The following is a 52,833-nucleotide window of genomic DNA, read 5'->3' on the forward strand; positions in this document are numbered from 1 at the left end:
TCTGCTGGAGCAAGAGAAAACAGATCGGGATAGTTGTCTATCCTGCTGACCTCTTCAGGCCTGTCATATCCCCATAGTGCATCCTGGACAAGAGACCCAGTCACACTCCCAAGACTCCCCAAATGTCCTCAACTTGAGTGACTCCTCTAAGCACATCCTTTATTTCCAAGGAAGGTTCAATTTGAGAATGTGGGGATTGGGGTGATTGTTTTTACACAGAGCGGAGATAGCAGCGGCCCATGCCTGCCAATGTCCCCCCTTCTGGTGACAGCAACTTGTGATGACCAGAGGCTCACAGACTGAAAACACACAGAAAAAGAGGAGTGTGCACGTGCGTAAAAACCCCACACGTTTCTAGCTAGCTGAAGCATCATTTCCTGTGGAATTTATCTCCAGGTCTTAGTAAGGTTTTTTGAGAGTAGGTAATAGTTCTCACGTGTGAAAATCACCCCTGTACTCTGATGGAAGAGGCCAGAGTTAGGGGAAGAGCAGGTCTGTTTGAGTAGCCCTGGCTGGCCTGGAACCCGGGATCCTGCTGCCTTAGCTTCCAGCCTTCTGAGATTTCAAGTTTCCACCCCCACCCTTACCTGAATCTCTCCTCTTCCTGTCTCCAACATGAGTCATGTTCAGAGATGAAGTTTCTTTCCCAGACAGGTATTTAGAGAACAGATTCCTTCCCTGTGGGTCTGAGAGGCTCCCTCTGTAAGCATTCCCTGGATACTTATGGGCAAGTTGGAAAAGTGATCCTCAGAGGAGGAGTCACAACTCTGAGCCTCAGGTCTGGTCAAGGAGGGACAGGTAGCAGGTTGCTAAGGAAGCAGTGATGGGGGAAGAACATCTCAGTCACTAAGAACGCAACAGGTGGGCTCTGGAGTAAGGCACTCTGGGTTCATATTCTTGTTGCTTAGTGAATATGTGTCCTAAGGCGTTTAACATAACTTCTTTTTGCCTTATTCTCTGTACCCCCACCCCCAAATGGACTCTCCCGCTATACCTCATCTTGTGGGTATTGCAGGGGTTAAAAAGGTTAATTCAAATAAAGCATCTACAGCGGTGGGGGTGGGCGACACTGTGTTACTAAACACATCCTATGGAGCCAAGGTGACTTATTGTCAACGATGCTGAGAAATCACTTCCAAAACCAACGGCATCAAGCAGTCACCATTACTGCCAAAGGCTGTGGATAGGCTGTTGTCTCTCTCAGGTGTCTGTGGCTGGGGAGGCTTGGCTGTTCCAGGGTGGGCTTGGCTAGGGAAGTCTCTCCCCCAAGGAACTTTTTCCTTCTTTCTGAGGCCAGCTGGCATAGTGACAGCCAAGGCACAAGATCATATATAGAAACATGTAGTGTCCTAAGGCCCAGGCTTGGAACCAGCACACCACAACATCTACCTTCTCTCCTGGCCGAAGTGAGTTCTTTGATGAAACCTGGAGACTGTGTGGGCAAGCAGTGTGGTAAAGGGAAGGGTGGCAGAGAGGAAGGAAGGATATGCTGACTACCATGGTAACCCCTTTATGAAGGGGGATCCAGGATGAGATTCTATATTCAGACCCTGAGTCTTCGAGCTAACCTTGGTGTCCCACTTCTGTTCCCAGATTGGAAGGGTTAAATCTATGGAAAATAAAAAATCCAGGCTCTGGACAAACTCCTATCCAGTCAGACAAGTTTCTACTTAGTTCTGGAGATGAAGCAAGTGGACAGATGTGGTGCATGCCTGAGAACCTAGCTAGCATCCAGGAGGCCAATGCACAAATATTAGTTTGATACCAGCCTGAGCTACATTTCAGGAAAAAAAAAGGGGTGGGGGTGGGGTGGGGGGTGGGGAGCAAAAGCAACTGAAGTGACTGTTGCTGTGTTAGTCGTCTCCACTGGAGTCATCAGGCAACCTTCCCGTTGAGGGGTGTTTTCTTTTCTTCTGCCTTTCTTTTTACCATGCTGGGGATCTGAACCCAGGATCCCAGTGCAAGCAAGGCAAGTGCTCTACAGCAGCGTCAGCAGCCCAGTCCCCTGCTTCCCAGGAGCGGTTCCTAAGGACTCTTCCCAGGATGCCTTCTGAGGACTTGCTGGGTAAACCCCACACTAAGTACAGTGACTAAGGATGCTTAGAAATGGCAGGACTTGGACGGGATGTTATCTTAGTTACCCAAGAGCTGGGCCCAATTACCAATGGGGGAAGGGCCTTAAAGGGACAGTGTGCCTTGCTGTGTAATTAAGCTCTCTCACTCACAGTTTTTGTTTCCTCTTTTGCTTTCGACTGTGTTTAAGGAGCAATCCTCTTGACAACAGGATGCTTTTAAAACCCTCCAAGTAGAAGCGTCCTGGGCAAGGAGAAACACACACAGGGCAGTGTTGGGAGCCTGGCTGATGTTCTCCTTCCCCTGAGCAGGAGCAGAGGATAGAAAATTCTGCTTAGTGGATGAATGACCACAAGAGAATGGGGAATCTGAACCATCTACCTGTGCCTTGGTCACTGCTCTCTCCAATCACATTTCTGACTCCCAGACCCTTTTTTCTAATGTGACAGCTAAAAATCAGACAGAAAACCTTTTTTTTTTTGAGGGGGTGGGGCTTGTTGATGACATTCCTGCCTTTGTTTTGTTTTGTTTTGTTTTGTTTTGTTTTTTCTGTCCCAACAGGGTCTCCCTGTATAACACAGGGGTGGCTTGTAATTACTAATCCTCCTGTCTTGCCCTCTCAAGTTCTGGGACTGTAGGTGTGCATTATTACTGCCTGATGTTTTAAAACTGTTCTTGAAAGCAGGGTCTCACTCTGTAGCTGGTCAGGAACTTACAATGATGCTTCTGTCTCTGTCTTCTGAGTGTATGAATCACATGAGGCACACACCACCATGCTTGGTCCTTGAATCTTCTTGTACTAGCGACCACACTTACAGATGTGACCTAGGACACACATGCGCGCGTAGTGTCACAGATGGGACCAAAGCATTGGGAAATAGTGTCACATCTGAGCAGAATGCTGGTGAGGGTCTGATCCCTTCAAATGTGTGTGGTGCCTGGTAAGGAAGGAGGGATGCAGTCCCAGTAAAGCCTTCCCAGACCCACAGACTTCACCCATGTCCGCAGCAAGCTGCAGCTGTGTTGGAGAAAATGGAGAGGACGCAGCTGAGTGACACAGGTTATTTGATTTAGGGCATGCCACTGGCTTGTCAACCTCAGAGGTGTACCAATTTCTCTGGCGCAGGATTCCAAGACCACTGGGGAGAACTGAATAAGTACGGGTTCCCATTCCATTGGAAACGAATCCACCGAAGCTTTCAAAGAGAACTCACCTAGATTGCTGAGTAAGTAAGTAACTGGAGAGGCTCCAATAGCAGGAGTTTGTGACAGTGGCTGAAATCTGAATGAACGCAATGAGCTGATGACTATCTAACTTTGTACAGTGCAAGATGGGGAAACCAAGGCACCGATCAGATTAACACCCAAGGATGCCCAGGTAGAGTCTTAGGGGTGAGGACATCTCCAGTTCTCTTGGTGTTCCAGTTGATGCCAACCTCCACCTGTTTTTCTTTTATTTAACTTTTTTTTTTTTGGCCTGCATATATGTCAGATTCCCTAGAACTGGAATGGGCAGGAGTGAGCTGCCATGTGAGGGCCAGGAATTGAACCTAGGACCTCTGGAAGAGCAGCTCTTTACCGCTGACTCTTCGCTCCAGCTCCAAGTTGCTGCTGTTTTGGGTCTCAGTTTTGTCATCTGTCAAATGGATTTTTGTGACTCATATACAAGATGAGGCTCTTAGAAATGACCAAAGTTTGGGATACGGAAGCAGACCTACAGGCCCACCAGATCAGCCTCCCATCTCCTGTTGTGAGCATCAGAAATTAGGATGGGGAATTAGGTGGCTGCAGTTAAATTCACTCATGCTCTCAGGGAGCATCTAAGTCTTCTATCAAAGGGAGCTATGATGACACTCGATCATTCCTGTCCCCAACCCATATCCTGGCAGACTGTGCTGTGTCAGGATTTAGCTGTGCTTCATGAGGTTAGGTGAGGTCTACTCTGGGTCCAACAGAGGAGAGACTGGTGTGGAGCTTCCAGCTTTGTGATTTGTGTGTCTTCAAAGCCCTCCACAAAAACAAAACAAAACAAAAACAACAACAACAACAAAAAACCCCAAACAAACAAACAAACCTAGGTAAATGTCTGATTCTACGGAAAGTGGAGGCCCCCATACAGAAGAGTGCCTGTTCTTGGAGGTGTTTATAAGGCCCTCACATTCAGTACCTTGGTGTCTTGATTCACACAGGGCCCAGCCAAGACTACACACCATCCATGATGAGTCTTCATTCAACTTGAGTGCAGATGGATGCAGAAAGCCGGGAAATGCCAAATCGTATGTTTGAACAGTTGAGAGGAAACCAGACTCAGTAAGGATCTAGGGCCCTGGATTTAGCTGGTGAATTTTTCTTCTCTGGGATTTCCTGGCCCTGTTCTGGATGTTTCTATCTACCCCACGTTCCTTGGCAGTTGGTTTAAAGGCCGTGAAAGAGAGCCATACACAGACTTGGGCTTAGCTATTAAAATATCACCCACTGCTGATTTGTATGGAGCCAACACTGGGTTTATAGACATAGGCTCCCAGCCTCTGTCAGTGGAAAAGGACCAAACTGTAAGACTAAGTTTAAAGGCACATCCACACGCCACAGGGACAGCAGAGCTTCTCAGGGAGATGCACCCTTAAGGGGTGTAAAATGAATGAATCCAAAGGGCTCCTGCAATGTTTTTAAGACTGCAGTTAAAACTTAACAAATTTTAAAATGTAAATTATCTGGTATTCCCGATTGCACAGGGTGGGGGGCCAGCAAGGAAGAGACAATGGGCTGGGATTAGATAATTTACTTAGGGCTAAAATTCCAGGAAGTTTGTGTTGATCTGGGCCTCTCTGTCGTTACTCTTTAGCTCAAATCTAAATCTTTATCTTCCTATTACAGTCGAGAGGACGTTTTTTTTTTTCTACTTAGTCATTTTTACAGTTGTAATTTTTACCGCTTTCATCAAATAGAGCTGGTTAGATTGGCAGCTCTTAGCACTGAGATGGAACTAACGGGAGGGCCCAGTGGGTCCTGTTTTGTTTATTCTAACAGTGCAGTCTTTGATCTAAACATATTTCCTGGGGTCTGGACCAGATGACCTAATTCCTGTCTTATCCTTTTCCATGTCTCTGTGCATCTCAGATTGCTGCCTTACCGAGGGACCCTTTGAATTCATTTTACTGTTCCTTCCCCTACTTTGTTACCATCTCTGAGGTTTGTTTCATTTGGGGTGGAGTGTGTAACTCCCAGCAAAAGACCCACGGCTGTGTTTTTCTAACAGAGCTACTAAGTTTTAAAGGAGTGGGAGCGCTTTTTCTTTTTTTTTTCTTCTTTTATACATCTCTTTCTTGACATTCGCTACACGCCAAAAACAATAAGCAAATAACCTACTGCTAGAAGTCCACGTTAACTGCAAATCACTTCGGACTTTCTGTTTGACCACTTTTAAAAAACAAATATATAACTTTAAAATGCTGTTGCCTCCCCTTGCCCTAACAGCCGTTTGTTAGGCTTAATCTGAATTGAGAAGCGTGGATTGGGGGGGGGGGGGTGCAAAGCCCAAAGCTAGCTTCCGTTTATCTCTAGTTGATCTTCGAGGCCCTTCATTACAGCTCTCTACCCCCTCCTCGCAGACTCCCCGCTTGAGGAACTTTAGGTAGCTTCAGCCAGCAAAGGTGGTAGCTTCTTCTCCTATCCAGGTCATTGTCAAACCCTTGTTTTTCCAAGGGTGTTTTCCAGGAAGGGAGGCCCTTATTGGGGGAGGGGAGGAGAAAGTGTGGAGAGACGCAAAGGAGTAAGAGGGAAAGACACATGGGGTTAAAAAGCAGATATTAAGGCCTTAAAGTTGGTTCATTTTGGGCCATTGACACCGCTAAACTTTTAGGTATATTTACAATTCACATTTAAGAACAATGGCACCTAAGTGAGTATCTTTGGTTCAAAACTTTTGTGAATTTAACTGTCTTTGCAGTTTGCAGCGACCCTTCTTAGTTCAGACAACCTGGTTCCAACTAGGTTGTCCCTCAGAGTTCCAAAAATGAAAAAGGAGGCTCGGGTGGCAGAGTGGGAGAGGAAAGATGGGCCAGGTTCGGTCGCATAATCTGCTGAGAACCCACCCAGTTACTTTGTGAACATCAATCCATTTCTCTTGGACTGGGCTGAGTTTTGACCATGTCTGTTTAACTCCGGGCTGCGGGCGCTTTCTGGGTTTGGAATAGACGTAGAGGGGGAATGGGAAGGTAGTGATCGCTGCATTACAATGATCATCAATCGATATAGATAGATGGGGACAAAAGGCGGGAGGAGGGGCGTAGAGAAACCGGGACCGCGATCTTATCATCGAGGCGGCCTCCGAAAATCTGGCTGAACCCAGAGCAACTTTAGTTCGCCTTAACTTAATCGCAGAAGGCCCTAGAAGGGAGCTTCAAGGGCTAGAGGGGAAAGCGCCCGCCCCTGCCCCCTCGCGGAGACGGCCTCGCAACTCTGTGGGCATCGCGGGGACGCTGGACCTGGAGACACGGCGGGACTATGGCAACCAGGGAGCGCGGGCCCAGCTGCAGCGCGGTGAACGGGGAGGGTGGCAGAGGCGCTGTCACTGCCTGGCCCCTCGTGGTGGCCGCAGACGGGGGACAGCCCCGACGTCCCCAGGCTTCGTGCCGGGACCAGGAACGTCGCCGCCCCCATGGACAAGGCGAGACCTGTGAGGAGACCGTGGCCTCTCGGACAGCCGAGCGTCTGGCCTCTTAACCCAGTGCTCACTCTGGTGGGGAGGGGTGCGAGAAGGGGGAGGGGGATTAAAAAGAGGCTGCAGGCAGGGTGACGGGAAAGGACCTGGAGGTGAACGAGAACCAAGGCCTCTGATCGGTTCCCCCCCCCCCCCCCCGCTGTGTCCACCATCTCTGACTTGGGGTATGGGGGTGGGGGTGGGCTCGCCCCGAGCGATCAGGCCAGAGAAAGCAAGGGCTTTTCCCCGACTGGACCTGACGCTGGAGTCAGCGCTGTAAGGACCCTTGCGGTTCTCTGGGCTTCGGAGTGTAGGAAAAATCTTGGGGAAGAACGGCTTGGGATAGCCCAGGCCTGCTGGGAGCTTCTGCCGGAGTCGCCCAGGTTGGCCCAGGTTTGTCAGCCTCCCCTGAGCACAGCCAGGTTCGGTGAGATTCATCACCTCCCAGAGACAAAGAGAGTTCATAGACCCCTGGGCAGACAACTTTCACCCTGCCTATTGCCACTCCAAAACTGTGCTCAGGAGTAAAACATGCCCTTGAACAAAAGACAGAAAGGAAGGCAACTCAGGTTAACTTGGATGATCAACTATTTCAAGTTGCTCCTACAGATCTGTATAATAGATTTTTTTGTTGTTGTCGTTTTAAATATGTATGTGCTTTTAAATGCGTAAAAGACCAATTAAATAAAGAAAAATTTCACCTCCTGGGTTGAGGCCCAGTTTCTAGTCAGATTATATAACCCTGCTGCATGGGGAATTCTCCAGCAATGCAGCTCTCAGCTGCCTGAAAAAACATGCCACGGAATCAAGTGAAACGGAACTAGAATAGTTAAATCTTAAATCCACCGATCCAGTTTAAAGGATGGACCTTACCTGTCAAGATGAGGTCTCAAACCTCAACTAATGCCCCCCTCACCCACTTGGAAGTGGAGTGGGAGAAGACTAGAGATGAGTATACACTCTAAAACAAGAAATGGATATAGTGGAAATAGTTAGGTCGCCAGATCTCAAAAACAAGCAAACAAAAAAACAAACAACAAAATAAAAACAAAAAACCAAATGAAAAAAAAAACCCAAACCAAAACAAAAGGCAGGCCCATGCATGCCCAATTCTGTTATGCCTTTTACAATTTTTTCTTATTTAGAGATACTAGCTCACAGTCAGAATTTACAGCTACCTAGGGAAATGTTAAACTACCTTTAGGGCCCTGGCTAAATAGAAATGCACTCTACAAACACAGACACAATATGTTGTTTTATCTGTTGCAAAAAAAATGTATTTGATTACTTGAGTAAAATTACAGTATCTCTGTTGTTAGTAAGTATTAAATGTTAAAGAAATTGGAACCCCCCCCTTCAACTTTCCAAGAAAGTGCATGTAACAGTCCATTTTTTTCCTTCCATACCTAATACAAAATAAACCAACACTATACCTGCTCTTGATCAAGAGGCATTTGCTCTTGTAAGGAACATATGTACATTTTAATGAAAGTGATATTTCTTATTGTATATAGAAGAGCATCTACATTTCTCCACTGAAGGTCGTTCAAGATGCTATCGTTAGCAGCATTGTGAAATTCCAGCACACGTTTTCTACTGTGAATATACCCTACAAGGCCAAAATGCTACGTCTCAGTTTCAACTACCAAAACAACACTTGTGGTTTTTTTTTCCTCTAAAGAATTCTGCGTGCTTATTACTGTACAGAAACGTATTAACATTGAAGACGACTCAAGTAAAAAGCACAATACAAATAGTTCAAAACGGAAATGGTTAACTCTCTAAAACAAAACCAAAAAAAAAGCAGGTTGAAGTTTAGAATCAAAATGAAACCAAAACCAAAACAAACAAACAAACAAACAACAACAACAACAAACCCTAAGCCTTCCAAATGTTCAGCCTGTACTTAAAGTCCTTCCCTTAAATCTGTTTGGAAAGATTAGACAATGTGTTCGCTGATAAAATTTTCCAGCAGGATCAAAGTGTACATTTATATACAGACTTTATTAGAGATCTAACGTATCACGGAGGCATTGCATCAACACCAGATTCATATTAAACTGGATATAGAAAATAAGTTAATGCCGGATTAAGACCGCCTAGCAGGGCAACTTGCGATTGCCATAAATGTTACAGCAAGCTAGGAGCACTCTAGTCCATTAGTATTTAGTCCAAAATACAGAAGACCAAAGTTAATGCCTGCACTCTGTTTGCAAAGCAAGGTTATAGCACTAATAAATAAGCTTTCTTAGAACTCTAGAGGTTGAACAACATACAAAAGAATGTCTTCATAGTGTAGTTCATAGTCCCAGGGGCCAGAAGGTAAAGGGCGGGGGGAGGGGCAGGAGGCAACCTCGGGCGACATTCTGAGAGGAAGCACTCTGGCAGCTTTAGCTTGTGACGATCTCTTTGCTGTCCTCCACGAAGCGGGTGAAACGGAAGTTGGTTCCGTTCTCGCTGCTCGCCATTTTCTCCAGGCCAGCCAGAGGAGCACTGGGTTCCGAATTGCCCAGTTTTTCCACGTTCCCAGTCAGCCCACTGATAGGTGAGCTGCTCCCACTGCCCAGGCTTCCAGGAATTGGAGGGATGCCGCCGTTCTGAATGACAGAGATCTCGTTGGCCTTCATGGCCAGCCCGTTGGACAGTGCTGCTGTATACTGGTTCCAAAAGCTGGACGGATCCCCACTTCCTGACCTCGCCGCTAGATCCTTCTGGAACATTTCTGGGAACTTGACAGGATTGCCTCCTAGAAATGTCATGGGGCCATCCACTGAGAGCCGCCGGCCCCGGCGTGCAGGGGTGCTGTTCCACATATGGGTGCCCATGTGGACCTGTAATGTGGGTTGGGGAAGAGAGAGAAGAAACAAGAGAGAGAGCCAGGAGCTTAATAGCCGATTCTGTCTCAACTCATATCCCAACACTCGACAAAGCAAGTGACCCGAATGTCTATTCTTATTACAGGACAGACAGGGGAAAAGACACCAGGAACCATCCACTCCCATGGTCTAGTAATAACGTGTTTGCTCTCTGCAGTGCTGGGTTGGCTCTCCTCTTCCTGGCTAACTCGCCTTACTTACTCTGTTTTTATTACCTGTATTTAGCTTATAATGGCCTCAAGCAAGCCAGGCAGTCATAGATAGCTCCTCGCAGGGTTAGAATTGTTATGTCCACTCTCATTGCAGTGGTAAGTATTGTATCTGACACTCTTTACCCTGTAGATGTCCTTTTCAGATGGGAAGAAAGTAACCCTCACTGATTGCCCATTGGAGGGCCTTGCGCAGAGAGAAAAACCCAGAAAGTAATTATTCATCCCACATTACTGGCAGCAACCTCCCGAGGAATACTCTGTCAACAGAAAAATGTACACAGCGAGAGTGCTCAACTGTTGCTCTAGAACGAGCATATTTGCTTTATTTCCAACACATATCAGTAGGAAATGTCGTGTAATCAATTATCATAATACCCATTAGGTGAGGAGTGACGTTACTGTTGCTAGAAAAATAAACCATGCTAGACTGGGGTTATGAAAAATAGCTGCATACGCCGAAGAGAGCCGTAGAGAGCTGTAATTATTAAGTGATATGGGCAGTGTGCAGGCCACACGGAGGTCTTTAATCAATACCCCATGGCAACGCCAGGCTGTCTGATTTGGTAGGTAAAGCAATTCATTTGATGCACTTAAGCTAGACAGCAGAAAGAGGCCTGCTGCTTCGCTTAGGTACCAAATTATTCAAGGCGTTGGGACAGGCAGCAAGCTACAGGCTGCCCTTGTCCCTGCCATGATCCTGACCTCACAAGGCTCCTCCATGTCTCCCCACCTCAGCTACGTGGAGCAGGTCCCCTTTCCAGAACCTTCTCCCTGGCTACGCAGCTGAGGGCTCCAGGACCATGTGCAATCATCAACCAAGGGCATGGGGAAGGGCTGAGGGGCGGTAGGGTGCGGGCAGAGCGGGTACCTTCAGATTGCCTTTTGTTGTGAATGCTCTTCCACAGATAGTGCAAGCAAAGGGCTTCTCTCCAGTGTGAGTTCTCTCGTGGATCTGCAGGGCACTCGAAGAAGAGAAGGTTTTACCACACGTGTTACAATAGTGCTGTTTGGGAGTTCTCCGGGGCAGAGCTGGGAGCAGAACTGGGGATGTCGCAGAGGACGACAGAGGCCCCTGAGGGACATGACTAGTGGGGGCGTCCTTACTGTCCTGAGGAGAAACGTGTACAAAGCCGTTGACCTCTGTTTTGATGAGAGATGACAGCGAGTTGGCGGGAATCACTGCAGAGTTCTGATTGGGGCCGAGGTTGGAACTGGGCTCAAAGAGCTGCGATGGCAGATCTCGCATCTGATGTGTCAACATGTGCTGCTTCAAATTACCCTTTGTGGAAAAGCCACGATTGCAAACTGTGCAAATGAACGGTCTCTCTTTGGTATGACTTCTGTAGTGAATGTCCAAGGCACTCTGACAAGCAAAGGTCTTGCCACAAATGTCGCAAGCAGTGTTTTTAAATTTACCCCGGTCTCTGAAAGGAAAGAGGATTCCCAGAGAATCTTCTTTGATGATTTTCTCTGCATGACTAGAAGTCAAGTCCAAAGCACCTCCGTTCACTGGGGTGGGAGATAGACCATTGGCGAACTCGCCTGGCCCCACTCGCTGTGGCTTTTCCTCCATGCCGGGTGACTTGTGGAATTCTTGGGTGCTGTTGGACGGGGACAGAGCCTGCATGGAAGAGGTAGACTCTGAGATGGCTGGGCTGCCTGCACTCTGGCTCTCCATGTCGCCACCCACTGAGGAAGAGTCGTTGGTCAGCACATCCCCTTCCATGGATCCGTTCTCCACAGACTTCAGGCTGGCCTGCAGCTGCTCCGCCAGGCCAGCATTGATCATCTTCATCTGATTTTCCAGAGCAGCGATGCTCGACATCTCGAGGGGCAGAGGCGAAGATGACAGGCTATCTTGGGAAGCGTCCGCTGACTTGGGTGTGTCTGGGATGCTGCCCTCAGGACACTCTTCCATATTCTCATCTGAGAAGTTGTCTAAGTCGTCGAAATTTTTCTCATCAAAGGAGCCTGTGTCAGACTCCATGGACTCAGGGTAGTTGTCAGGGACTGGGGTGTTGGGGATCTGGCCTCCCATGTGCATACGAATATGCTGCTGGAGGACCACTGCGTTTGTGAACTTCTTCTGACAGATGGGGCAGGAATGCTGGACTCTGAGTGGAGGCATAGCCCGATGGACGCTGTAGTGGGTCTTGAGGTTCCCTTTCGTGGTGAAAGCCCGGCCGCAGATCTTACACTTGAAGGGCCTCTCCCCAGTGTGTGTCCGGTAGTGCATTTTCAAGGCGCTCTGACAGCTGAGAACCCGGTGGCAGATGATACACTCATTGGGATCCGTGGCCTTCTTGTCAATGTTTTCTACCAGTTGCTGCAGCTTGGATGTCTCTGAGGCCTGGGCCGAATCTAAGAGTCCCCCAAAAGGAAACTTGGCCTTGAACTGCTCAGACATGAGGGGCAACAGAGGGTTGGTGAAGGTGGTCCCTCCTGGACCACCGTCAGCCACTGGGGAGTTCAGAGTACTGTTGCCCGCTGTCGGGACGGCGGAGCTTGCCATGTTACTCTCTTCACCCTTGCCACCAAAGGGTGGCACAGCAGACCCTTCCACTTCCTCAGGGACGCCACTTGGGTTTCTTGTGGCCAAATCAGGGGCCCCGGAGTCACTTTTGACTGAGCCTTGGGGACTGGCAGCAGAATGGCTAATAGGGATGGGGGCTGGCTCTTCCGTCTTGATGAAGGGCGTGAGGCTTGGGAGAGTTGGAGGCAATGGTAGGCCGACGGAAGTGGTCAGAGTGGGCAGGACTGGCTTGGTGTCTAGCCAGCTGGTAACTGGCTTCTCTGGAGGGATGGACATGCCGTAGGGGATGCCGGTGCTCGTGGGGACATTGTCCAAGTGCTCCGGTACAGGGTAGGGGTTCATCTGGATGTGGGGGTACTTCTCTTTGTGGCGCTGGAAGTGGACTTTCAGATTGCCCTTAGTAGAGAACCTGTTCCCACAGATGTTGCACTTGAATGGCCTCTCTCCAGTATGGGAGCGCAAGTGGATCTGCAAGGCACTGTCGCTCCCGAAGACCTTCGCACAGAACCTGCACTTGTGTTTAAAGAACGCCTCGTCTGAAGTACTTTTCGCTTCAAAGGCAGTGACATTTGGTGGCTTGCTTTTTCTTTGCTGGGCCAAGGCAGACAGGGAGTTCAAATCTTCTGCGGTTGTTGCAATGTTAGGCAAAGGGGTAGGGAAAACAGCGTTAGCTGGGGTCGGCTGAGGTAGAAGTGGGTTAGATGCAGGACTCAACAGACTGCTTATTGCGAATGCTGGTGAGGACGATGCTGAGACGGCCGGGGAGCTGACATGGGAGGCACCAGCATTGGAAGCCACTTTTTCTGAGGACGGGGTGGGCACTGCAGCCGTCACTATGCTCATGTTGGGAGAAGTGCCACCACTGGGCGGGACGATGGAGGTGCCGGAGCTGCTCTGAGGTAGCTGGACGTGGGGGAGCTGCTTCACACCGCTGATGTTGGCAGATTGGCTAGCAAGGCTCTGTGCTAATCCAGCTGCCACCGCCAGCTGTTGAGACAGATGGGAGCTCAGTGTGGTCAAGGGGTTGGCAGATGTTCGTAAAGTACCTTGAGACGGGATAGAGGGTGCTGCCGGCAGGTCTGCGCTCTGAGAGGCCAGCAGCAGTATTTGGTGACGTATTTGCTCTATGAGCTGCAGCTGGTGAATCTGCTGCTGCTGCAGAGCCAGGAGTTGTTCCATGAGGGTTGAGATGAGCAGCTTGCCTCCGGAGGCCCCCCCACACCTCGCCTCCTGGGAGAACTGGGCCACCGCTACCTTGGTGCTCTGGAGATTCTCAATGATGACGTTGCTGTTGATCACCGAGAAGTTGCCCAGTGTCGTCAGGTCCCCCAGTTGAGGTAGAGAGGTTGTGATCGCTGAGGTACCCGTGGAAGAGCCGCTGTGGCAGCTCGGGGTGGTGATGTTGGTGACACCGCTCAGAGTGCTGCCACCACTCCCGCCGCTGCCGCCAGTGGTGGTGGTGGTGGTGGTGGCAACTGGGACCTCCACCTCCATGGACTCTTCCCTGTCAAGCCCCTTGGGTTCTGAAAGGTCGCTGCAGTCTTCTTGGTCTGCTTTATTCGCCGCGTCTTTCATTTGGTCGTCGGGATCATTGAGAGACGGGCCAGGAGGGAAGGCTTTTGCTGGGGAGGCTGGACTTTCATTGACAATCAAAACTAATTGATTCTTAGTGCAGCTCTTTTTATGGAGCAGAAGGTCTGATAATTCAAAGAATTCAGCGCAGCACCGGCCACAGACATGGGCATCCTTGCTCTTAGTGGGGCGACTTGGTTGACCCTTCTCTGTGTCCCCTACAAACATCAAAAGGTGCAGGGTTAAAAGTGAAGCGAGGACAGACTGTCAGTAATGACTTGAAATTGATAGAAAGGGCCATAAATGTTTTCTATCTGCTAAACTCCAAATGTGACCCCCCCCCCCAAAGCCAGGCTGTATTTCCTGGGATGCCGAGGAACTCCTGTCTAGCTGGTATTTTGGATAGTTAAGGCCTTTAGATAATTCATCAAAATATAAAATACCATGAAGGGTGGACATTGGTACATAATGAAATTCCATAGCAAAATATTGATTTCCAATATTTTATACACCGATTGTCTACTTGCTGGGAGAGGGTCCCTCCAGCACACTGAGGACTTATTAGGCTCTTGAGTTTCTGTCAACCTTATTCATTTTCAACTGATGCAAAGATATCTGTGACAGTCTGTTCTGTCACTAAACTAATTTGTAGTCGTTCAGGTTCCAATCAGTTGTTGACAAGGGGGGAAAATGCATATCACCCAGCTGAGGACTGATGACTTCAGAATCACCTCAAGTCCCTGCCTGGATCCTGAGCTCGGGGGCCCAGTGGTGACAAACACAGTTCAGTCCAATCAGTAACAGACCTGTTTCGACTTCAAACCAGAAAGCAACACCCTCACAGGCAAAATGAAAAGAATGCAGGATGGTTATCCCTCACAGGCCTGTCTGGTACCTATGTATCACCCCCGCCCCAGACGTGAATTTTTCAAATTCAGGATTGAGCTCTGCTGCTCATTCTCCTAGGTAAAGAATATATGCCACCATGCTCCACGTGGCTAGGTTCTAAATAATTCCTCAAAAGTGGTCTTTCTGTCTCTAAAAATTGGTGTGGCATCTACAGTTCTGCTAAATGCTAGCTGAAGAAGAAGGTGCTGAGAGGTCCTCCCTTCCTTAAGAAATCATGCCCACCCAGGGGAGAGTTTGGCAATTCTTGTCTGAATGCCTTTAAAAATACTTTGCCTTTTGGTGTTATCGATTGTCTAACAGATTGTCCTGAATACATTGCATATACATATACATCACACACACACCCACACCCACCCACACACACACACACATCCATCCATCCATCCATCCATCCATCCATCCATCCATCCATCCATCTCCCTATTCATATCCCTTGATTGTTTGGCTTTACTGGTTTGCTCAGATGTCTTCTCACTAAGATCCATTTGTAAATTAAACATCAAAATCTCCAACTCCAAGCTAACATCCTATTCAAAGACAGGATGGCGTCCCCTTGTTTGCTCAGCATGGGGAACACCAGCTCCTGTTGTACGAATGGTGTGTGTGGTCATCTCCAAAGGCTGTAAAAAAAAAACTGTTTAATTCAAGGATTGCCTCCCCGCATGCTTTTCTACAGAGCTGAATCAGATAATAGGTAGTTTCCATGACTTCCAAATTGAATCTTCTAGAAAACTTGCAGGAGGAAAAAAAAAAGTAATTGCAGATATGAATACATGGAAAATCAAAATGCTGCCTACCCCAGAAATCCCAGTCAACCCAGAGCACATTCAGAAGAGCCAGAGGTTATCTTTTTGGATTAAGCATCTAAAAAGCTCGGAAGAGTTTTGCATTTCAGAAAATACAATTAACACCTAAACAGTCACTTGTGAAATTCCTTAACTCTATCTGCCTGGAGTGATGAGGAAGTTGATTAGGGCCCCTGGTAAAGTCTGCTGGCCAGAGGAGAGAGGGGACGCGTGCACTCTCCTCACTGGCATAGTTTTAGTGGCTGAGTTATATTTAATAAGCCGGCTTTCCTAATCCCCATCTTTAAATCTACACGGGGTTATAGTGCAACATGCATTAACAACACCAAACAAATCGCAGTTGTAGCAGAAAATACCAATAATGATCCAGTTTTAATTTAATGTTTAATCATCCTAATTGGCACCAGATTCCCATGCTCGCTGAAGGTGCTGTTTTAAGCACTTTCTGTCTCTTCTCCTGACTTGAAATACTACAAACAAAATATTAAATGAAATTTGCTAAAGTTATCCTGCCTCACGCGGGACAAAAAAAAAATGATGTGACAAAAATTCAGTGTAAAGCTTCGTATTTTGACAACTGATTTTAAATGATGCCCCCATTTCAGATGCTTATTTTAAACTAGGAAATGCAATTCCTAATATATTCAACAGAAATGTTATTTCTTTCTCTTTGCACATTTCCATATGTAATGGCTATGTTTCCATCTACTTTTACAGCCAATTATGAAGGAACAAAAGCTATTCTGTTTGTTCACACATTTTCAACAAAATGCATTAAAACTATTATGTCAGCATGTTCTATTAAGCTCTGCATTCAGTGGAAAATACTTTTCAACCAGCTCACATTTATCAAAACATAAAGCCACTTTAAAACACAGTTTTGCTTGGTCAGCTGGGCTTAGACAAATAATGACAGATTCAGAACTAAATAACCAGCAAGGGAAATCAGAAAACTGACTTCATCAATTGTACACATTACAATGTGGTTGCTTCAAATATTTAGCACATCTGTGCTCACGGTTAAAGGGCATTTTAATTCTTTATAACTTGCAAACATCTGATATTCTCATAATATATAGAAAAAAAAATAAAAGCTAGGTTACTTTCGAAGGTTACACTGATTTCTACTTCCCTGCACTGGGGTTTTGCATTCGTGCCGCTTCAAGACTCACTTGAGAGAATTTTTAAGTTTTTCTACCTGAACATTTTTATATTTAGGATTATGCTAATTAGATGGAAAATAAAGACGCTTAGAAATAAATGCCTGCTTGCTTCTGAGAGAGAGAGAGAGAGAGACCCTTTATAAAAGTTGGCCATATTTGAGCTTCGATTTTCACAATTTAGCAAGCTGACATTTGATCGCACTGTACCATCAGCTAATTTAATTTCCTGATGTTTATGAACAATCTGCTCCCTCCCAAATCCTGGCATCTATTTTGATTCGGCTCAGAAGCAGGTGTTGCTACACTCTACAGTGCCTAACTTTAAACCATTCTGCATGGTGAACAGAATTCCAGGGAAACCAGCATGGATCTTTAGCCCCAGTTACTAAAAGGAATGACTAAAAGTTACAATTAGATAACGAGCAGGCAGAAACACACACACACACACACACACACACACACACACACACACACACACACACACACACACACAGAGCCCTGTGTTCTTGTATCTCTTTAAATAATCTGTTACACAGGATGGCAACTGGTGACCTCCTTTTAGTAACTACAGTTCCCTTGTTCCTCCTATTGTAGTGAAAATCACATTCCAGATTCTTTTCTATGGATTTTGCATTCACAAATCTCGTAATTCCAGCCAGATAGGAACATTTACAAAGCAAGAGCCCTTTTTTCCCCTCAGCAACCCCCCCAAAAGATGCTTAGAATTTCTGTTCTTTTTTTGAAGGAGATGTTGAATCATTACCAAATTGTCACTTAAATTCCAGATGTTTAAGCTCTGGCTGAACTATCTAGGTACCCAATTCAAATTTGTCACTTTTTATCCTCTTAACCAAACACAGCAGAATTTGGAAGCAGGAAAACGAAGCGTTGCAGCCTCTCTACTCAGAAAGCAAAAATATAAAAACTATGCCTCGCACAGAAAGGTTCAGCCAGCCAGGAGAGAAGAGGAGGAAAACAAAAACAAAACAGAAAACAAAGCAAAGCAAAACAAAACAAAAAAGTAGAAACCAACCACCAGGCTCTACCAGATTTAGTTTTCTCTTTGGGAGCGCCTCAGAAAGACACTTAACACTACTTGCCAGTACCTTAAGACTACATTAGCATTTCTTAATAGAACTCAAACAATAGTGGACTTGGGGCCCCTAATTTTAACAGGCTGTTCCTTCCCACAGGCCTGCTTGCAGAGGCGATCATGAACATATTTGATTGAGTGATGCTTTATCTTTTTGTTTTATTTTTTTAAAGCAGGATCCGAATGTCCAACTTAAGGTTCCAGAAAAAAAAAAGCTGTAAATACAACATATGCTGCGCATATTTTCTGTAATGTCTGAAGTTCCTTTTATGCAGCATACAACCAAATGACAAATGAACTGGTCCCCTTCAAGTTTACAGTGCCAGCCCTGATTGTGTGGAAGGAGACAAGAGAACCCTCTGGAAAAAAAAATAACATGGACAAGATACTCCATTTAAAGTTCTGGTCCAGACCCACCTCCGGCTCACAATGAAAGGGGAAAATGTCTTCCCTATGGATGAATTAAAGTGAACACTAGATGGGGATCCAACAGCAAGGGTTTGTTCACAAACTACTCTGTGGCTTTCCTATTCCAGTGACGCGTAAAAGAGAGACTCCTTAAGGCGAGATCTAAACACTGACTACACAAACATTGGCAAAGTCACAAGAAACTAAATCCCTGTTGTTGGAGGGTGAAGCTGAGCCGTGGGAACTACCTGTCAATCTTCCCCTTTGGGGGTCTGGCATCTGGGGGTGGCGGGGGAATAAGGTTAGGAAAAGAAGCCAAGCTGATAAGGAGAAACTAAAATAAACTACCAAGTTCCTGCTAAGTGACTAGCAAGACTCAAATTGGGGGTCACCGGGAAGACACTGAAGGACACATTATGATCTGGACCTTGTCACCTCTGCATGGGAGGAGGCTGGCAAAGGTTAAAACAGCTCTACACGTCCAGGTTTTCTAAAGCCTGGCACACCAACTTTTTTTCCTTCTTGGGGGAGGAGTGTCAAGCCTCAGGTTAATATTATCTTTCTCTCCTCAAAGAATATTTTAGAACACAGGTTTTCTGCACTAGGGACTGTGTTGGAAAAAAACACATTTAAGCTGCAGAAGAATTTCGATTTTTTTCTGGTTACTTCACACTGAGTGAGCTTGGCTAAGTTTTGAAACCCGGAACCTGCCTGAATTCCCTCCTCCCATCGCCCTCCAGATTCGCTACCAGAAAAATGTGGGCTTTTGCCTTCTGAAGGATATTGTTGGTAAAAAGACAACTAGAAGTCTCCAACCTTAGAGAAAAGAAACGGTTTCCCAAACAGCACCCTATAATTTGGTACTTGTGCCCTGAGCCATAGCAGAAATTGGATGTAAAATACACCAACAATTGCTCAATGCCGAAAAGCTACCTTCCCAGTTTATCTCCTGCCTCAGCAGGCTTTCCCGGGTGCTTGTTTTTTAACATTTAGAAAGTATTTGCAGCCTGAAGCAAATCGCAACAAAACAAAACAAGACCAAAAAACAGTTCACATTTTCTCATCTAGAATCTTCTATTATGCCAAACTTAAAAATAGGCTTGATGAAACATGAATTCTTTCCAACTGCCTTATCTTGCAGGTGTCAGGGTTCTTTTCTTGTTTTTTTTTTTTGTTTATTTGTTTGTTTTTGTTTTATAAGAGAATTCATTATAGTTTTCTCTAACCTTTTGGGCCCAGAAATCAATGTGTGGCCATTAAGCTGCTTACAATGAGTAAATTACTTTGGTAAATAATAGAATTTCTTTATTAATATGAGTAAGAAGGGGTTTTCAGGTATTCCTTAGGAGAGTCAATGCTTTCTCTGTAATTCCCGATGTTCTAAGTTTCTTCCAACATTATCCTTTCCTTTAAAAAGCTGAGCAGCAAAATTGTTAAACGAATGGAGTCGGAATGGGGCCTGTTAGAAGCTGCAGGAATCTTGAAACCATCACCACCAAATGGAGTGAACCAACCCAACCAAAAAACTCAACACACACACAGACACACACACAGACACACACACACAGACACACACACACAGATACACACACACACACACACACAGGCACGCACCTGGAAATCCAAACTCAAAGAAAAGTAACCACAAATTAAATCATTAGATTTGCACATTCCCTTTTCCAGGATTTATCCATCATGGTAAATAATTCTTCCAAGGCTACTTATCTCTCTACAAGTAACTGGAGACTTGTTGAATATCTTTTAAGAGATGAACCCTACTCACCACAATCCCAGTTTTCATAAGGAACAGAAAAATACCTTATAGGAATACTCAAGTAGAATAAACTATCAAGGTTCTAAGATTAACTTCTAAGATCAACTAAATAATCATTTTTTTTTAAATTGAATGGTGGTGTTGGGACTGGTGCTTAGCAAGGCGTAGCTTTCTTTGTAAAACTCAAACACGACACATACTACAGGATGGGGCCACAGAACATAGAATTAGAGTGGCTGCTTCAGGGCCACTGTGGCTCTGAAAACTTTTCTAAGGTTTTCCTCTGTGTAGAAGTCAGACAGTCTGGGGGACAACACGGGAGGGAGAAGGGTCTAAACAAGATCTACTTTGGTAATGCCTGATATTTCATATGCTGTGTGTAGTAAGACCCTCTTGAGACAAGAGAAAGTGTAAAGCTGGCATCTGAGTAAGGGGTTGCCTTCCAAAGTAAAAAAAAACAAAAACAAAAACAAAAACAAAAACAAAAAAACCCACCAAACGCCCAACAGCAGCGGCTCCTCAGGCACATGTTCTGTTCTGGGTAGGGAAATGGATGGAGATGGCTGGACTCGTTGCAGAAGAGTCGACTTTTAAAAGCAAACGTGAGCTGTGTCATGCACTTTCCTCTGTATGTCTCTCACAACTATTCCCAAATGAAAAGATTCGGGGTATGGCGGGCCCTCCTGACTGTCAGCTGCTGGGGAGGGCTGCTTGTGTAGAGTACTATTACAGCACACTAAATCCTGTAACCCTATTACAAAACCTGCCCTCTAGTCAACTTCTCCCAAACTTATTGTTCAGCCATGTAAAAACAGTCATAACCTAAAACTATTACTACTGAAGAAAAGGAGGGAGTAAGGAGCTGGCCTGGGAGGGGTGTTTCCTAGGGTGTTCGGGATAATCACTGCTTTAATCACAATGAACCAGCTTTTAGGAAGAAAAAAGGAGAAATTAAGTGAAAAAAAAGAAGGAAAAGAAAGAAAGGAAACTTGATTCAGTTCCTTAATTAACTTACCTCACAGCTCAAATAAACTAAAAAAAAAATTGTACTAATAAATAATAATAGTAAGAGGCAGTGAACTCCTTTAATGCTATCGCTTTATGAGAAGCCTTAACTATTAAAAATTCCAGCTCTAGACTCAAAGCGAAGAACTAGCAAGGGTCTTTTCTTCCCAAGCTCGAGGTGGTGGTTGTTAGTTTTGAAATTCTTTGCGTGGAAAATACAAACAACCAGTATAAATTTAAAAAACAAAAACCAAAAAACACCTCTCTTTCCCCAGGTTGTTTTTCTCCCACCCCCACCCCCGTATGCAAATTGTTAAGTTTTAACAGCATCCCGGTGCAAAGGCCTCACTTTAGGAAAGATTGTTGTGGGGGCGGCAGAAAGCCTAAGAAACTAGCTGAGAAACCCCACAAAAATAGTCCGAGTGGTTGCTGCGGCCTTGGCTAATTTCATCTGGTTTTACCCTCAAACCGGTTCTTTTGGGGTGGGAAACTGGGTGTGTTTCAAGGGATCCTTCCAGAGGACTCAGAGAATCACACTGGTGAGGCTTCGAGCTTCCAAAGGTGCTGGGCAAAACAGTTGCCTTAATGGCTCTCAGATCGCCTGAAAAAATGTCCAGGTGTCTCACGCCAGGATTGCCCTCTCCCAACAGCGAGGAGGAAGTAAGCTGTCGATCCCTTGTCGCTCTGGCTCTGCCTGCGCGTACCCGCACCCAGAGCCGCTCAGAGCCAGGCCTCTGGGGACGGAGCCTGCGATGTGGGGCTCCAGCGCCCGCAGAGCGTAGTGGCCAGAGGTGCGGATCTCAGGTCACGCTTCCGAGCTCTGCTGGGGTGCAGCTCCTTCCTCCACGCCCGGGATCGAGGATTCCCGAAGGGCAGCCGGGGCCGCCGAGCCTCGGGTCTGGTCACTCTCCAACCGACGCAGCGGAGAGTCAGGCACAAAGTCCGGTGACCCCGGAACCGAGCGTAGCCTCTGGCCTGGGAGCTCGGAAACTCTGCCCTAGAACAGTTCAGGTCAAGCTGGGGTCGGAGGGGGTCTTCCCTCAGTGACCCCAGTTCCCTGCGCGGGTCTCTCCCATTCTAGGCCACAGTTCCCGCACACAAACTTTTCCCTACTCATTCAGTCCTTTCGGAACCCTGCCTTCATTGCTCGGCTGGCTCCAGGGGTCTGGCGGGCTAATACCCGGGACCCAAGAAAGTGTCTAATGACCCTTACCAGAACGGGTCCCGAAGGATGGGACTCCATAATACGTGGGGTGCACACATCCAAGCCCGACTTTGACGGGTTATGGGTGCAAGTGTGGAAAGAAACGACAGGAGAACAAACTTGGGAAGCCGGACCAAGCGACACTTCCCTGTCCCTAAGTCAGTCTCCAGAGCGACCGGCAGCACTCGGCCGCGACCCCAGGATGTCGCTCCTCCACCCCAACCCCCAGTTCTCACGGCTCGGAACCCCCAAAGGTACCATGTTTCGCCCGCTAGCCAAGTGGGAACGAGAGTTTGGGGGGGGGGTGGGTACGGAGAGCTCCCCACGCGCTCGGCGTTCAGCCACCCGGACGAAGTAAACTTCTTTAACGTTGGCCGCAGGGCTGGGCGGTGAGGCCCAGGCGACAGAGGCCCAGCCCGGGGACCCGGGTGGCGCGCGGGGAGCGGGAGAGAGCTCGCGTGGGCAGCTCCAGATGGCCTCTGCCCGAGAGATCGCCCCTCGGGGCGGCAGGGTCGTGGCCGCGGCTTCTCCGACCCTCTGGGCGGAGGAGCGAGCCGGCCAGTCGACCCTACTCCGCCCAGTCGAGGACACGGAACTCCGGAAAGCTCCAGCCGGGATAGGCTGGCTCTCCCGGGACAGGGGAAGCCTGGCCCGGCAAATTGAAATCGAGGAAGCATGAAATAAAATCAGACGCGCCGAGTGCAGAAGGCGAAAGCGGCGGTGGGCGCGGGGCCCGCCGCGTGTGCGTGGGTCCGAGTGTGCGTGTGAGTGCGTGTCTGTGTGTCCGCGGCGCCGGCCGGAGCACTCACCATCTCGCCGGGGGAGCGAGGCCACTTCGGGGTCGGATTGGAAATGTTGAGGCTTCGCTTGCTTCCTCCGCGACATGCTGGCTCAAACATCAGCTGGGGCAGAATAAAAAATTACTAAAAAAAAATCTTCTCAAAATTACGGAAATCGAGCGGCGGCGGCGGCGGCTCCCCCCGCCCGCCGGCCCGCCCGCCCCCTCCCCGGCTCCCCGGCCCCGGGCACAGCGCGCATGTGTCCTGCTATAATTATGATTATCAATAATGCATTGCGATTAATCATAGAGGGGCTCTTTGAAAGGCGATTGGCACCGGGCCAGCGCTATTCAAACCCGCTCGCCTTAATCAATTAGTTCGTGATTTGCTGCAGACCCCTGTCTCTCCGCGCGCTGGCCCAATAAGCCGGCCGCGGGGCTGGCTCTGCGCGCCGCGCCGCCCGACTCTTGGTTAACCCTCTTGGCGACCGCCGGGGACTCCGCGGCCCGGCCGCCGGGGGCCTGCCTCCTCGCCACTGCGCGCCCAGCGCCCCGGCCGGCGCCCCCCGCTCGTTCCCCTCCCCCCTCCCCCGCCCTCCATCCCGGGCTGGGCCGACCCGAATTAGCATGCTCGCCCGGGAGCCTAGCGGAGCAGGGCCGCGTGGGGGTGGGGCTGGCGGCGGGGGCTGGGGACCCAGGCTGCGGGCGAGCGGCGAACTTCCTAACTCCCGCGCTGCGTACTGGCCCGCGAGGGGGAGGGAGTCCCGTGGCGGGACGGGGTAGGAGAGGGCGCCCCATTTCGTGAGTGTTCCTTCATTTTCTTTAAGAGCTACCAGAAAGCAGCCCACCCCCACTCTCATAAAAAAAAAAAAGCGAGTGGGGAAGAGCCAGCCCCACGCCAGTCCGCCTCCCGCTCGCTGCCGGGCCTCCCTCCCGCCTGCCCGCCGCCTGGCTCGGAGATCCTTCGCCCAGAGTTCTCCACTCTCAGGATCCCGGGCTCGCGGGGGTGCGGAGAAGAGGACCCAGGAAAGGTTTGGGGACGTGATGGGTTTGGGGCTTGGGGGGAGGGGCAGTTTTCTCGCCACCCCATCCTCTCCCTGCCTGGGAGCGGCGACCCTCCAGCCTCTTGCTGGCTCCTTAGCTCCCTTTCTCTACCTTGGACATTCCCGGGACAATTAGGGCTGAAGTTTTCGGGAGAAGCGCCCCGAGCCCGTGGGATAAGGGGGCGGCTCGGCTCCGCCCAGGACCCCCTCCCGAACCTCCCCCCGGCCGCCCCGGTTGGCTGCAGGGCGCGTCACTCCGCGGGGAGGCGGCGGCCACCGTGGCGCCGCCAAGCTCCGGGCGGGTGGAGAGCAAGGACCTGCCTGAGCTCCGAGTTCAGCTTCTGCGGGAGGGAGGGGAGGGGCGCAGCTAATTCTGTGCTAAGCAGCGCTCCCCTGGCCTGGGTGGTGCTGCTGGAGCCAGACCCTAGGCACCGCCTCTACCCTGGACCCTAGTGCTCCGTGTCCTAGGGGTGGAGGCCGCCACCTCGTCGCAGACGAGGTGGCTACCCGGAGTGAGTGAGCATGGAGGGGGGGTCCTGTTCGTTGCCCTGCTAGCTACGCCGTGACTCGCCTTCACTTTTCCGACACTTGCTACGTGCGGCGCCCAAACTTTTCTCTCCATCTCTCTCTGTTTCTCTCCCAGAGCTGGGAGCCAGCCTCTCTTACCCGCTCACGGGACCCAGGGATCCGGGCCCTGTACTCCCTCTTCCGGGTTTGGGCGCCTGCGAACCTGAGGCTTGGTCCTCGGCTTAGTTTAGACCTCCTCCTGCCTCGGGGTTTCCGCTCGCCGAGGTTCCCGAAGTCCTGCACCCGAAGGACTAAACTAACTAAACTTCGGCTGAGTAATGGGGGTGGAGGCGGGGGAGGGGTGCAGATACACAATCCTTGCCCTATCTCGCGATCAGGAGAGGAGAGGGCTCATAAGGACGCCCCAATTCTGGAGCGCCTTTGAGTCTGGATCGTGACACAGTCGGCTCGCGCGAAGTGGGCACTAGCCTTCACAGCAGAGCCTTGGAACTCAGGACCCATGTCGCACTCTCTTAAATGGCTTTTAGCCCCTTTCCACGGTTCTTTTTCCCCTAATCTTTTGTGTGCTAGTTGAAAGTATCTTTTTATGTCTGCTGACTTTATACTTCTTGGTTTAACTTCTGCCTTCTTTCCTTCTCCCCGTCCATCCTTCCTCTCTCTCTTTTTTTTTTTATTTTGTCCTTGCTCTCCCACCCCTCGCGCGTCTCCCTGGTCTCCGGCTCTCTCCCGCATCTCGCTCTTCCCTTCTCTCCAGGTTCTGTTGGGTACTGTAGATTTTGATAAAAAGACAAACGAAGCTATCAGTGGCTCTGATGTTGAAGAATGAAGATAATAATGTTTCCATAGGTGGTGTTTCAAATGCCATTATTTCTCACTGAATATTTAAAGAGATCTCTCGGCAAAGATGGATTTGCGCGCTCCTGGGGTGCTAGCCGCTTACTTTCCCCAAACCCCCGGGAACGTGATCAGACCGGAACACTTTTAAATCTAGCACTCTCCCCTACCCCGCAAATCGGAGCGCTTGAAAACACACCAACGTGCACCCCTCAGGGTGCACCGAAGCTTCCAGGCGCACCTTTCTTCCTTGAATCTGCCGGTATTTAGAGCCGCCCTCAACAGTCTTTAACATTCTTGGCTTCTTGAAAGTCCTGGCCTCCGGGCAATCCAGTGGCCAGAAACCCAGTGGAGCTGGCGGTCCTACAAGCCCTTCTCGGGGTGTGCTCCGCGGGAAGCTCCAGGGAGATGCTTCACACGTGCTCACTGTTGGCTCTATGTGTGATTAAGGGTGGGGGGAATCTCCCCCCAAACACCACAAACGAACGAAAACGCAAAATCTGCTGCTTCGCGCTGTTTAATTAAAAATGGGCGAGCAGAGACGAATTAATTGCGGGTATCTAAACTTTGATAACTTTTTTCGTTCTTTTGAGTCCTCGACGACGTAGAGGCGGGCGCCTGGCTCTGTGAGCGGCATCCCCCGCTAATTTCTTGTTTGTTTTCTTTCCCTTTGGCCGGGAGAGAGAAGAGGGGAGGTGGAGGAGGGGGATGGGAGGAAGGGGACGGTTGGAATGGCCGGGAGAGAATTGGTCTTTATTGTTGGTGGCGATACATCAATTACAGGCCATTGTCTCGCGCCCAAGTTCCGCGGTTCGCTGGTGCGGTCGCCGAAGTGTCAGCAAGCTGGCGAGGCACCGCGTGCCGCAGAGCAAAGACATAATTAAATCAATAAAAAATGGACACAGATTGGGGTTTATTTTTTTATTTTTGAACGGGTCGGGAAAGAGAAGGATAGTGAGGTGCCACAGCTGGGGTTCCTTCTAACCTGCACACCTCCAGGCCAGGGCGCTCCATAGGGTCGAGTCCTCCAAACCATGGATGGGGGCTGCTCCTGGGAAATACGGCGAAGAGGTTGTGGCTTGTAGGATCCTGGGGTGGGGGGTGGGGGGCTGGTATTTAGGGACAGATACCCAATAGGGAATGGGGATAGCCCCAAATGAGGTGACAGCTGCGTGGGGGTCGCGACCTCTCAGACCAAGACGAAACGGACCCTGTGGAGGCACTTAGCAATTGTACAAACTGCCTTTGGGGTGCGGGGATGTCTATGTTCCCTCCACAGTATAGCCTCAGTTTCCCGAGGTCTAGTTTGTCCGCGGTGAGTTGGCTGGCCCGAGGGCGGTGGTCTAGGGCTGCGGCCATAGAGAAATTTTCAAGGAAGGTGTTTCCGGACTTCTTTGTTTGAGCTCCAATTTTAGGAAGGGGTGGTCGCATGAAGGCCTTCTGTTCTGAGGCCTGGTTCTTCTACCCGCAAAGTTTTCTAATTATGGCCCAGTCTGACCCTGGTGTGGGATGTGATTGAGGCCTTATGTGGGCCCCTGACTCTTTTTCAGGTTCCATCTGTGCAGTTTGAGCACCCACTCTACAAGTGGAGGTGGGCCCTAAGCGCTCTGGCTGTGTCCCAGCTTCCGAAATTTCCAGCCCAGGCTCCAGGCAGGGGCTACAAGGGCAGTAGAGGAGGTTTCGTTTTCCTATGCCGGGCAAAAAGCGGCAAAAAGGCGGCAGCGGCGCCCCGGGGGCGGGGAGCAGGCACTTCGATGGTATCAACATTATTGATGGGGAAACGTACTGGGCAGGAGCCGGGAGATCAGGTTCCCAGTCCCTCCCCTCCCCGGTGGTGGGTGGGATCAAGTGGATGGTGTGCTCCGTGTGTGTGTGTGTGTGTGTGTGTGTGTGTGTGTGTGTGTGTGTGTGTGTGTGTGTGTGTGTGTGTGTTTGGGGATGGAGCGCCTGGATGCACCACCATTAACCACCTGGGGTTTATTTGTGTTTTCTTGTCTGGATGCCTGCAGTGTGGGGGTGGGAAGAACAGGGAAGAAAGATTGAAGTGGCTTCTAAGTATTCTTTTCTAGACTTAGGGCTTGGGGTGGCGGTGCTGACTTAAAACAAAAGTCAAAATTGGAAAAGCATTCCGTAGCTTCGCCTTTCCCCAGGTTTGGGACTCTGCTTTCCTGAGAATGTCAGACTCTTCTTAAGCGAACTGCAGTTCAAATCCTAACCTCTTCTCAGACCTTGGCGCAGCAGCTTCGAACCCGAGGCCTTGGAGAGTGAACTGTGAGCGCTGCCCAGCAGCTGATTGCTGGAGAAGTGAAGGTCAAAGATAAAGAGCGGAGAGGTACCGTTGCCCACCAGCAACGACGTTCTCAAGACCTGTGTCCCCGCGGGAAGACAGGGTTTCCAGGTGCTGGGTCTAGAAGGAAATTCAGTCTAGCGCAGCTGAGGCAGGGTTCCACCCGAGCAGTGAATCCCTTACTCCCTGTGCGCCGCAAACTTCATCTTCCTCTTCTTGCAGAGCTATTCCCACACCGGCATTTAAGAATGGAATGGACCGGGAACCGCAAATGCTCCTCCAGGTTGCGCTTAAGTTCTCTGCGCTCCGCATGCAACAGTGCCTCGCAAAGGGGTGTCTGGGTATAAAATTCCTCCCAGAGGAAATGTCCGGAGGCAGAGAAAGTGGAAAAGACTAATCGAATTTATAAAAAGAAAACCTTTGCTTCCTTTTGGTTAAATCCTTTTGCGGTTTTCTGAGCGAGAGCGAGAAAAAAATTACCACCGAGCAATAGCGTGTGGCTAATTCTTGGAATGAGTAGCTAGGATATTTAGAAAGCCCAGCAGGGTGCACAGATTTTCCTGAAGCGCTGAGAAGTAGGTCCCAAGGATCCAGCAAAGAGTGATTGGTTCTCATTAAGTGCCTTCAGTTGAGATTGAGGGAAAGGTTGCTAGCCCACCCCACCCCCACCCCTGCTCTGGTGTTGGGGTGTGAGTATTTGGGGGGTTACCTGGAATCTACCAAGGAATATTAAAGACGATCCTCTCCGACCTCGGGAGACCCAGATGTGGCAGAAGCAAACCTGCCACAACAAGAACAACATGACAAAAAATTTTTTTTTCAATTACAGTCACTTTTTTATTCAGCAACAAAATTTTCCATTTCTAAACAACAGGTTAACCCTTTTCATAGACATTGGCTTTATTAAAAGGCTGTGAGCTTTGAAACCTTGTCCAGGGAGTGACTTTTTCCCACTTATTTTCTTCTCTCGCTCTTTCTCTCTCTTTTTTTTGGTTTTGGTTTTTCGAGACAGGGTTTCTCCCGCTTATTTTCATGGGGTTGAAGAACTTTTTGGTTTCATTTTGATAGAGAACCAGAAATGGCCAGGTCTGGTTTCAGGGCTTGTCCTGTCAGCAAGGCCTGCTTGCCACTCACATGGGTGGTGACCTGCAAGTCCCACACAAGTCAACCGAGGCCTGGCTTTCACAGGGAAGGTTTCGAAGGGTTCCTCTCTACTTTAAGGGAAGGCTTTTCTCCTATGTTGGGTGGGAAAGTGTCTTGTCTCTGGACAGGAGGAGTTTTACCTCTCTTCAGGTTCCATTAGCCTGGCAGCCTTTCTCCTTCAAACCTGCACCATTAATTATTGCACTCCGACATCTTTCTCCAGCCTCAGCAGCAATACGATTTCCTTCAACTTGACATTAGTTTAATGTGCAGCTGGGGACTGGAGACACTTACGTTTCTTAACTCCAAACCCTGCATCTCCTTGCTTTCTCGTAGGGTGGGATTCTGAAATCATCCACGCTTTCAAGGCAGTGTGAGGGGGGGAGCGCTTGTGGTTTTCTTCCCCCTCACACAAATTACCATTCCGATCTCTGACTTAAATTTATATTTTTCTTAATTTTCCCTAGCCTCTCTGGCATATTTTCTATTAAAGTACAATCCCAAGAAGATGGCCCCTGAGTGTTACTTAGTGTAAAATACATCTAACCTCGAGTTTCTGTAGAGATTTGCATAGGTCCGGCTCCATAGTTTGCTTTGACCACATTAGATTCGAACACCAGGCTGTCAGGGGATGTTTCCTCTGTGACCAAAGTGCGGGACTACAAGGGGCTGAATGAATTCTGTGTTTCCCAGGTTTGCTTTCTTCTTTTTTTTTTCTTTCCACCTTGGGCCTCGAAACACTTTCAGTCTGGCAAGCATATGAAGAAATCGGCACCCGTGATCTCAGCTCCCCTCCCAATCTTTCTTTGGCTCTTCTTAGATATTTACAGGGTGGCCCAATTACATGTGTGTGTTTAGGGACTGAGAGTATGGAGTCAGAGCTGGATGCTCGGGTTTTGCATTTTGGCTGTGCCATTTAACAGTGACCAAGGAACATAGCCCTTGGTTTAGTTTGTGTTCATGTATTGTCTAATGTCGTTTAAATTAATATTGTGACCCTCTGATTTCTGCTTTGTTAAGTGTATAGTAAAGAAGCAGTGTAATGCTGGCCAGTTTCTAGCCAAGAGCCAGGTTTGCCTCCTATAAGCAAACCTGCCTCCGTGAATTCCTTCATTTGCTAAATGGAGATAATAGCAGTCTTTATTCCATAGGGTTCTGGGGAGCTAAAGGAGTATATATGTATGTATGTATGTATGTATGTATGTATGTATTGTATGTTTAGGATGGTGGCTGGCGTGGTAATTACAGTGCAAGTGTTAGCTATTATAGTCATTGATCTCACAGGTTTGCTGTGGGGATCGAATATTAGAATGTGGTCAAAATATTCCCACTTCATCTATCCATCCATTCATCTGTTCATTCACTTCACAGAGGGAAGTGTTGGATGGGCATGGGGAATACCACTGGGAAAGACTTGCATTCATTTCCTTACTTGCAATAAGGGCCATGCACGGCAGGTCTTCTCCATGATTCTGGAAGGTTCATGAGCACTGTAGACAGGAGTGGCTTGCTGCGTAGGTGCCAAGCTATACTTTCAGGCTCTCTTTATTTGCCTTTATTGGATGGAGTCCCCTGGGTTGCGTACGAAACAGAGCAGAACAGAACAGTAAGACATATGGTGCTTCCTTTGACCCTCGATGGCATTAACCAGTTATAGTATCCCAGGCCTTGCTCTTCTGGCTTTTCCCCCCCTTTCCTTCTCTTTCCGTTTTGTTAAGTCATGAAAATTCACCTTGGCCAGTCCAATAGGACAGTCTTCCAGTCACCTGCCTTGCCCTCAGAGGAGCTAACTTTTGATTTAGACTCAGACTGCCAATGGCTGCTGCTCTTTCTGTTATTAGGATTATAGCCATGTTGTGGCTCAGATGTAATCGAACACTTACAGGCAGAATGCAAAGTGCCCGTGTGAACTCCCTCCCTGTGCACTGAGATTAAAAAGCTTCTTATGGCTGGAATCTGGAAAAAGGATTCAGGGTGTGCAGCCATACCTGCTAGCATAGATTTGCTGGCCCAGCAGGTGGGCACGTTTCCTTGCTGCCAGGCTTCCCTAAGAGGTGCCTGGCAGCAAGTGCCCTTTAAGAAGCTCCCAGATGTCAGCAAGTGGAGGGTGAGGCTTACCCTACCTTGCCCCCCCCCCCCCGCCCTGTGATGGAGAGACAGATAACATTTAATCTGTCATCTGACATCCTTCTACTCAAAAACGGAGCCTGGGGCCACGGACCTTTTATTTAGGGGCTCTCCTAAACTTGGCAGTATGTGAATTGTATGTATTCTTCTGGTTCCTGTGGCCACAGTTGGGGAATTAAAAGATGATCTAGCATTTCTGATGATTTGTGGGAACATTGGAGCGGTCAGAGGAACATGGACTCTGCATACCATAGGCTTCCAGGTCTCTGTGGCTCAGTCCATCTGGACGGCTGACCAGACTGGGAAAAACCTCTGGTGTTGGTGGGTGGCCTTCCAAATATCTTCATTACTTTGGGGGAGTGCGGGGATTTTCCGAGGCCAAAGGTTTTTGTAAGTTAAGAAAACATAATTAAGCCTCCGGTGGCCCTTCACCTGTTTATCCATTCACCCATTCGCTCACAAATCCAAGGAAGCAACCAACGCAACATGGACTGAACACTCCAGTGATGGTTTTAAGCATGTAAGATGTATGGTGACAAGGACAGAAAGATAATAAGCTCGGGGAAAAAACAAAATCCGTAACTAAAAGGGTACATGCTATATAATTTCATTTATATATGATTCTAGAAAATTCAAACTGAACCATGTGCCAGAAAGCCAATGTAAATGTTGGATAGAGTTATTTTGTGGTAAAGTGTCAGAGCAGCAGTGTGTGTTAAAGGGAATGAGGACACTTTGGGGACTGTGAGAAATACTTGTGAACGTGACTGTAGTGATAGCCAGCAGTGACCTCCCTATTTCATAACTGATGCTGCTGTTCACTTTAAGTGGTGGCTTGGCAGTGCACATTAATTGTGTTAAGAGAATGGAAAATGTAGGGGGTCTATGAAATGTCTCAGGTAAACTCTCGGAAGGAAATGCCATAAACCTTCGAACTGAGTTCAAGTCCTAGGAACCCACATAAAGGCGAAAGGAGAGAACCAACTCTAAGTTGTTGTCCACTCCACACCCCGCTTCCCTTCAGTACCTCTCACAGTCCATTGGCATCCATAATGCATATGAGGTTCTGATGAGAGCTGGGCACACAGCACACATAGATAACCAATTAAACCGAACATTTCCATTCAGCAATGATAGGAAATGGCTGTTGTATATTAGGGATTTAAAGGGGTGAGAGGGATGTTGCAAGTGCCGTGTTTAAGCATTTGAAACCGTTAAAGGCTGTCTGGGGCTTGGTCACGTTTGGCTTGGGGACAGCACAGGCAGGGTGGAAGTGAGACTGGGTTGGCACCAAGCCATGTACAGCCATGTACGTGTCCTGGTTCTGGAGGGAGAATAAAGTTTTGCTCAGGTATAGTTTTCTGGAGAATAATGCTTCCCACTAGTCTACCTGGAAACAAAGGAACCCTGAATGTCAGCAGCTCCTCTATATAGAAAAGCAGACTTCCTACTGCAGAGACAGGAGGACACGTCTTCCCAAGGCAGGTGGGTGCAGAGAGAGCTCAGGTCTGTGGCTAAACAGTCTCAAGAGTCCCAGCCTGGCATGTGGCTCATTGTTCACATGGCTCTGTTGGCTTGCAATGGCCAGTTTGGGGGAAGGGTCATCTTTGGTGGAAGACCAGCAGGTTTCTTTTACTCCCACAGCCTTCTATGGATTGATAATTTGCAAACATAATAAAATACATTACCATAAGAATGCAATAGAAAACAGTTACACAGACTATAACCTCAAATTATCTTATCTGCCTATTATTTATCTATTATCCCCCTCTCATCAGAACCCAGTACATTATGGACTCTGATAGGTTTTGAGAAGCTCCCTTGGAACAGAATACAGGGGGAGACAGCGGGGCTTTCCCATTCACGCACCACACCCTTGGTTCTAGGAGGAAACAAACCCTGGACACTTTCATTAGGAGGTTTTTTTTTGTTTTGTTTTGTTTTGTTTTTTGTTTTTTTTGAGACAGGGCTTCTCTGTGTAGCCCTGGCTGTCCTGGAACTCACTCTGTAGACCAGGCTGGCCTGGAACTCAGAATCTGCCTGCCTCTGCCTTCCAAGTGCTGGGATTAAAGACGTGTGTGCACCACCTGGCTTCATTAAGATTCTTAGCTACAGCCATAGAATCCAATTTTTTTTTTATTGATCCATCAGGAATTTTACAGCACCCCCAAATCCACTAATTTTCCAGTCGTTCCATATCTGCCATCCCATTTGTAATCTCCACCCAAAAGAAAATAATGAAATTAAAAACCAAAAAATCTTGTCAAGGAAGTTGTAGTATGCCCCATTGTCCCCCTTGGTCACACAGCTTTTCATGGCAATGAGTCATTGGCCTGGTTAGAGGCCTTTGGCTCCTGCTATACTGTAGCAGTGCCTAATGAACGCTACTCAAATTGATTCCAGTAGCGACGGGACTCCTTACTGCCCTCACCAATGTCCTGGGCTTCTCGAATGAAACACACACACACACACACACACACACACACACACTCAGCCTTTATCTTTTGATATGTCTTAAACAGCTCAATCAATGGCTGAGCCACTTCCTAACCTCCACGTGGCTCATCTCCCCTCTGATATTCCAAAGTTACTACTTACTAACTGTTTTCCATCTTTGCTGCCCTATACCCAGACCATCTTGGGCTGGGATCCCCTTACTCCAATATGGCGGCTATGTTCTCTGTCCTGAGCTTCTCGGGTGTGGCATCTTAGTTCTCCTTTTTCCAGCATGGCGGATCTTTCTCTTCTTCCTCTCCCTGTCCCCAGCCCAGGAATCCTGAAAGTCCCGCCTCTGTCTGCCCTGCCCAGCCATTGGCTGTCCACATCTTTATTTACCAATCAGAAGCAGCAGCTCTGGGCAGGGTCCCTCAGTGTCTTACATACGGGACACTGCAAACAGGTTTTTGGGGAACGTAATTAGCATAATACAAACAACATTAAACCAAACCCATAACACAATGCTATCAATACTGGACCCTCAAGGCGACTCCTTGGAAATCCCGCTGTTGCCCTGAGTTATGGACATCCCACAGCGTTTGTTCTGCAGGTCTGATGTGTTCTAGCTGCTTGGTTGGGGTGGGGCAATCCAAAGTCAGCGATCTGGTCCTGAATTGGTCAGGCTGCATCTAAGGGGCATTAAGTAGGCAGCTAGATGAACCAGAAGGAGGTCAGACATCTGGGTGGGCTCTTTCAGCTCCGAGCATTTCAATGTCCTCTGAGCATAGCTGAGCGCTTCCTCAGAGTGCAAGTTTACTGTCAAACAGGGCCAGCACCCCTCTCTCCATCCCTTGCCCTTCAATGGTCTCTGCCACACTCCTCAGTTGTGCCAGCTGGGTTGAAGGAGTCCCAAAGCTCTTAAAAGATTCTTGGGATGTCCTGGGGAAAAGGGGACCGAGAAGGTGGCTACCTTTCATGGCTCACTTGAGAACCCGGGTTAGCTCATTGGACCCTCAGAGCTCTTTGCAGGATTTCTGCAGTTTCTCGTTCAAATGTGGGAGTGGAGTTGTATGGCTGTTTCTTTGGGATCTCTGAGCCATGGAGCTGCTTGCTGCCAACAGTCATGTGTCACTTTTTATCAGAAAACAATACTAAAATCACTCATGGTGGTACATGCTCTGCATATGAGAGGCTGAGGTAGAGACCAACGGCAATGCAGACCAACCTGGGCTGTGTCATGCTATCCTGCCTTAACCCCTACACCTCTCCCAACTAAACAATAGCAACCTTAAGTCTAAATGAAGCTAGTTGGCAGTTCCCCCAAATGCTAGAGCCCTCAGGTAAGGAATGCTTTGGGGGTGGGTGGGACTTTTGTGACTCATGGCAGAGGTGTGATCTGGAGGTTTTTTTTTTTTTTTCCATGTTGGGAACAATCTAATGGAGGGGACAGATTTGCTAGGCTCAGGACTGTGGCCGCTTTGTGGTTTTTCTGTGTGGTCTGTAAATGCCTTTGATTTCGACCTGATGAAACGGTCGAGAGCTTAGAGTAAAGCTAAGCCTGCCCCAGTGAATTAAACTGTCTTTGAACCTCTGAAGCCTGATGAGTTGATGGCTGGTGCCAGCTGTCAGTCTGTGTGACCCCAGCCCCCACCGGGCTCCCTGTAGTCAGGACAAGCAGAAGGTTCCAGTTAAAGTTTTTTCACTCCGACGAGTGTAAAGCGGGATATGTGTTGAAAGGAGCCAGGATTTGGAAAAAGGAAGTCCGCATTAAAACCTGTATTCTGCCATTAGCAAAGGGATTTTGCCTGAGTGTTTTTCATCTGCTAGAACAGTCTCTGTGGTTCTGTGTGGACTGAAGGACTTCATCTGTGTACTTACCTGCCCAGCAAGTGTGACATCACCAGGCTGTCACCCCCCATCCCCACCCCAGGGGCAGGCCATTGGCATCGTTAAGTGAACTGAAGGCAGAGGAAGGAAGGGGGATCTACTTGTGCACACCACGAAGGCTTACATTTGGAAGATCTTTAAAGGCCTGGGTTGTTAAATGTTTGGGCCTCAAAGTGGAGCTACTGGGAGGTGGTGGGACCTTTAAGAGGTGGGGCCTAGGGGAAAATGTACAGGCCAGTGGTGCATGGTCTTAAAGGGGCATAAGTCAGGTCTGGCTTGTTCCATTCTTTCTGGCTATGAAGCCGGCAGTTTGCTTTGCACATGCCCCACTATGGCACCTGACAGACCAGTGAGCAAGGGTCTAGTGAGAAGACTTAGTGGCTAAGAGTAGTTACTATTTATGTCGAGGGAACCTGAGTTCAGTTGCCAGAGCCCACACTGAATAGCATATAACTGCCGCTAACTCCAGGGAATCCAACCTTTCCTGGTCTCCTAAGGCACTTGTATATGCTCCCTCTCCCTCCTTCCCCAAACCCTAAAATAAATCTTTTTTTTTTTTTTTAAAGAAGCCCAAATAAACTCTTTCACTAGCAAGTTTATTTTCCCAGGTATTGCTATGGTGAGCGGAAGCTGTCACATGCCAGTACCGAGTGCTGCTGCTTATTAAACATTGCTGATCATAACATATGCTGCATTACAGAGAAGATGACAGACTTTAATGCCATCTCAGCTAACCCAGAGATCTTAGAATGAGGATTGTGAATTAGAAGGTCAGAGGGGTGGAGGGCTGAGATTCCAAGTATCCGATGAGCTCCTGGGTGGGGCTGCACATCTCGGGCCACTCTTTGTACAGTGTTAGTTACATGTAAGCGGCAAGTGTACCTGGCAAGCAAGACTAGTTAGGGTAAAAGGGCAGTCACCTTAGCCAGTGATCTCCCAATAGGAGGGTGACCCATTGTCTACTTCATTCTATAAGAACTATTCCTATGGATAAGAGCGTGGCCTCTCTTTCTCCAGGAAGCCCGGAGGGTAGCCTGGCCTTGCACTCTTTTGTTTTGCATACTTGGTGACTGTGATGAATCTTACTCTGAGTCACCAGCGTATGGTATGACATTTGCTTGGTAAGATATGTGGAACATCTGCCACATGCCTACTAGGTGCCACACGTCTACCAGGCTCCAGGTGCCCCAGGTGCTCCAGGTGGATGCTGCAATGATGCTGTTATAAGGTTCCCTGGTATCTACAAGAGATCTCTAAGCAGCCCAGTGACTTTGGACACTAATTGCACGGGGTCTGGGGGTGTTTTAAAGCCTCATACCAATGCACTGAGTCAGTTTTCCTTGCTGTGACAAAATCTTAGACTAAAACAATCTGAGGAAGGCTTGGTTTCGTTTCCGGGTTTTAGATGGTTTTAGACTATCATGGTGGGGAACCAGAGCGGGAGAGAATGGCTGTGTTAGCAGGCTTCCTACTTAATTCTGTCTGGGTCCCATACGGTGCCACTTATTCAAGGTGAACCTTCTCTCTTTAGTTAGTACCTCCTGGAAAGCACTCTCATAGACACTCCCAGAAGTGTACCTTACTGGTCTCTCAATCCATTCAACTCGGCAGCCCAGATTAACCATTCTGTCAGCCATATTCCCGCCTCCCTACCTTTGCTTGGAGACACAGTTTTCAACTGTTACTGAGGGGTAACTTCTAGCCCAGGGTCAGTTTATAACATCTGGAGATTTGTTGTTGTTTTGTTCTTTTTTTTTTTTCCGTCATAACTGTTGAGTGGTATTTAAAGGTCTAAGACAGGGGAGGACACTGATCCCCTTCAGAGCGCAGGGCAGGTCCCCCACAGATGGAAATGGCCCAGCAGCCCAGTGTTAGTGATGCTGGGCACAAGAGCCTTTAGCTTGAGTGGTTGGTTCATCCTGCAGTAAGTACTTTCCGTTTCTGCTTGGCAATCTTCTGTAGGTTCTCTGAGCTGACTTGGGAATAAAAGTCTCCATTGTCATATTTTTTCTATTTTGTATTCTTCTTAGTCTAAATTTAAGGCCATTGAGGAGTTTCCCCGTGCCCTCCCGCTGCCTAGCTGCTTTTCATAGGATAGTGAGGCTACGGTGCTCTGCCTACTCCTTCTGCAGCATGTGTCAGGGGAAGAGAGGAGAGGACTCCTTTGGTTGCCTGTCTGTGTTACTTTACTGTTTACATTTTCTCACTGAGACCGGGCTCTTTAGACCCACTCTTCTTACATCATCCAGACCAGTCACTTTCTTTCATCAGATGCAGGAGAAAGAACATTTAAAAAGAAATGGTACTTTAAGAAATTAGTTTGGCAGAAAAATCTTCCCCCTTTACTCCCAAGGGGTGGGGGGAATGGAGAAAGAATTGACAAGGTGTGACTTCTTCATTTAAATGATTTAATTTGGAATTCATATCAATCAACAGAGCAGAGGATTCAAAACACATTCCCTGGCATCCCTGGAGCCAGGATGAAACCCAGCCTCTGAAGGAGCATTCTGTCATGCATTGCATACAGGCGTACAATGGATCAGACCTGGGAGGAGGCCCTGCATGCTGCCTCCTGAAATGGTTTCTTTGCTGCAGGCCTGTTTGGGAGATGTTTATCAGAAAGGGGTGGACAGGTCTGCCATGGACAGGCCCCATTCTGTCTCCAGTGGCCTTTTATTGCTAGTGATAGGTGCCATCAGTGTCTTGCCTGAGAAATGGCCGTGCTGCAGGCACCTCTGTCAGAGCATCTTATTGATCTGTGCTCCGCCTCTCTTCCAGGGTAGTAAAAAGGCAGAGACTGCTGGCAGGAGCTGCTATGGCACCGTGAGCTGCAGCTGATCTCCGGGGTGAGTGCAAAGGTTACCATCACTACAGCTGTTCCACCCAGAGTCACAGAGCCTCACTCTAGGACACAAGCTAGCCTGGACTGCACGAGGACCCTCCAGCAAGATGAATGGTGCTTCTGAAAATTTTTTCCCCATTGAGGTTGTATGGCTGAAATTCACTTTTCTCACCATTGACCTATTGGACCTTGATAACATAGAATTAAAAGCGATTAATCTGGAAATCTCCTTCATAAATAATCCTTCTTGACCCCCCAGCATTGGTATATAAGTAGAGATTTATAAGTTCAAACCTGCAGGCCAAACTGCAGGAAGCAGTGTATACCCAGCCTCTGGCTTTGCACATGAGATTAGATGGTTATAATCAAAACAGCGCCATAAGCATTCTTATGATATTTACATAAGGCTTTATAATGTAGAATAGACAGGACCTGGCCCCAGCCCAATCTGGACATAAAAATGTATCTGATATATAAAAACACAAAGGCACTTTGGCAAAAGTTCTACTGTATGGCTGTTACAGCTGTAGAGAAAGGTCTGTAGAGGGTAGGCTAGGCGAGGCTGGAATTAGAGTCAGAACTGCAAGAGTATGCCAGTGGTGGGGATGGTGGCATTGCTGAGTTACAGCTGTATGGCTAAGAATCTGGCGAGTGTCTGGGCCCTGACCACGATCCCCTCATCTTTAGGCTACATGACCTTGGGTTGCTCTAGTTCCCTTTGCATCAGTTTGTTGATGGAAATAAGAGTACCTGCCTTCATATGGTTAATTTTTTTCCTCTTTGGTGGTATGGGTGGTTCATATCTGGGATTTCATGCATGCCAAGTTAGCATTCCACCATTGAGTGACAACCTCAGCCTCACATAAGGTTCGTCTCCAATGAACTAAAATGTAGAAAACATTTAGCTCATTCTTGCAGCATATAACTGTTAAGAAGGGGAAGACGATGCTGATGGTGGTGACAATGCTAGGGATGATGGTAATGATCACGATGCTCACAACGGTGATGACGGCAGTGGTCAGCTGATATCTGAAATGGTGATGGAGCTGGTATCCAAAATGTACCATATCACAAAGAATAGCCAGACATCTGACTCATTGTCCTCTTACCCCAGTCAGGTAAGACACAGGCTGAGCAGGTCACTCCCAAGCGTAGCTGGTGACAAAGAGGCCCAACCTGGCAATTATAGCTATGTCTCTGAGATGGCTGATTGTCCTGCCGAGCCAGTCCTGGACCCCCCACCCCCCGCCCCTCCGTCCTTACTTTCTCTGACTGTGTTGTGCTCCATTGGCCGTGAGTCCTGAGACTGAAAACTCATCTCTACTATGAAGACTAGCAAGCTCTGGTTTGCGATGGCAAACTTGTGTATGCAAAGGAGATGGTTTGGCCAGCACCATCATTCACTATTTCTGTCTGTTTGATGTTGTCCATGATGTTGTGTTCGTCCAAAGCTGCTACCTCACAATGAGGATGGCAAGCGAGAGAACCTAAGCAGCCGACATCTCAGTGTAGACCTTATTAAAGAGCCAGGATTCTGGGTATCCTTTCGGGGAACAAGAACTCATGTTTGACTCCAGCCATCCTTTCATGGAACTGCGGGAGTCTGAAGCCATCTCAATAGTTAACTTGTACTGAGCCTGATCTGGTGCCAAGCATTCAGGGGGACGCTTTACAAATGTGACCACAGTAAATGTGGCACCAGGCTGCAAAGAAAGCCCCGTATCTGTCAGCATTCTTGGCTGTAAGGGGCTGGGGCTGACTCAGTGTCACAAGAGGAGGAGGTTTATTAGAAGGGTGTTGGTGGCATCTAGATCTGTCAGATACAGGGAGAACAAGGCTCTGGAGGGAGCGAGGACTTGAGGAGCCCAGAGAGCCAGGTGGGCTGTAGTTTCTCCTCGGTGCTGGTCTTAGACCTCTGCTGGAAACTCTGTTTCTCTGCTGCTCCCATTAACTTGTAAGTGTGCTCACCCCTGTTGCTACTATCAATTAGACTTCCAGCTGTCTTCACGCTGCTTTCAAGCAAGGCAGGTTGAGTGTGTATGGAGAGCTGCCCTCTGGCTGAGAAAGAGGTCGGCTCTGTTTCTCATCCCCAATATCAGGCAGGCTGTCTATCACCGGCATTGTATGCCCCTGGGGAGTGACTGAGAGGAATTTTGGAGATAGGAGACTAAGATTGACCAAATGGATAAATACCTTCACAATAGCATGCATGTTCTTCTTGTGCAGATTAATAAACAGATGCTCAGAAGGGCTGGTACGCTGCCCAGTTTCATACAGGAAACAAGTGGCAGAGCTGGGCTTGCGTTCAGGATTCTTCTGTTCCACTACTAATCAAGGCTCTGTCTTTGATTAGAGAACGTGCTGGGGGCCTGGGCCAGCTGGCCCTACTGCAACCCTCTAGAGATTAACGGGTGGAAGTGTAGTGCCTTAAGTACCTGAGGTTCTTTAATCCTGGGTTGTAGGCATGATCTTAGGGGCCTGCCCAGGCTAGGCTCCATTGTAACTTCAGGATTGGGGTGGTTTCTGGTCATCAGGGTCCCTGCATCTCTGTCATGTTCCACTGGGGAAAGCCAGAGTATATTTTGATCCACTTTAAAGCACCTGAGGACACTTTTCTCAGATGTCACAAATGTCTCCGTCAGTATTGTTGGCTAGAAGTGGGGTATGTGGTCACTATCCAGACACCGGCTGGATACAGTTTAACTCAGATTTACCACTGGTGCTGGAACAAAATTCCAAACTGCATGGCCTATAAAGGTGATGGAGATGAGAAAGAGGGGCTGCAGAGATGCAGGGCATAGCTCATCTTTTCCAGAATGCTAGCTCTATTCTGTCCCCTTGCACACTGCTTCTTTCCACCTGTGACCCGCCCCCCCCCCCGCACCCCCACCCCGACTCCCTAGGGGACATGGGCCACCTAAAATAATCCATAACTCACTTAGAGGTGTTGGACGCATCTTTCATTTTAATTTCCTGGATCCCTGAATGGCCTCTGCTGTTTCATGTGGTCCCACCCCAGCCCTGAATCTGTACTGAGCTTAGTGGTGACTCTCTGGATGATCCTGCAGGGCAGTTGCTAGGCAAGGAGGCCTGGGGCACAGTCCCATAGATCCAGAATCATCTGGTGCTAAAGAGGGGAAGCTTCCGTAGGAGCAGGGAGGGGACTCTCCCTGGTCATTTGTGGCCTTGCTTTTGTTGTTGTCTTTAGGAATTCTAAAAGTCTGATCTCTCACTTCTTATTCCAGAGGATTCTCTGAGAAAGGTGTAGGGTCTTTCAGAATGGTTAAGGAGCTGAGCGAATGCGTACCACATCACATCTACCAACAGAAAGGCCACAGACAGACTAGGAGACATGGGTGTGCAAGTCAGAGCCTTACCAGGGCTATAAGAGCATCTGTTGTCAAACTGTGCAGTGTAGCAGCTGCACCGACACGAACCCCCCAAGGTCGGGGCTGTGTATGAGTTGACTCCGGACTCTGGACTGCAAGTCTCCTGGCACAGCATGAGCGGAGGTAAGTGGATGGATAGCTAAAGGCTCTCCCTTCAGGGCAGAAAGAAAAGTGCTCAAGAGAGATGCATGCTGGTTGCCTGGATTTTCAAAGGTTGGCTCTTTTGACTTGGTGAAGCGGGAAAGACATTAGCTATTTACTTTAAGCTGTGCCAGGAGGGCATTCAGAAAGGCTGAGGAGGAGGTCAGCTCAGTGTGTCTGATGTTCCTGGTCTGGGCGTCACAACTGAAAGTGCTCTCTAGAATGCCACCATATCACGGAGAGTAAACGAGAATGTCCCCAAATGTCAGCAACTTTGCCACAGTCACCGATCTCCATACATTACAACCGGACAGCCTTATTTCACACAGTAACCAGAAGATCACGAGGGAGAGGCAGGTCAGGGATAAGACAACTGTAGGAGGGCCAGAGGGCAGGCCACTGAGGTTTCAGACGGCATCGACACAGCTCTGCCAGCCACACACCACGTGACCCCAAGCAAGCCTGTCCTTGCATGTAGAGTCCATCTTTCCATAGTACACAAGGCGATAGATTTGTTATCCCTGTGGACCCTGCAGCCCCACTGCTTCATGCTCGCACACCTGGGCCCCACTGGCTGCACTGAATTCCTAGGAAGGGCACTGATGTCTTGAGTTATTCAACAAGCTGGGGAAGATGCTGAGAAGTGAGCCGATTCTAAGAATAAGGACGGAGTATTCCTGCTGCTACAGTCAAGAGTGGATTCTGGGTAAAGACATGCAAAAATGAATGAATGAGTGAATGAATGAATGAATGAATGAATGAATGAATGAATGAATGTGTGTTAAGTTCCCAGAGGTGATGTAGACAGCAGAGATGCTCCCTTAGCTAGGTCCTTAGAGGGAGGGAAGTTCTGGTCTGCATATTGTTAGACACTCTTGTAGGTGACATCAGAGCCAGCCAAGGACAGAGAGCTTGGGTCTCGCCCTCAGTTTCACAGGGAGATCTGGACTTAATGTAGTTTTTAGGAGTGCAGAGCTGGATTGTAGGAAAAGTAACCCCCATGCCTGAATGGGGGTGGGGGGCTCCCTAGCGCATGTCACACTTCAGCTGAGCCGAGGACACGTGCTGCTGGACTGTGTGGGCAGCTGCCGCAGTGTGTAGGTGGAACAGGACCGTCGCCACAGACGGGAGCTCCTGAGGGCTGCACCCTGGGGCAGGTGGCTCGGAGGAGTACTGTCCTCCACTCCACGCCGAAGTTGAACTGTGTTTTGGAGGGTTCTGTAGGTCATGATGGTCAAGACCATCAATAAAAGAGTCTTCTGGAGCCGGGTGTGGTGGCACACGCCTTTAATCCCAGCACTCGGGAGGCAGAGGCAGGTGGATTTCTGAGTTCGAGGCCAGCCTGGTCTACAGAGTGAGTTCCAGGACAGCCAGGGCTACACAGAGAAACCCTGTCTCGAAAAAAAAAAAAAAAAAAAAAAAAGAGTCTTCTGACCCAGCAAGAATTTGTTCGCAGTTTTCACCTGCATTTAAAATTTATTTTTTCAAGGAAGTCACAAGATTTCCTATGAACCAAGTAGAACACCAGAGAGTTAGCTTAGGAGCCTCTAGTAGTTTCCTTTCTTTCATTTTTATTTATGTGTACTTGTCTATGTGTCTGTGTGTATCACGGCAGTGACTGCTGAGACCAGAACTGGGGTTACAGGTGGCTGCATAAGCTGCCCCCCATTGGAGCTGAGAATGGAACGTAGTCCTCTGGCAGAGCAGCAAATGCTTTTAACTGCTAAGCCCTCTCTCCTGCCAGATTTCCGATCATGTTTGGTTCTGGGCCACTCTTAAACAATTCATTTTCTGGTACAGGCCTGCAACTCAGTGGTAGGACAATGCCCACCATGTGCAAGGTCTTTGGCTTGGTCCCTAGCAATGCAATAAGTAAATGAATTATCAGTTTATCAGTCTATAGGAGGGTATTAGAGAGTCTCTCCTGGTCAAGGCTTCAACAGAGAAATGCCCCGACTCAAAAGCAAATCTTTGTCCATTAGGATCCAGTGCACATATGTATTACAAAAAAATCATAAAAAAGAATAAATAAACCTGGCGTGGTGGCGCACGCCTTTAATCCCAGCACTTGGGAGGCAGAGGCAGGCGGATTTCTGAGTTCGAGGCCAGCCTGGTCTACAGAGTGAGTTCCAGGATAGCCAGGGCTATACAGAGAAACCCTGTCTCGAAAAACTAACTAACTAACTAACTAACTAACTAACTAACTAACTAACTAACTAACTAACTAAATAAATAAATAAATAAATAAATAAATAAAATGACAGTGATTAAAGGTGAAGTGTTTTTAATGCATTGGTTCCTAAGGTGGCCAGCGTCACCTGGGAACTTGGTAGAGATGAAGGTTTCCAGGTCCTGTTGTACTAGTAGCATTCCTGGGAGCCTAACCAAGAGTTCCAGGTGAGCCCAACACTTACTAAAGTCTAAGAGTTGCCTAATCTATTTAACAACAGCAACAACCACAACAGCATGCACATTTAGGTATAGTATGAAAGAGGCTACACCCACACCCCTCACAGGCTGCTTCTGGTCTCACTCACTTTGTCAGCTTAGCTGGTCTGACTCATTCTCGGCTCTCTCCAGACTCTGTGGGGTTCTGTCCCCTGCCTGGACAGGCAGCTCCTCACCTGCTCCAGTATGGCTGGCTCATGTACCTTGGCGGAAGGGCTCAAAGGCTTCTTCAGGGAGACTGCCCTATCTAAACTCTTCTCTTTCAGATCTAGCTCCCCGGAGTGCAAATGAAAATTGTGTCCTCGTCCACAGTCCCTGGGATATAGTAAATCCTCAGTGAACACTAGTGGAGAAGACAGAAGCGGAGTGATCCTCCGTCAGAGGGGCCGGTGTAAACTGGAATGTGAAATGCACTTTCAGGCCACAAAGCTTTGCCCCACCCTGCACCTGCCAAAGTCTTTCCTTCATCCAGGAATGCTTTCCTTAGCAATGAAATAACGAAGACAGGATTCCTTCCTGCAGGTGTTTTTCAGCCCTACTACTTTCCGTTGGTAATACTTTACATGTTTGGGTACCTGATTTGAGTGTCGCCTAGGAAGGGACTTCAGAAAAGGCCAAGAATGCTCTTTTTCTTTACAAAGGATCCTCTTTTCTCCCCTCACGTGTGAGCCACATCTTTAGATTCAGCCTTCTGGTGAGTAGAAAGAGCAGTGGCCTGGAAGTCCACTGTAGAGCTTAGAAATCAATGTAAAAGGAGCCTGGGTACAAAGAGGACTTGGAGTGATTTGTGTAATGATTTCAATGGAGCGTGCGAGCCTTCGGAGCTTGTGGGAGTGAATGTATGGCTTGGTTTCCAGCCTGCAAGCATCCTTGACTTCTGCATTTTCATTGCTGAAGCCCTTCCTGGGCAGGTGGTGACTTTGGGTGGTCCCCCGAGGCCCTCCTTGCCATTCTTCTAGAAGCATTCCAGGGGGCCCGGAAGAGCGCCCTGCCGTGCTGTTTGCTGGATAGCGTTATGACTGAACTCTCGCAGCTGAAACCATTAAAGGCTGGTCTCCTTTTAATTTCTCCTGGTTCCCTCTCAGCCTGCCTCAGAGAAACCTCTGATTTTCACTTGTGAGATGCTCGGCTGAGCTTGTCATACCCTAAAAGGTGATTTTAGTTCTCTGATGCCAAAGAGCCCTTTTCTGCTAATCAAAACACAGCTGCAAAGGCCCGTGTGATTTGCTAATGGGCACCCCAACTCGGGGGTATGTCTGTCTATACCTGGAAAATAGATGTAATTAGGATAACAGATATCATAAGGATATGCTAATGCATCAGGTAAAAAAAATGGGCTGGGACGTCGACAAGCTCTTGATGCTGAACCTCACCAGGCCAGCTGTGCCACTTAAGGAGAGACCAAAGCCAGCACCCACAAGCCTTCTCCAGTACCAGTCCTGGAGACCTCTCTGCATCCATTTCATCCCCTCTGCTGGGTGCCTCATACACATAAATTGTATTAAACAATCTTTCTAAGGTTTTATTTTTATTTAATGTATGTGAGTGTTTGCCTGAATGCGTGTCTATCCTGTGCACCACATGCACGCAGTGTGCTTTGACAGAGGAAGAGGGCATCAGATCTTCTGAGACTGGAGTTACAAGTGCTCATGAGATGCCATGTGGGTGCGGGTGTTTGACGTGCACTCTCCCACCCCTGCTCTATCCTCTGAAAGACCAGCCAGTGTGCTGAGACATCCCTCTAGCCTTGTGCTTCATTTCTAATATCAACTTAGGTACCCATCACTTTCTGAAGATAAGTCCAGGTTTGATCACATGGCAGGGACTGTAGCACCGTAGAGGTGTGTGAGGACAAGAGGGCCAAGAAAAGAGCCATTTCAATACGCCCCTATTCCCCTATTCCTAGAGTGACAGTGTTGTGACTGGAGATGACCTGGTACATCCTTCAGATTCGCCATGGGAAGAGGCCAGTCACTCTCTGTTGCTGCCTTCCTGACCTGCACACTTAGAAAAGGGACTCAACTTTCTGTGTCTTGCGACCTTAAACCTAAAACGGACTCAGTCCTGTTACCTCGTGGGAAAGGCCTGGAATGGTGGAAGCTCAGATGACATCACAGTTTATGAAGGAGTAACAAGAGAGAGTCAAGCAACAGCCCAGGACACACACTCCGCAACATCACTCCACCCCTCTGCCCTTACATGATATTTCCTGCTCTGAGCCTCAGTTTCCTCATCTGTGAAGTGGACTGATGGTTTCCGGGACTATTGTAAGTAGATAGTCAAGCTCAGTAGATAGGGGACAGATGCTGCAGGGATGCAGAGGAGTTAGCAGCAGTGCATTAGTGGACAGATGGAGCCGTGCATGTCAGATTTGAGCACGACGCCAGGTAGGGAGCTGGGCCGGATGGGTACTCCCTCATTCGAGAGCTCTTTTTCTTGCTCATCTGCTCTGCACAAAAGTAAGTTTCCAACTGAAGGACTACACTTCTCAGCTTCCTTTGTGGACTACAGAAGTCATTTCTGCCCCCATAAGTGGACACATCCCATCTTCCCCTAGAGGCATTTTGGCCACCTACACACATGGGTGACAAAGAAACCCCCTTAATATGAATAAACATGGTTGCACCTAATGTCAGACCACGCCGCTATTTCTTTCTACATGTTCTCTCTCTACAGCTGCTTTTAAAAGTAATCTAATATATGGTGCTGAACGACCCAGGATGGGAGATCTGAGCCTGCTAGTGGCTCAAGCCCACCTGAGGACCAGCCTCCCTCTCAGACAAGCCCTGGCCCCAAAAGTGCCCATCAGGGCTACCTGTTCCTCTCAGGCAGTCTGTCTTTTCACTTTCTATCTCTGCCCAGCCTCTCTCACCTTCCTATCTGGATGCAGTCTGACCTAGGTGGGAGGCCACACTGCATTCAATCAGAACATGCAAGCAACAGAGCCAAACTGTGGGACAAGGTGATCTCTGGGAATTACCTCAGAGGTGCCTAGTTAGGTTTCAAGGCTCCCTGGAGCTCTCGTAAGACTCATGAGTTGATAGCTCCAGAGACTTTCCACTGGTTGTGAGTCAACTTGTTCATCGGAAAGCTCTGACAACCTTCTGCTGGCTCCTTAACCCCGACGTTGTAATGCTTGGCCACTCCCAATTAACATCCCAGAAGCATCTGATCTCCTTAGGACTTAGAGGATGCTCTAAGCAGCGGGACACAGACCCCTGCTTTTACCTCAGCCCTGGGCTCAGCCATGGATTCCAGATTCTCCATCCAAAGTACCCCAGCCTGGCTAGAGGCTAATCTTCAAAGCTCCATTTGGGAGACATCATACCAAGGTGACTTGTTCAGCTCTGGGTTTAAACGTGGCCTCAAAATACATTGGACGAATAGCTACTGTTGGACCAAATTGGGGATTTGCCATTTCTAATACCTAAACTAATTTAGGTAACTCTGTAAGATGGAATGGCAGCATGGTCTGAGACCCATACCCCGTAAATCCCACAGTTCACTTTAATCTTTCTCAAGGTTCTGGATTATAACTACACTCAACGCCCAAATGCTAAAATATAAAGGCATTTTTAAGGCTGATTTCTCCCACCTGCAGACATACACAAATTATTTATGGATATGAAGATCACTGATTTAGTCTTACAGAGTCTTTTGAGTATTGACAATATTGAAAAATTATTGCATATTGTTCTACTCTACTGAGAAGCCTGGCTCAGGGGTAAGATTTTGGACCATCTCTCCCAGACCCAAGCATGTTCGTTTAAAAGTTTCCTCCAAAGACTCTGTCCTGGCTCAAGTAGGTCTCCTGACTCTGTGACCAGGAGAAGGAGGGAAAAAACAAAAGAGCCAGGAACAGACACTTTGCTCTTGAGAATAGCTAAGAAGTAAACGGTTTCCCACAGAAGTCATACATGGCAAGGTGTTCATCTCTCTGAATTCTTTCCCCCTCCCTTGTTTGCTTGGTTTTGTTTACTGTCCTTTTGTTCAAGCTTTTGTTGAAACTTTAATTTTTTATATTTTAGGATTTATAAAGTTCATAGAGTGTGATTTTAAAAGGATGTAATTTGCTATAACACCATGTTTGTGACTTGGATTCAGCTTGGTGTAGGAAAGAACGTGTTCCTAATGGGTTAACATCAGATTACCATGTCATTTGCTGCCATCTTGGTTGATGACATGACCTAGGCTCACCTTGGAGTAAGCATGTGGCTCATTGGGGCACCATCTTGGAAGCCATGTGATCCAGACACCATCTTTACTAAGGTTAAAGAAAGGACATGTCATGTGACATCACCTCTTGGTTAAGGTGACCTTGTGAGATAAACGAATTAAAATAGCATGCATAAAACAGTTCCACCCACTAAGCTCTCTGCTTATGTTGCATCTTCCTTTTATGAGACTGAGGAGGTAACCCCAGGCTTCCAACACGGTTTGGTTTGAATTGAGTCATAAACAAAACAAAAGAGAACAAAACAAAACAAAACATCAGGCCATTTTGTAAGACTAAGCTAAAAAAACGGCCAATCTCACCATGGCTTGTATTTATGATTTAAAGTTTATTTTGTTACTAAATAAAATATTTTGTGACCAAAAGTTATAATTCACGAATTATATTTTTAAGGCTCAAAATTAACAGGCATAAAATCATAAAATCCTAATCTTATAAAAGAATTACTTACCAATTATAACCTGTTAAAGATAATTAAGATATACAAGTTAATGCCCAGTCATGCTATGTATAAATGTAATTTGTTTACAGAGACAAGCTTGGAGAGAGAGAAACCAGCTTTTATCTCCTGTCATATAGTCTGCTGTTATAGCATATAGTATTCTTCAAATGTCAAATTAAGCCTAAAGCAGGTAAAGTAAAACCAGGAGGTTTTGTTAATCCAGTTCATGTTACATGCAAATTATTACAGATTTGACATGACTGACTGCTTTCTTCTTTCACTTTTTTTTTTTCGAGACAGGGTTTCTCTGTGTAGCTCTGGCTGTCCTGGAACTCACTTTGTAGACCATGCTGGCCTTGAACTCAGAAATCTGCCTGCCTCTGCCTCCCAAGTGCTGGGATTAAAGGTGTGCCTCACCATGCCCAGCATTCTTTCATCTATTGGTTGAGTGTATGGAATGAGTATTAGAGATTCTTTTGAAGTTTCTGTAAATAGGGTTAATCTTACAAAATTTGGTAAGGTTAATAATTTACTCTTGACCAGGCAGACACTGTCTCTAAGAATATACTTTGGAAATTGGAAATTGGAAATATTTTTTTTTTTTCTGGGGAATACAACTTAGAATTAAGTTGTCTCCTTATACAGCCTGACAATATAAAATATATTCACTATGTAATCTTGCAATGTAGCTATAACAATTCATGTTAAAAATATGTATTGTCATATTTTCAAGTATAGGTCATTAAGTTAATAATATCAATTTTAAAAATTTCAACTTTCAAAATTGTTTCTAACCAAAACTTTTGTTTTACTTGAAATATTCTGTTTTTTTTCATTAAATAATAGCTGATATTGCTAATATTTGAAACAAGTATACAAAGTTCATCATACTTGGAAGCAAGGACTATTCCTTAGACTCTCTCTGTTCAGATTCATCCCTCAGATGCTAGGAGAGTTTTAATGACTCTTTTACAAAGCTTCCAAGTGTCCCTCCTTGTGCGGGAGTCTGAGGTAACAGCTAATTAGTCACCTTGTCCTTCTACAGAACTCTGCTGCCTGGTCCAGCCAGTTGTACAATCGCTTCAAGACTGCAGCATGGCAATCACATGAACCGTCGCAGCGGATCAAGTTTAAGACTCTTCTGCTACATGAGCAAAGGACCCCCTCTTTGATGGACCCAGAACTAGCCTCTCCCACAAAGACCCTCCTCAGCAAAAAAAAAAAAAAAAAAAAAAAAAAAGCTGTAATGCCTCTGGCATGCATTTTTATATCCTTTCAGAGTTAGCAATGCTAGTTTCCTACTCATCCCAGCTCAGCTCCCCTTGCAGATTATCGTAGTCATTCCTGCCCCCGTAAGCGGCCACACCCCATCTTTTTCTGTTGGCATTTTGGCTATATTTACAGAGAGAGACAAAGATGCCCCCTCAACGTGAATATACACGGTCCCACCTGAGGTCAGACCCCCCTCTTTCTCTCTCTGTTTCTCTCTCTCTGTTTCTCTCTCTCTGTTTCTCTCTGTATCTCTTTCTCCCCAGATGCTTCTTAATGCTCTAACCAAAAGGGCTACCTACCCCTGTGTGCACACCTCACAGCATGACTTTTAACCCTGCTGGTAGCCCCTTGGTGTGGGCATTCAGCTCCCAATAAACCACGAGGGCCAGCAAGTGCCATTGAATCTGGAGTCAGGGACAGTGCTGCCCTCTTTGAGACAGTCTTTCATGCCTCCCAGGCTGGCCCTCAGATCTCAGTTGGCTTGCTTTAGCTTCCAGAGGGATGGGAGGCACAGTGCTCAGTCCTTTGCCCTTTCTCTGTCTCTTTGTTTTGCCACTGAGAGTCTAGTATACTGCAGATGCTCAGGGGATATGGACATGTTAGTGGGGACTGGGAAAGAATTCTCCTATGAGAGATTCCTGTGTCCTGTGGTGCAGTGAGGAAGATACTGAGACCTGCAGTGATTGAGAGTGATGGGAACTCATCTACCTGTGTCTCAGGATCCTTGTCCTCCACTGGCCTCCATGGCATTGACAGACTGATGACATTTTCTGACGTTGAAGTCATACCTTGATTTTACCTTCATTATTTCTTTCTTGGTTAGTTGTTTGCAGTAGTGGAGATTTGAACCCAGGGCCTAGAGATTGCTATGCAAGTACCACTGAGCTCTAGTCCCAGCCTTTACAATTTTTTAAAAAAATATCTAAAATAGAGTCTGGGTGCTGGCTTTGAACTCACTCTGTAGTCCAGGCTAGTCTTGAACTCGTGAGCCTTCTTCTGCCTCTCAGTCTCCGGAGTAACTAGCCTGGTTTTATCATGACTTCTCAGTGACTGACCCGCTTTGAATTTCCACTTCCTAAAAACTGGCTGAATTTGGAAGGCTTTGGGGGCTGATTCTGTAGGTTGGTGTGTCTGTGTCTGAGCCTGGTGTGTGCTAGGCAGAAGGTGAAGAATGTCCCCCTCCACCTTCCCATTCACACAGAGCTAGGCCTCCTGTTTCATACGCAGCCAGAAGGTCTCAAGCCCCAGAAGAGAAAGCCATCCCTTATCGCCCTCGGCCGCACTGATGGTTTTATTCTTTTGAAAGCGTCAATGTTTGCTCAGTGATGTAAGTCTTAAATAAGCATCTAGATGACAAGCTGCAGATGATGAAAACTGTCCGTGGAAAAAAATCATCTCACACGATCATGTTTCTGTCATTATCTGGGGCCTCTGCAGTGGGCAAATCTCTGCAGCTACTAAACGATAACATTAGTCCTAATACCATGTAAAATGACTACTTCCTCTGGGTAGGTTTATTTTTAATGGTGTTATGTCAGCAGCAAATAGCTGGGAAGACCCCAGAGGAAAAGCCCTGTTCTCGCTCTCACTGAAGTGATGATATGGTTATATTTAATATCTATATTAAAAACCTTTTAGGCGCTGTGGTGATGTTGGATTGGAATATAGTTAGAAGCATGTAGGCAAAACCCAGAGCTATTTATAGGCGCTCAGTTGTGTGTGCCATACAGCCTCTTGAGGTTGTTCAAAGTCAAAATCTTTGACAGACATTTGTCTCCTGCAGTAAAATGCTCAGAAGCACAGGGCCAGTGGGTAAGATCCTGCCCTCCCTGCTTTTCTGTAAGTCTGTTGGTATGTTTGCTATGCTGTTTAAAGTCTTTACGCCCAGCAATGGTGAGGTTCCATCCCAGGCTGCTCTTTATTAGCATGTCTGCAACATGTTTGCTATTTCTCTAAAAGAGAGTTGGGGATTCTCATAGTGAAAGCCCCGCCTACTTTTCTTTTGAGATAGTGTTTCACAATGTAGCCTTGATTAACCTGGAAACTATTATGTAGACAAGGTTGGTCTCAAACTCGGTGATATATCAGCCTATGCTTCTCTCACCCTGGAATTACAAACAACCACCACCCATCTTGGCAACAAGACCCTAAAACAAACAAACAAGCAAGCAAACAAACAAATAAATAAATATCTGCTTTGTAGCCCAGGCTGTACCTAAGCTCTCTTGCTACTGCTTTAGTCTCCTGAGTGTAGGGATCACAGATGTGAGCCTCTGCTGAATTACAGACCACACTTTAAAATCCCACACAGAGGTCGGATGAATGTTATTTTGGAGTTGACACAGAGGAAGCCGGCATGCACTGTTTTGCCACCCCATCTGCCTGTAGACCATAGACTGCTTATGGTGTGTCCTTCAGGCACTGGCTGGCACAGAAGGAAGATGTGACAGTACAGGAGCGGCTGCTTGCCAGAGTCAAGATGAGGGTTCCTCTCAGCCTGCAGGTGTGGGTGATGCTTATGCCCAGGGAGAGGATAGATAACCAGACTTCAGGACAGCCTCCTCTAGGGCTCTCTGTGGTCTTCACCATGGCCTTCCAGGCTTCACTCAAGGCCAAGCAAATTCTGGCTCTAGAGGGGGCACACTAGCAGACTGTGGCAGGCTGTGGCTGTCCCA

At 47.7% G+C, this 52,833-nt stretch overlaps 1 protein-coding gene, 1 long non-coding RNA gene and 1 other non-coding gene across 5 annotated transcripts; 2 read left to right on the forward strand and 1 right to left on the reverse strand.

Moving 5' to 3' along the window:
• Positions 1-5,519: 5,519 nt before the first annotated feature.
• On the forward strand, positions 5,520-5,616 carry Mir8110 (microRNA 8110). The gene has a single exon (NR_106190.1). It is a non-coding gene; the product is annotated as a microRNA 8110 (primary transcript).
• A 2,410-nt stretch (positions 5,617-8,026) lies between these two features.
• Positions 8,027-24,947, reverse strand: Sall1 (spalt like transcription factor 1). Of its 3 annotated transcripts, none has more exons than NM_021390.3 (4): positions 24,815-24,947; positions 23,137-23,229; positions 10,729-14,183; positions 8,027-9,603 (listed from the first exon to the last, which is right to left on the reverse strand). In NM_021390.3, exons 2-4 carry the CDS (start codon positions 23,210-23,212, stop codon positions 9,163-9,165), a joined length of 3,972 nt encoding a protein of 1,323 aa, NP_067365.2. In that variant the 5' UTR covers positions 23,213-23,229; positions 24,815-24,947; the 3' UTR covers positions 8,027-9,162. The 3 variants fall into 3 exon arrangements, with proteins under 3 accessions (NP_067365.2, NP_001357998.1, NP_001357999.1); NM_001371069.1 differs by lacking the exon at positions 24,815-24,947 and adding an exon at positions 24,261-24,297; NM_001371070.1 differs by lacking the exon at positions 24,815-24,947 and having other exon boundaries at positions 23,137-23,647.
• Gm3134 (predicted gene 3134) lies at positions 22,028-51,804 on the forward strand. The gene is made up of 3 exons (NR_166639.1): positions 22,028-22,581; positions 38,169-38,236; positions 49,932-51,804. It is a non-coding gene; the product is annotated as a predicted gene 3134 (long non-coding RNA).
• The last annotated feature ends 1,029 nt before the right edge of the window (positions 51,805-52,833 follow it).

The sequence above is a fragment of the Mus musculus genome, chromosome 8 (genome assembly GCF_000001635.26).
Source record: "Mus musculus strain C57BL/6J chromosome 8, GRCm38.p6 C57BL/6J".
Taxonomy (NCBI): Eukaryota; Metazoa; Chordata; class Mammalia; order Rodentia; family Muridae; genus Mus; species Mus musculus.

What these genes read in the sequence shown, in the direction of transcription:
- Sall1 (NM_021390.3), bottom strand. Translation starts at nt 23,212, where the DNA reads ATGTCGCGGAGGAAGCAAGCGAAGCCTCAACATTTCCAATCCGACCCC. An exon ending in CTCGCTCCCCCGGCGAGATG is followed by an intron (nt 14,184 to 23,136) that starts GTGAGTGCTCCG and finishes TGATGTTTGTAG; the next exon opens with GGGACACAGAGAAGGGTCAA. An exon ending in CAACAAAAGGCAATCTGAAG is followed by an intron (nt 9,604 to 10,728) that starts GTACCCGCTCTG and finishes CCCACATTACAG; the next exon opens with GTCCACATGGGCACCCATAT.